This window comes from Vombatus ursinus, unplaced genomic scaffold (assembly GCF_900497805.2).
Source record: "Vombatus ursinus unplaced genomic scaffold, bare-nosed wombat genome assembly UNPS02010461.1, whole genome shotgun sequence".
Lineage (NCBI taxonomy): Eukaryota > Metazoa > Chordata > Mammalia > Diprotodontia > Vombatidae > Vombatus > Vombatus ursinus.
Genome location: NW_020950239.1, coordinates 12,164,975 through 12,237,063, shown reverse-complemented (window position 1 = coordinate 12,237,063; position 72,089 = coordinate 12,164,975). Strand labels below are relative to the sequence as shown.

At 38.2% G+C, this 72,089-nt stretch overlaps 1 long non-coding RNA gene and 1 pseudogene across 1 annotated transcript in view; both read right to left on the bottom strand.

Annotated features, from left to right (window-relative positions):
* Positions 1 to 31,131: 31,131 nt before the first annotated feature.
* On the bottom strand, positions 31,132 to 63,840 carry LOC114037586 (annotated as a pseudogene).
* Positions 63,841 to 66,378: 2,538 nt separating this feature from the next.
* LOC114037648 overlaps positions 66,379 to 72,089 on the bottom strand; it is a 39,689-nt gene continuing 33,978 nt past the window's right edge. The window contains exons 3-4 of the long non-coding RNA XR_003568476.1: positions 71,214 to 71,352; positions 66,379 to 66,946 (exon numbers count right to left, since the gene is read on the bottom strand). This is a non-coding gene — a long non-coding RNA (uncharacterized LOC114037648). The remainder of the gene's footprint in view (positions 66,947 to 71,213; positions 71,353 to 72,089) is intronic.

Below are 72,089 nucleotides of genomic sequence, written 5' to 3'. Positions count from 1 at the left end.
GGAAAGAATAGTCTCAAGCAAAAGAAATTTCAGGTACATTATAGAGTGAGGATGAAAAGGAATCAGTGTTTGGGGGCAAGAGAAAGAGGAGAAACAATCAAATGAAAGATCATTCCAGCTAAGGATCACTGACGTTAATCATATTCCTTCTCTTTCCACTGTTCATCCACTGTGTGAAAAAATGGGCGAGGAGTAAAGACAGGAAAAAATGTAAAAGAATTTCACAGTTAGGAGTGATAGCCATGAATGCAAATGGGATGAACTTATCTATAAAATGGGAGAGGATACCATAATGAATTAGAAAGATAGATCCAACAACATGTTGGGTTCTTGTTTTTTAAGGCGCTTAAAACAAGTGACAAAAATGAAACAAAATCCCCCAAATCTTTGGGATACAGCCAATATTGTACCTGGGGAAATTTTACATCACTTAATACTTTCATAAGTAAAAGAGAGAAAGAAGTGATCACAGAATTGTGCATACAACAATAACAACAAAACACTAGAAAAGCAACAAATCCAAGTCAACACCCCAACTAGATACAGAAATGGAAATTCTGAAAATCAAAATTAACAAAAAAAAGTGAACTAATAAATCTTTGCTAATGTGATAAATGAGATGATAGTGATGACAAAAAAAAACTGACAAGAAAGAAATGAGCATCAATGAAACATTTAAAAATTCAAAAAGAGCAAAAGAAAGTTCAGAGGGAGGTAATCCTCAGGGTTAAGTGACTTGCCCAGAGTTACACACCTATTGAGTGTTATATGTCTGACGCAGGATTTCAACTGGGGTCCTCCTGACTCCAGGGCCAGCACACTATCCTCTGCTCCACCTAGCCACCCCAAGTAGGATGTTTCTTAAATTTGTTATATACTTTAGAAAGACCTGTATGTAATAGAGATCTTTGGTTTCAGACACAATTCTCCCTTTCTGTTCTTTGTATATGGAAGTGATCTTTTTTGTTCGCCAAGTTCATAATTATAAAAAATAAAATAAAAAGGAACTCATGATGTATCTTAAGTCCAGTTTCTGTTACTTTGAAACAAAATAACAACCAACACGTTTTCAGATGACAACTACATTGTTTTCACGTTCCTGTTGATGATTTTTGTTGTTGTTTTTCAGTCATGTCCGACTCCGTGACCCCATTTTGGGGGTTTTCTTGGCAAAGATACTGGAGTGGTTTGCCATTTCCTTCTCCAGCTCATTTCACAGATGAGGAAACTAAAGCAAACCGGGTTAAGAGACTTCAGAATCACACACCTGGTAAGTATCTGAGGCTGGATTTGAACTCAGGAAGATGAGTCACACTCCAGGCCCAGTGCTGTAGATCCATTGTAGCACCTAGCTGCTCCTATTTATGACTATGGGACAATAAACAATCACCTAGATTCTCTCAGTATCTAAAGGATTCCCTGATGAGCGGCCAGTCTTATCATAGAAAGGAGATTCCACTAATCAAGTGAGGTGTGTTTTTTTAAACCAGTTTTTGCTATGTGCACATAGTTATAGCCAAAGACGTTCTGGTCATTCAGAGGAAACAGTACAACACTGCAAGAAATCATAGATAGCCTTGTATCCAGAAGGAAGTAAGGAAGTAAAAGAAGGGAAGGAAGGAAGCAAATCAATACACGTGAAATGTGGCAAATTTGTAAAATTAGTTTTAAATATAGAACAATGATATAAGCAAAAAAAATTCTTTGTCAGTCACATGTCCCTTCAGCTGTTGCTGCTGAAGGTCATGAAATTCTTGTGAGGGTGATTACAAATGCCGGACAACAGTTGCCCAAAGTGAAGTTATAACCCATATATCCACATAGGTATTGCGTCTCATGATGGGAGAGAATCCTGCCATCAGTAATCAAGCTGTGGCCCCCTACTCCTGAACTGAATTGGGGTTTATGGGAACTCAGAAAATTCTGCCATAAAGGATGAAACCGTGACCCAAATGAGTGAGATCATCTATGGTTTCTGATTATTTAGAGTATCATTATTATCCATCATGAATCATTAACATAGCTGATTGAATACTAAAACTATGAGTATACATATATATTATGTGTCTATGTGTGATCGGCATTTAACTGTCCGTGCTAAAAGCTGACTGTGTATACGTGTGTAGTTATTTTTCTACATATAATACACACACACCCATACTATACGTATAGTTAGCATTCAGATTTGTATGCATATATATTTATTGTCAGAATTTGACACGTGTCTATACACATATGGGTATACATTCACTCTGTTTCTTTTGTGAATGGTAGAAGAGTGATTTTGACTATTATTAATTGAAACTAAATACTTCACATAATTCCAGCTAATATAAAAACTATTTGGAACTATTATAATTTCAGATGTGATAATTACTTTTTTGTTGGTTTGGTAAAGTTAAGAAAGTCATTTTCAAAGATCTCTAAAGTATAAGTCCTTTTTAGCTTTTAAAATGTTGTATGCCTTACCACTGCTTCACATTTCTGTCCTCTGTCTTATCTGGTGACAGCAATGAACCACTGTATGTAGAAAGATAAACATTTTTTTCAACTCACCATAACAGCAGTATATAATTTTATAATTTTAGAGCTGTATGATATTTTGAAGATAATCTAGTATATGATCTTCATTTTGTAGATGAAGAAACTGGCCCACGATGGTTAAGTGACACATACTTCAGTAATACAGCTGGCTGGAACCAAGACCAAAACTCAGGTCTCCTGCCATTGGCCCAGTGTTCTTTTTCCAACCAACCATGTTACCTCTGCACGACGAATGCTGACTGATGATTACTCCTAATATTCCACAGTGAGCCTGGTTTGGCAACAAGAGGTTCCAGAGTTGTATAGGACTCATCCTATACCTATGAGAGGAATGACAGAGTGGAAGTCAGAGGAATTGGTTTCAAATCTTGCCTCTGCTACTTCCTTAATAGTTAATTTGACCTTAGGCAAATCATTTAATTTCTTAGTCTCATTTTCCTCATCTTTAAGATGAGGTGTGTGAATATGAAATTCTTAAAGCCTCCTTCTAACTTTACATCCTAGGATCCCAGAAAGGTAGTATAAGTAACCCCATTTTAACAAATGAAGAAGGAAACTGAGATTCAAAGAAATTAAATGACTTAACCATGGTCATATAGCTAGTGTTAGAGACAGAATTCTAATCCAGATCTCCCTACTCGAAATCTCTTGCTTTTTCCATTAGACAACCAGGTCTTGAAAATGGACCCTATACCCTATAGGCTACCAGAAACTTGAAGCGAGCCCCATAGGTATTCCATGTACATACCATCTCCAAGATCCAATCAGTCAACTAGAATATTCACCAGGATCTCATGAAAATGCACTTTCCCCTATAAAATCTTAATCAGAGAGACTTTTGGCTAATGTGTCCACCTGAAAGGAGATAGGCAGGTCAGCTCCCCTATACCTATTCCAGCAAAAAACTAAAAATTACACAGGACTGAATGATGATTGAGAAATCCAGTGAGAAACTACAGGGACTTCTTCCACCTCAGTAATACATAAAAAGTCAAGCAGAAGTCCACAGGCAATTGGACAGGGGAGGCACCAGCTAAGCCAGTGCTAAAAGAGCAAACGAGATGATGTGATGAGAGATTAACAGAAAACATATACCCTGGAAATCTTGTATTTGGAACCAGCACAGTGAAAGCAATAGAATGACAGGAAACCATAGTGAGGACCTTGGAAGGGACCAGAAATGGCATCCAGAAGTGTGGCCCTGGCAGGCAGTGGTAAGCCCTGGATATCCCAGGCCCAGGTCCATAGAGGGCCTTGAAAATCCAGTTCTCTGAACCTTAAAATCCAAGAGGAGTTAACACAAGGAGGTGTGTTAATGCAAGAACCTAGGTAATTCAAGTCAAGAGTAATTGAGGCTTACTAATTCTCCTGAAATTGCATCAGAAATCAAAGCTTGGTCCTGGCACAATCCCCAATTCAGGAACTAACGTTGATGAGTAACCAAAAGAAATGTGATCCTAATGTAACCAAAAAAACAAACAAAAGAGAGTAACTCCGCAATAACTGCAAAGAGAGACTCAAAGGAGGGGAAAATGGAAATTCCACAAGGACTGTATTAATACTTTGAAGAAGTGAAGCGAGAGATAAAATGTTAAATTAAAGCTCTGGAGAAAAGAATTGGATCAATAGCTTAGAACAGAAAGTATTAAACCTTATCCAAATAGCAGACCCCATGAAAATTAGCATAGAACAAACAGAATTCAACAGTGACTCCATGAAATGGTTAAAAAAAAAAAAGGAACAAAATCAAAAGGCAGGAGAAAATGCAAGGGTGTATTTCTATTGATTATCCTACCCAAGTAAAAGTCATTACCTTTGCTAGGTAAGAATACTTCTTGAATTAATCAAAACCAAGTGTGAACAGGGTCTTTGCACCTCCTTGAATCAATCAAAGCCATCGTTAGAAAACTGTTCACCCTGTAACTAATCTATATAAAAGGAAGAAAAAAAACTATCTCAAGATCAGATAGAGATTCCAAGGGTGTGGAAACTAAGTCAGGTTGGATCCTATGGAGCTGAGTAGAAAAGAACCAACAGCCTAGAGTCAACCAGCAAAAAGAGAACTAGAAGGGAGCTAAAGTATGTTAGAGAAGGGAGATATTGAGGAGGGCCATTAACTTTACAGGCAGCTAAGAACAGAAGATTCAGGCAATTGCCTAAACCAATGTACCCACCTACTCAAAGACTGAGAAAAGTCCCACTCCCCCTCTTGGTAACTCTCTATCCACACACACTATAATGTAATATGCAATTTACCCAGACATTTCCAGTCATCTGCATTTTGCCTCAACCTCAAAGAAGTCAGAAGTTAACTGGTGATACATATAAATGTAGATTAATACAGAGAGCCCAACTTCTATTTAAATTTAGGAACTTTCATTGTTGGGGGCTCAGAGCAATTGTTATTGAACTATTAACATTTCCTATAAAATAAACTCCCTAAAGACACAAATGAAATAGCCACATGGATCCTAGGGTCTATTATATTGCCCCATGGCTTAAAATAAGCTAATTATTGTAACTGTTACATAAGGTACATGCTCTTAGAAACAACTGAACTGGAAAACTAAGAACCATTATATTCCCTGAAACATGGCTTAAAAAAAATACTGGCCACTATGTTTCAAGAAATCATAAACAAAACCTTCCCAAATCTATTACAGCCAGAGGGCAAAATAAAAAATAGAAAGACTCTGCCAATCACCTTTTAAAAGAAACCACCAAAGGAAAAGTCCCAGGAAAGTCTTAACCAAAGTTCAGAATTTCCATGTCGAAGAAGAAAATACATCAGGTACCCATAAAGAAAGAATTCAAGTACCAACAGTCCAAATCACACAAGACCTGGAAGCCTTTACTCAAAATGAGAGGAGATTTTGGAATAGAGTATTCCTAATGACAAAAACATTAAGCTATACAACCAAGAATAATGTATCCTACAAAGATAAATATAATCCTACAGGAAAGCAAATAGACTTTTAATCGGTTTTCAAGCATTATTGAAAAAGAGAAACAGAGCTGAGTAGGAACTTTAAAAACCAAACTCACTATTCAGGAGAAACCTAGAGAGGCAAATGTATTTGAGTGATTGAAAGGAGTTTTGTTATGATGAAGGGCTGCTACCATTTTAATGGTTAGAGACATAATTAGTGCCTTGGGTGGAGGAAGATGGAAATAAGGGAACAGTTAGTAGAGGAGCAGAGTTTGAACAAGAGTAGCAAGGGTTTCAGAATCACTGAAATGGGAAGTTATGAAAAGGATGAGAGTATACCAGTCCTCAAGATTAAGTTCAGTTCAGGTACCATCATCCATAGGGGTGCAGCTCTGGGTGGAGTTATTTCGAGGCTTTGGGCAGCAATGTATAGCTGAAGAGCTGATGACAAGGTCAGAATTGAGTACTTATTTTGTTTTGTTGTTTTTTTTTTAATCATGAGTGTTTCTATTTTAATGACCCCTCATTATTTTTAATTGTTTTATCTTTTCAATATGACCTCCAATTCTTTAATGTTGAAGCTGTTAAACCCTGTGTAATCCTGATCGTGGCTCTCTGATATTTGAATTGTTTCTTTCTGGCCACTTGGAGCACTTTTTCCTTGATCTGATAGTTCTGAAATTTGGCTATAATGTTCCTTGGAGTTTTTATTTTGGGATCTCTTTCCTTGGTAGATTCTTTCAATGCCTATTTTGCCCTCTGGTTCCAGGACATCAGGAAAGTTTTCTTTCATAATTTTTTGAAAGATGCTGTCCAGGTATTCCTTTTGATTATGACTTTCAGGTAGTCCGATAGTTCTTAAATTATCTCTCCTGGATCTATTTTCCAGGTTAGTAGTTTTTCCAATCAGATATTTTACATTTTCTTTTATTTTTTCATCCCTTTGATTTTGTTTGACTGACTCTTGATGTCTCATTAGCTTCCCCTTGCTCAATTCTAACTTTTAAGGAGTTGTTTTTCTCAGTTAACTTTTGTACTTCCTTTTCCATTTGGCCAATTGTACTTTTTAAGGAATTGTTTTCTATTTCCAAGCTGTTGATTCTTCTTTCATATTTATCTTGCATCAATCTCACTTCTTTTCCTAATTTTTCTCCTCCCTCTCTTATATGATTTTTAAGTTCTTTTTTGAATTCTTCCATGAGTTCTTTCTGGGCTTGAGACCACTTCCCATTTTTGTTTGGAGTTTTGCCCGTAGGTGTTTGACATTGTTGTCCTTTTCTCAATTTGTGTCTTGATCTTCCCTAATAGCATAATAACTTTCTATATAAGATTTTTTGTTGTTGTTGTTGTTTGCTCATTTCTTTTTTAGCCTTTTTCCTTTCTTTTAAATTTGAGCTCTTCTCCCAGGGTGGAAGGGGCCTGTCTCAGGCTTCTTGTGCCAGGGGATGCAGGCCCTGGCTGTTTACCTGGTGCTGCACTAATGTTGCACTGAGGCCTGAGGGGGACCCTGTGTCTGGTGCTGTGCTGAGGGGGTGAGGTGGGGAATGGCTGGCATTGCTGGGGACCATGGAGGTCTGGCAGCTTATCTGGTGCTGAGTTTGAGTCCTAGTGCCGGTGTCTATCCTGTGTTGAGGCTTGTGAGGTGTTTCTTAGTTTCCCTGGGGCTACACTGAAGCACGTGAAGGTCCGGCCCCTGGAGGTTGCCTGTTTGCCCAGGTTTATTCTGAAGCACATGGCAGTTCTCTGAGCTGGAGTCTACCCAGTCCTTTGGCTAAGCTGAGGCATATGGGGGGGGGGGGGTCCTAGTGTTGATGTTTGCCTGCTCCACCCCACTAGGGCTCAGAATCTCCTGGGATTTGCTGAGGTGGGACTTGCTAATGGCTTGCTGGGATGCTTCCTTTTCCACACTGTGCTCTCCAAGTGAACCAGACCTTTCCTGCTGATCTTCTAAGTTTCTTGGGCTAAAACATTGTTTTACCCCCGTCTTTTTGCTGGTTCTGCTGTTCCAGGATTTATTTTGGGGCATTATTTTATGGTTGTTTGGAGATGGATATAGAAAAGTTACAGCAATTTATTGCTTACTCCGCCATCTTGGCTCCCAGAAATGGTCGTCTCACCTTTGATTTCTTCATCCAAAAACTGCCCATTCATATCCTTTGATCAATTGCAGAATAACTCATATTCTTATAAATTTGACGAAGTACTCTATAGTTTTTAAATATGAGATCTTTATCCAAGAAACAGTCTATAAAAATTCACCCCAATTTTCTGCTTGCCTTCTAATCTTGCCTACATTGGTTTGATTTGGACAAAACCTTTTTAATTTGATATAATCAAAATTATCCATTTTACGTCTCACAATGCTCTCTATCTTTTGCTTATTCATAAATTCTTCTCCTATCCATAAGTCTGATAAGTGATATGTTCTATGTTCTTCTAATTTACTTATGATCTTTCCCTTTATATGTAGGTCATGTATAACATTTTGACCTTATTTTGGTAAATGGTGTAAGATATTGATCTATACACAATTTCTACCAAACTCCTTTCCACTGAGTACCTGTTCTGAAATTGAAATGCAAATGCCATCAGAAACATAGAAAGGTAACATCTTTGTTTAATTGAAAGGGAATATATAGAGATGGACTGTTTACATATTAATAGGGATAATAGGATAAAAAATGTCCACTCAGAATCCTAAAAAACTTTAAATGTCACAGAGAAAAGTTGAAATAACAGCATTTCTGTGGGTGATTTTGTTCTGTTTTAATGGTCTAAAGAGAAGACAAAAATGGGAGGGACAGGGGACCATGTTGAGGGGGAAGGAAAGAAAGAGAAGGAAATTACTATGTATAATAGCAGTGCATCGATGAAGATATAGCCATGGAGGAAGGAGTTGGGTGGGTAATAGAAATCTCATGAACTGCACTTTGAATCTGATAAAGGAAAACTGAGCACAGTCTCACAGAGAGAGAGAGAGAGAGAGAGAGAGAGAGAGAGAGAGAGAGAGAGAAAGAGAGAGAGAGAGAGGGAGAGATACTGGGGGGACCTTAAAGTACCTCTTTCAGGCCTAAACAAATACAACCAAATGGTAAAGAAGAAATGAGTCAAGGACCTGAAAAGAACTTTAAAAAATTAGCTCAATAAAGTAAGACTATGAATACAATAAACTATGTTAATAGTATAAATAATAAAAATCATAAGTATATGATTATAAATAATAAAAAAATTCATATGGAAGAACAAATGCTCAAGAATTTCAGTGGTAATAATGAAAAAAGTGGGAAGATAGGAAGTCTATTAGAACTACATCTCAAACTGAATTACACCAGTAATCATTAAAACAATTTGTTACTAGTCAAAAGAGAGAGAGAGAAATCAATGGCATAGCTAACATGCAGAAGCAAACAAATGCACTAGCATAATGTTTTACAAACCCAAATACCCCAGTTACTTGTGGAGGGGTAGAGGGAAAGAGAGATACTCATTATTTGATAGAAACTGCTGGGAAAACTCTGCAGAAATTTGGCAGAAATTAGGTTTAGACCAATATATCTTTGCCTCTAAAATAGATATAAAAAAACCACATCATGAACATGTTAAAGGAACAAGGAAGAAATTACCTTTAGGATCTATATCCCTAAATAAATCAGAAAGAGGAAAAGAATTTATATGTACAAAAATATCTATAGCAGCTCTTTTCACAGGAGCCAACTAATTGTCCTACTATTGTAGATTGGCTAAACAAATTGTGGTATATGAATATAATGGAATATTATTGTGAAATAAGAAATGATGAAATGAACAATTTCAGAGGACAATTAAAGATTACATCATGAGAAATAGCAGATGTGAAGAATTTAGAGAAAATATGGGAAGACTTCCATGAATGGATGCAAAGTGAAGTAAACAGAACCAAAAAAAACAATATAAACAATGACTACAACATTGCAGATGAAAAGGACAATAAAATAAAACCAAAGTCTATGTAACAACCTATCTTGTACTTGGAGAAAAGATAAAAAAGTATATCCCTTTCCTTTTCTTGGACAAGTGGCAGATCATTGAGGTTGCTGTGTTAATTGGTTTTATTTAACTATGTTTCATTTGTTACAAGAGAAAACTTACTGGTGAGATTGTAAACTCCTTGAGGGCAGGAACTGGCTTTTGCCTCTTTTTTTTTTTTTTTTTTTTTTTTATCCCCAGAGCTTAGCACAATGCCTGGTACATAGTAGACACTTATTAAATGTTTGTTGAATTAAATTGAATTGAAATTGAAATGAGGGGAGAATGAAGAAGGGGCATATCTGGAAATGTTGGTGACATGAAAACAAAAGGCATTAATAAAATATTTTCATTAGTTTAAAAAAAGCTTCGCAATGAAAAGGTTGATGAGAAGTCAGCTTGGTTGATGGGATTATTTTAGGAAGGGAGGACCTGACTTTGTAAACACATGAGAAGGAACCAATGGTATGTGACCGTGGGCAAGTCACTCCTAGACAAGTGACTCATCTTGAAGTCTTAATTGCTGATCTATAAAATGGTAATAATAATACCCATTGTTTTTCCCTCACAGGCTTATTGTCAGGTTCAAAGGAAAGAACATGCATAATATCTTTTGTGTATCTAAAAGCTTTATGTAAATTAAGATATTACCAGTACTTAAAGGAAACAAGAAGGAATTATGGAATTAAAATCATGTCCTGAAGAAAAATAAAATACCAGCAGAAATGGAGACATTGAAAATTCAATATCCAAATACATGTGATAAGAAGCTATGCTTTCTCTTTCAAGGCCAGGCAAGTGCACAAGGAAAGCTTTAAGGAAAAAAAAAGGCTCTAACTTTCTTGTCTGAAAACAAAGGACAATGGAAAAGCTCACATTTTATTCAGTGTTCTTGAAGTTATCCCACAATCTAAAACCACATTACAGATTACAAATAGAGTAGTGTGTCCAAAGACGGTAAACAAGCTAATGGGAGTTATGACCCTAAGTAATGGAAAAATAGTCCAAGTTGATTGATTTTTTTCATTTTCCAATATAGAATAGAAGAGACCTAAAAAATACCCAATAGACAAATTTTGCCATTTCTCAATTGTTAAAGAGAATGGTTTTTTAGCAGTTTTCAAGCAGGAAAAATACCAAGTGTTGGGGCATGTGTTGTGAAGAATAAAATGACTATAAAGAACCGTTTTTAAAGTTCTGTGTTATGTGACCAAGTTTTGGTACTATATTTACAATCATGGAAGACATACAAATTAACTAAATCTTGGGATTTGGTATTTAAATATCACAAAGAGAACAGCAGAAAAAACAAAGTTGAACATCATGAAATTTATTTCTAGAATAATATCTAGAAAGATATGATTTTCATTTTGAAAACATGGGATGAAATCTACAGTTAACAACATCCCAAAATAATACTTGACTGATTAAAATAATATGCAAAAAAAAAGAATATTTAGGCTTAATCAAAGAACTTGAATGAGGAATATAACATTTTTTTTCAAATGCTTTGAGTATATTGACTAATCCTATAATAATAACAATAATGATGATGATGATGATGGCATTTTTATATTTCAACAACACTACTCTTAAATTGAGTCAATAAGTCCCCAGAGATAATGGCCCACACTGTATATTTAATTGAAGTATTGTTCTATCAGTATGTTGGCTATAACTAAATACCTTTAATGAAAAGCTCACTATTTCTGTCATACAAAAAGAATACAGACACATTCCAAAATGAAAATGAGGCTTGTTTTAATTTCTTCATCAGAAAAAAAATGTATATTAGCAATTAGGCCATCACATTAATACATCATAATGCTGTATCTCATTTCCAAAGAAACGAGAAACTAATCACCAGTTCAGCTATTCTACCCAGTCAGAATTGCTAAGCACGCTATAACCAGGCACTAACAAAACCTTGAAACACTAAAATGGAGGAGAAAAAAATGTCAAATGTATAAACCCATTTTGACTTAGTTATATTATTGCTTATGGGTAGCCTTTTATTCATACCAACTCACTACATTCCCTACAGAGTATGTAATCAAACTAAATTTCATGTTTACATTTTATTCTTTACTTATGAATGCAGTAAATATTGTTTATAAAATCACTTTCCAGGTACTATGTTATTATCTTGTAAGAAATGTTGTTTCTCAATGAATAAGGACTACCCTTCCTCTGGCATGAAGAGAAGCCCCATTTTTATGAAGGAAAAAGGAAAATACAGCAGATCTGTGGATATGTATACAGACTATGCTGAATGAGCCAGGTACATTAGGTCTCCAAAAAATTGATATGCTCATCTCATTTTTTAAGTTTGCATTCTTAGAGTTGGCGTGTTAATTTTGAAACATGGTTTAATTTCAGTTCTTGTAGTTTATTTGGAGAATAGAAAGAATATCCTTTATTGACTGATTATTCAATAAGTATGTGTTACAAGAAAAAAAATAAAATTCCCAGGGTTTGGACCCTAATTAAGTGGACTTTACAAACTTATAAGAAAAGAGTTACTACATTTTTGTTTAAGGAAAAAATAACAAAAGAAAAAATTATGGTCATTTCATATAAATTAGCTTTGAATGGACAAAATTGAAGTGATTGCAGATGCAGACAATTGTGTTCAATAACATTTCTAAGTTGTGACATTTACCTTTCCAGGTCACATGGATCTGAGGACGAATTCAAGTTCTTAGTGAAAGTGCTAACCATGTGTTTGATTTGTTGGTTATGTCACGATCTGATCTATTTATCTGTCGATCGATCTATTTGTCTGTCTGTCTATCTATCTATCTGTCTGTCTGTCTGTCTGTCTGTCTGTCTGTCTGTCTTACTAGTATAGCTAGCAGGAGCTGAAAACAAAAGGCTTTTAAATGGCAACATTTAATGATAATGTTAGGGAAGATATGAGTGAAAAACTAAGAAAACAACAAAAATACACTCAGTGAGCTGTGTTAGGGAGATTTCCAAACAATTCCTACATCATATATTCACAGGAAAAAAGAAAAAAACAACCCAGTTATATCATTTATTGAGCTGCTGGTTTAATGTGATTCTTAAAACTTTCCACCAGGTAGTGAAAAAAAGTGGTAGTTTGAGAGTCAAGGAAGCTGCATTCTAGTCCCAACTCTGCTGTTACCTAGCGAGCTTACTTTGAGGAAAGCACATGGTATCTATTTCTTTATCTATAAAATATGGGAATTATGATGTATATATCACAATGTCTTGAGTAAGGATTTGATTATCTCCAAGTTCTCTTGACACTATAAAAATTCTGTCACTTTTCAGCCATATTCACAAATAACTATTTCTCCTTTTAAGAAATTTTCTTACCCTTCGACCCAGCAATAGCACTTCTAGGGCTGTATCCCAAAGAGATCATAAAAATGGGAAAAGGACCCACATGTACAAAAATATTTATAGCAGCTCTTTCTAAGGTGGCCAAGAATTGGAAATTGAGGGATTGCCCATTAATTGGGGAATGGCTAAATAAGTTGTGGTATATGAATGTAATGGAATGCTATTGTGCTATAAGAAATGATGAGCAGGCAGACTTCAGAAAAACTTAGAAAGACTTATATGAACTGATGCTGAGTGAAGTGAGCAGAACCACAACATTGTACACATTAACAGCCACATTGTGCAATGACTAATATTGATAGACTTAGCTCTTCTCAGCATTACAAGGATTTAAGACATCTCCAAAAGTCTCATGCTGGAAAATGCTATCCACATCCAGAGAAATAACTGTGGAGTTTGAATGCAGATTGAAGTGTATTATTTGTTCTTTTTTTTCTCTTCTGTTTTGTTTTGTTTCTTATTTCTTGTGGTTCCTCTTATTGGTTCTAATTCTTCCTTACAACATGACCAAGGTGAAAATATGTTTAATAGGAATGTATATGTATAGCCTATATCAGATTGCACGCCATCTTGGGGAGAAAATTTAACTCTCAAAAGCTTATGGAAGTGATTGCTGAAAACTAAAAATAAATTAATAAAAAAAATTTTTAATGTCCTTAGGTTTCCTTTTAACTATGTTACTTTGTTCTTGAGTATTGGCATTTCAGTTTGTTTTGTTGTTGTTGTTGTTGTTGTTTTTTCAGACAAAAACAAAATAAAACAAAAGCTGCAACTTTGGTAGCAAAGAGATGATATTTAATGAATGTATAACATTTCTTGGAGACAGATTTTGCATGAATGCAACATGGCTTATGGTATCAAAGTGAACACCTCTGCTAATCACTGTTTAATATATCTACCTCTCAGAGAGACACACACAGACTGACTTTAGAAATACTGTAAATACATAAGTAATCTGGAGTACAGATACTCCTTAGACCAGAAAGGTGAACATAGATTCATTCCATCACTTTCTTTAGAATGGCTATTTAACCATCCTCTTGCCATTAGTATCTTCTTATCTACTATTGGTGGATGCTTACTTAGCCTTGGGGTGTTGGGTTGTATTTGGAGTCAAAGGCCAGGGTTCCAATCATACTTCTGTCATTTAGTAACTGTGTGAACTTGGACAGGTCATATAATCTCTGCAGTTACAGTTTCCTTCTCTGTAAAATGGAAGGGTCAGACATGGTAATTTGTAAAAGTTGAACAATACTAAATATATGAACCATGAGGGATTTCAGTATTTTGGGGATAGAATGGACCACTCCTCAACAAGATCCTAATCAAAGGCACTAGTGTAGTACAAAGGTGACCTTGGAGGTTTTTTTAAAATATATTTATTTAATATTTTGTTTTCCTCAATTACATGTAAAAACAATTTTTAACCTTCATTTTTAAAAATTTTGAGTTCCAAATTCTCTCCCTCCTTCTCTTCCCCCCCAATTGAGAAGGCAAGCAATTTGATATAGGTTATACATGTGCAGTGATGCAAAACATATTTCCATATTAGTCATGTTGTAAAAGAAAACAGACCAAAAAAAAAAAACCCAAGAAAACTAAAGAAAGTTTAAAAAAAAGGATGCTTTGATCTATATCCAGACTCCATCAGTTCTTTATGTGGAGATGGATAGCATTTTTCATCACAAGTCCTTCAGAGTTGCCTTGGATCATTGTGTTGCTGAGAATACCTAAGTCATTCACAGTTGATCATCACAAAGTATTGATGTTTTTGTGTACAATGTTCTCCTGGTTCTGCTCATTTCACTTTCATCAGTTCATGTAAGTCTTTCAAGGTTTTTCTCAGAGAGTCCTGCTCATCATTTCTTATAGCACAATAGTATTCCATCACAATCAAATACCACAACTTGTTCAGCCATTCCGCAGTTGATGGGCATCCTCTTAATTTCCAATTCTTTGCCACCAGAAAAGATCTGCTATAAATATTTTTGTACATGTAGGTCATTTTCCTTTTTGTTTTTTAGCTTTTTGGGATACAGACCTAGTGGTGGTATTGCTGGGTCAAAGAGTATGAATGATTTAATAGCTCTTTGAGCATATTTCCAAATTGTTCTACAGAATTGTCAAATCAGTTCACAACTTCACCAACAGTACATTGGTGTCTCAATTTTCCCATATCCTTTTCAACATTTGTCATTTTCCTTTTCTGTCATATTAGCCAATCTGATATGTGTGTGGTAGTACCTCAGAGTTGTTTTAATTTGCATTTCTCCAATCAGTAATGATTTAGAGCATTTTTTCATATAGCTAAAGATAGCTTTGATTACTTCATCTGAAAACTGCCTGTTCATGTCTTTTGACCATTTGTCAATTAGGGAATGGCTCTTATTTTTATAAATTTGTCTCAGTTCTTTATATATTTGGACCTTGGGTTTTCTAAAGCTTTATCAGTGGAGCATAAGTGCTGGCAAATCTTTGAATATGGTCCCCACAACAGAATATCTTCTTTCTAAGAACCAGTCTCACTTATTATATAATATACTTATTAGCATGGCAACTCATGAAACAAAATTTCAGAATGGCCATCAGTCCTGTCCCCTTCTCGTGGCAGAGTGGTGGGAAAGAGGGTAGAGGGCATTAATTATCACAGAGTACTTAGACCGTTGGTACTAATTTAGAAGCCACTTCTAAATTTACTTAGAAGTCACTTATACAGTGACCAAGGAGAGAATCTGGAGAATATGTATTCTTTTTTTTTAGTCTGTGAAAAAGCTAAACCTATTTACACATTAGTCTTGTTTTTTTGGGGGGGGGGGCAAATTCAGGTTTATTAGGGGTTTTTTAAATTTTATTTATTTATTTTTAGTTTTCAACATTCACTTCCACAAGATTTTGAGTTCCAAATTTTCTCCCCATCTTGTCCCTCCCCCCACCCCAAGATGGCATGCATTCTGAATACCCTTAATCTCCCCTCTTTCTATCTCTCCCTCCCTTCTCTTATCCCCTTCCCCTTCAATTTTCCTGTAGGGCAGCATAGATTTCTATACCCCATTTCCTATATATCTTATTTCCCAGTTGCATGTGAAAACAGGTATTTTTTTTAACTTTTGTTTTTAAAATTTTGGTTTTCAAGGATATATATCTTTTCATTGGCATTATAAATGAAAGAAGATTGGCAAAGTTGCACATAAGTGGAAGGAAAGCCTACAGGTATGTGCTCAAAGAGGCAAATAAAGGATTTTGCCAAGATAGTTTTTTCAAATATCCAAAGACAATGTGATGTAGAATTTCATGGGACACTTGATCATCTTGCTTTGTAGTATTCATGATACACATGAGTAAAAAGCCTATGAAGATTGTAACTTACATGCTAGCACCTGCTGCTGAGGATAAAGACAGAGAGGTTCTATACAGAACTAGGTAAGACCCTCTCCACTTTTTCAAAAATTGTCAGTGCCTCAGCCCTCAGAAGTTTTTAAAAAATATTTCATCAAATATTATTTTTTAATTAATTTGTCCTTCCCACAAGCCATCCCCAATAAGTAAATTAAAAAAAAAAAAAACACAACAAATCCCACAATGCATATCTACATGTTCTGGCAAAACAACTTCCCACATTGGCCATGTCTAAAAATGTATATTTCTTGCTGCATTTTAAGTTCATCACCTCTCTATCAGGAGGGGAGTGGTGTGCTCCATCCTCTTTTGAATTTGTGGTTTATTATTATATTGGCAAGAGTTCTAAAGTCTTTCAAAGATGGTTTTCTCTATAATGTTGTTATCATTGCCTAAATTTGTTCACCTAGTTTTGCTCACTTCACTTTGCATCAGCTCATAAAGTCTTTCCCGTTTCCTTTGAAATTGTCCATTTTATCATTTCTTATAGCTCAATAATATTCCATCCATATATCGCTATTTGTTCAATCTTTCCCCAATAGCCTCCATATTTTATCAACATATATTTTAATACTCCATGACTTCAATGCAAAGGTAGAAATAAGAAAGAACAGCAAAAAAATTTTGTGGGAAAATATGGTTCACAGTAAAGAAATAAAAGAGGACAAAAGCCACTTAGAAACTACATGCCTTTATCTCATTAAAAAATAAAAGTAAAAATTTCCACTGCCAATAAACATTAACACTTTCTCTATAGTTTAGGGAATTGCCCAGAACTCTGTTAGGGTCACACAGCCAGTACATGGGACTTGAATGCACATTTTCCTGACTCTGAGGTCAGCCCTCTATTATGTCATACTGCCTTAGATCTCTACACGGTCTTTAGGAGAATAACATATGTGTTTTAAGGGCATCCTTATAAGGGAATAGCTATTCTACTCTACATCATTCTGTTTGTTCTATTCTATAGCAGACACTGTCATTACAGTCATGTGACTGATTAAAAAGGAGAGAGAATACAAAATCCCACTGTTTGTATTGTATTGAAGACCTGGAGCATGGTTTCGAGTTGTTGTCCTGCAAGGTCCTGTTAATGACAGTTTACTAACCAGAGTGGCTGAATGAAATATCTCAACAGTCAAATCTATGGGATGATATTTAGCATTATACTAAGGCTTAGGAGAGTTTTCTGTGAAATGAGATAGGTTTTTTTGTGATTTTCTCACCTGAGAGTTATTACCTACTTTTTGTAAAAGGTAGGATATTAACTGAACCTTGAAGGGAGCTAGAGAAGTCAGGAGGGGGAATATGTGAAAGGAAAGAGTTTTGCAGTAGGGGAGAGGGAGAAGACAGTCAGTGAGAGTTCCAACTATGGCTTAGGCAAGTATCAGGGTGAGACAATAGTTGGGGTGTGGGGGTGAAGTCTGGAGAGCCATGGAAACATACCAAGCTCCCTTCACTCCTTTCCTTTTCTCTTTCTGCTACATATTCCAAATTACATGAGACTAATATTTTAGTGTGAAGTCCTTGGTGTCACCTGAATGAGCAACATCAATCTTTCTTTAGCCATCGATTCTGAAACAATTTCCTACCCTGACAACTCTTTAGATCAACCTTACCAAAGGTCTAACTTCTTCCTATAAGGAAACTGGAAACAAACAACAAGTTTTAGACTTAAACTCCTTAAAAAATATATAAATAAAAAAGATCATGGTGGTAAACAGAATTGGAGCAGGAACACCTTAATCTAATTAAGAGACTTTCCACAAAGCCCTCAGGGGACCCTAGAATCCTGAGGGGCAAATGTCGTTTACCTCGCCCTAAGAAAATGGAGCCAGAGCATAGATGTCATGTCGTTTTTCAGTTGTGATCCCATTTGGGTTTGTTTTTTGGCAGAGATGCTGGAGTGGTTTGCCATTTCCTTCTCCAGCTCATTTTATAGATGAAGAAACTGAGGCAAACAGGGTTAAGTGACTTACCCAGGTTCACATAGCTAGTAAGTGTCTGTTATATGAAGTACATGCAAAAGGCTTATAGTGTAATGAAAGGTAATCTCAGAGGGAAGGTATTGGTGTATTTACAAATAAAACAAAACAAAAAACAGCAAACTTTAATATTACTGAACCTAGCTTACCACCTGGGTGGGTCTGGCCTGCTTTTTTCTGTAGCATTCTATTAATTTGTTTTTAATTTTTTAATCTGCTTTTATTCAATTAAATAATGTGGCTTTTAAAGTGCTTTTTCTGGGATAAGAATTTTTACAGATCTCCATATTTTATTTCCTTGAATAGGAGTAAAAGATCTATAAATGAAAGGATCCTATCTCCAAGGCCCCATCTAGCTTTAATATGATCTTAGGACAGTAGTTATAGGGTAGCATTTTGTAATGGAGATAATATGAAGTTGGGAGTCAGACATACTGTTTTTTGGACATGACCAATATGAGAAATTATTTTGCCTAACCATGCATATCTATTACGATGGTTTTAGTTTTCTTTCTTTTGCAAAAGCAGGAATGGGGGAGGAGAGAGAAAAAGAAGGTAGATTTTTGTTAATTGAAAAAAAAGTTTTCTACAAAAACCCCCAAATTTTATTCCACTTAAGAAAAGGTCTTGGAGTCAGAAGACGTGGATCTTGAGTCTTGATTCTGACATTTACTAACCATGTGACTCTAAGCAGCTGGGCCATCACCAGTCATCTCTACCTATGTCTTCCTACTGGACTCAAATGATTCTGGAGAAGAGAGTGAGGCTGATGACCCTGCATAGCTCTCCCTCACTTAAATCCAATTCACTTGCAAGTCAAGACATCATCCTCCTGAAGTCATTGGTCCTCTTCGAGAAGGAAAGAACAACAAACAACAACTGTAAGCAAGTCCTCTGAATGCCAGTTTCCTCATCTGTAAAATGGGAAGAATAGTACTTGCCTTGCCATCTTGATGAGGTTGTGAAGCAAGAAAGAGAAAAAGGTGATGAAATACTCTGTAACCTTAAAGGACTGCAAGTACCATCAACTACAAAATTCTAAGTAATTGCTGCAATGCTTAAAGTTCAATGGAGAGACTCTGTGGGCTCAAGCTCATCACGGCACAGTTCCAACGATGACCAGCCTACAAGAAGCGGCACAAGGAAATGTGTGATTGTAAAGGCAGGTTGGCTGGCCATGTTTCAAAAACAAGAAGTAACAGATGAGCGTTTAGAAAGCTACGTTGGTACAGAAAATGTAAACAGTGTCTAGGAGAAGCCTAGGAAGGCTTATATCCCATTGGGTCAATGCTATGTGGAGGATAATCACATAGAGAGAGTGGGTTGTAATTACACCAATGGAAGAAATGTCTGGGCAGTTAGGTGGCACAGTGGATAGAGTGCCATTTCGGGAGTCAAGAAGATTTATCTTCCCATGTTCAAATCTGGCCTCAGATACTTAGCAGCTGTGTGACCATGGGCAAGTCATTTCACCCCGTTCGCCCCAGTTCCTCATCTGTAAAATGAACTGGAGAGTGAAACAGCAAACCACTCCAGTATCTTTGCCAAGAAAACCCCATACGGGGTCATAAAGAGTCTGACAGGACTGAAACAACTAAACAACAACAATAATGTCTGTATCAGTGGCATCATAGATCCATTAAAGTAAAATGCTGTTAACTAAGTATATGAAAGAAATACAAAAATAAATAAGGAACAGCCTCTGCCCTCAAGGAGTTTATGATCTAGTACAATGAATGATATATGTACACAAATCACTACGATAGCTCACATAACTCCTTAATGCTTACAAAGTGCTTTTTATGAGTTATATAAGTTGTTCCTTACAACTAAGTGATAAAGATAACTTGACTATCACAGCCCTTATTTTAGGGAACTGAGATCTAGTTTAAGTGCCTTGCCAAAGGTCTTATTGACTAATGTGACAGAGCCAGGATTTGAATCCAGGTCTTCTGATTTCAAGCCTGACCACATTCCATCCTCATATAAATTAGAATACCATGAAGGCATTGAGAGCTACAAATGCCATGAGGGTTCAAAGGAGGGAAAGATTAATGCAAATAAATATTTTAACTAGAGGTGTGGGGAAAAAGGGAATAAAAGCATGCACAACATATTTTTAAGTTTAATATATTATTAACATTTTTTCCTATCATTTTCTTAAGTCTAGGCAATCAACAAACCAGTAAATCAATTCCTAACTTGTAGTCACTTCCGAGATACAAATATTCACGTTGAAAATTTCATAATAAGCTCTTGTGTTGGTTTGAGCTAGTTGTATCATATTCCTACCTCTAAAAGGGAGAATATGAGACACCTGGGAAGCTCTCCTAGATGGAGTGATTTGGGAACCAGGAGGGCCTTTGGCATATTCCACTTCATAATACTTAGCTACCTCCTCTGAAAAGAACCAAACTTGGCTTTAGTCTTCCTTATGACTATGATATTTCAATTTATCACTAGGGGAAGCCCAAGAAAAGGCCATCTGTGCTAATTACCTCCACTTTCTTACCTCTCACTTCCTTCTCAACCTCCTAAAACCTCGCCACTCAATCAAAATCACTCTCTCCAAGGTTAGCAGTGATCTCTTAATTGCTAGATCCAATGACTTTTTCTCCATTTCCATCCTTCTTGCCTGCTCCGATGCCTTTGACACCGTGGAACATTCTTCCCTCTTATTCTCTCTTCCCTTGGTTTCTGTGACACTGTCCTCTCTTGTTTTGACTATCAATCTAATCCCTCCTGAGTATCTTTTCCTGGATCATCATCCATTTTCTGGCCTCCTAACTGGGGATGTCTATAAGAGAGCCCTATATGCCTTTTTTCTTCATTACATCGGCTACCATGGGGTTAAGCATCTAATCTTAATCTTTCTTCTGAACTCCAGTCCTGCATCACCTATTGTATGCCCCCATCTCTATGTTCCCTTGGCATTTCAAACTCAATATGTATATAAAAGAATTCATTATTCCCCCCCACAAAACCCTCTATTCCTTCAAACTTCCCTATGTCCATTGAGGATGTTGCTGTCCCTTCTCGAGAGCCAAGTCTGTGACTTGGGAGTCATTCTTGACTCTTTTTCCCTTGGCAATCTAATCACTTGCCAATCAACCACTTTCCTGGTGGGAAATGAACTCATTATGTTGCTTCCAAGACTCAGAGAAAGAACATTATGACCATTAGATTAGCTAGTGGATCAGTGGGCCAACAGCTTCCCCTAATAACTGCAGACATTGGATGGGAATAGGAATGACTTTTCATCGCATAGCCAGATTCTGCTCAGCAACTGCAGGGTTTGTGTGTACCCATTTGTCTGCTCACTTCACTAGTTACCTGTACTAAATATACTCCTCATTTTACTTAAAACAACTGTGCACAAAATATGCAAATATAGGGCCAGCTCTAGCCCCAAAACAGGGTATCTTGGAGTTCCCCATTTAATGGGTGCCAGTGAAGTATTCCAGCCACACTGGGCCTCATTTTACTTCCTCAAATCCCTTTTCACTTCTCTTTTATTGCTTACTTCTGCCCCGTCTCAATCAACTTGTTTCCAAGAAAGAGGGGGGAGGAGGGAAAGGGAGATTATTTTTAGCATTGTCATTTATATCATATTTTTAACCTTTAGAAATGCTTTTTTAAAAAAAAAGACAATTATTTAGCTTTAAATATATATTCCTGTTCATAGTGAGGGCATGTATAAGGTCTTAAAGAGTAATCTCTCAGGGAACTATCCAGGAGTGTGCTGGATCAAACAAGTAAGTTCAAACAAGTAAGAAAGCCCGGTGTTAAAATTTCAATGCAAGCAGTTACACCTCAGAAATCAGCAAATGCTACAAATAAGGGCTTGCTTTATTGTTTTATTGATTGTCTAGACAAGTGATGGTGAAAATGTTAATAATGCAGATTAACCTTTAAAGTGTGCCCTACACTGTGCACATTGTTTTTCTTGTTTGTTTGAGAGCCGGTTGTTAAACATTTGTTAGCACACCCCTGGAATTGCCTGACATTCTCTCCATACTCAAATAGCTAAGTGATGTCATTGATTTGGAACTCTCCAAATATGTTGTGTTTCATCCCTTTCTCCCAACATCTAGAAGGTTCCCTTATTCTTGTCAATATAACCAATTCATTTTCTCTTCTTATCATACAATTCCTTAATGACATCCTTCATGCCTGTTCTATAATCGTTCGTTTTCAAAATTACTTTCAATTATTCATACAATAATAAAAAATGTTTTTCATTAGATAATAATGACTTTTATAGTGCTTTAAGAATCACAAAACCCTTTTCTTACCAATAACCCAGTGAAGGGAGAGGTTCAGAGCTTGCAAAATAGTAGGAGGGAGTAGAGTTAAGGAGTGTTTAAGATAATGGAAGGGTAGACAGAGACAAGGCCCTTGGCTAATTATCCTGGAGAAATTGGGATGTAACTCATTTTCCCATCCTCCCCCATTAGTTGATTACACATCTTTTGGGGTCCTGGCCTGGCCTCCCAGGAAGCTAAAATCCCAACAAAATTTTGCTCTGTTTGGAAGTACCTAGATAGTAAAGTGGAATAAATTAGCATTCCTTTCTATTCAGCTGCCATAATTTTTTACTTACACTGAGCAGTTAGGCCACATGTAGACAGGTACTTCATAATGTTTCTTGATTAGCTGAGTGGCTGTTTCCAGACTTACCGCATCAGTCACTCTTGGTTATACTTGTTTTAAACTACCTACCCAGTAGTTCGTTTCATCTCTTCTGTCCTCATTTCTCCCTCTTTCTGCACTCATCTTGGTCTGTGCCAAGATGTTGCCGGAGTGAGAATTGGGTCATTCCAGTGGGGAGACCTCATTTTAGCCTGACAGGAGTCACTCAGACTTGTTGGGCCATACCACCTCTGACTTTTCTTTCCTTAGTAAACTGACTTTAAAATCCTTGGGCTTCAGTTTTCTGTCTGTGGCCCTGGGGCTGATCGTGTATCCCATAAAAAAAAAAAAAGTCTTGCCTCTGGAAGTAGGTACCATTCCCAGATCCTATGCTTAGAGACTGCCTGTGAGCAGTCTTTTTTTTTCATCTTATGCTACTATCATTGCCATAAGAGAGGAAGCCATAATGGAAAACAACCCCCTCCTTCTTCCTTCGTATTTGTTGATAGCTGGAGCCAGGTGCATGCATGTGGAGTGAAGGGGATGGATGATTCAGGAGCCATACCAGCCAGACTAGTTGTACCACCAGCACCAGAATGCCCAGTATCAGGTCTAAGGTCATAGAATAGCTAAGAACAACGCTCAGTAAATGCTTCTAGATTTAAGATGTAAGAGCCTGCTTAAGATGGCTTCTATTTTGCCTCTGGGACTTCCCACATAGCATTGCTTTGCCCTAATTCAACCCTCATTATTGCATGTGGCTACTGTTTTTGCCTTTGGCTTTTTCCCTGGAGCCATGGATTCAGCCCATCTGCCTTGCCCTCTGCCTCCTCCACTGTATTAGCCAGGATCCAGCCCTACATGTGCCTGTGGCCTCCTCCTCCTCCTGAGTTTTCCAGGGTGCCCTGTGTCAAGCTTCTTTCTGTCTTTACCTCAGGGTTTTCTCCAGTGCTCCAGAGGCTGTTCCCAGATTAGACCAACCTGGATTTGGAAGCTCCTGCCTTCTGTCCAGATGCCCCGAGCTGTACCTTCCCCAGCTCTTGCCTATTGTGAGGTGGACCTACTAAGGCTCCCAGAACACAACAACACCACCTGCCAGGGCCACGTACTTTTTTTCAGGCTCTGATAATCTACCTGAATTCATTCCTCGATCGTTAGTACATGTCACACTCTCCCCATTCTGAGCCCCTGGATCTCATTGTATAAATGCTTCCTCACCACCCAGTGCCTCGTCCCTTATTCCCAGCTCTCTCAATCCTGTCCCCTCTAAGTCCCACTCCAGATCTCCACATTCCTTCCACTGCTCTGTCTCGAATGTCTGGTCCATAGGTAACAAACTTGCTTTCGTTTTAAAACTTTTGCTTTTTCATTCCTTCCATCTTCTTCTACTTGGTGACAGCTATAGCTCTCTCCTGATGGCAGAGTCTCCCTGGCCATGTTTTCTAGCACTGATTGAACTTTTATTTATACCTCTGACTCACTAGACATGGTGGGTAGTTGGAATACTCCTTGCTACCCACTGGCACTTCCAGACTTTCTTTCTACCACCACTGCTCGGGAACCTTGCCTCCTCAGAGGTTCATTCAATTTATAGTTATCACCCAGTTGAGATTCTGGTGGCTACTATCTGAAGAACTCAATTTCACAATGAGTTCAGTGCTTAGCTTAGAAGTTTTCTTCTCCCCAGTTCTTGCTTTCATACTAGGGGATTTCAACACATATAATAATATTCCCTCAAACACTCTAACTTCTCAGTTCTTCAACTTAGTTATTTTCTATGATCTACTCTTTCATACCACTTCATCTACACACAGTGATGGTGAGACCATTGATCTTACCACTACACACTTCCATGTTCATGAACTCTGGAATTCCTCTGTCTGATCACAACCTTCTATTATTTCATCTTTTACTCTACCTTAAGATGCCTAACTCTGTCCCTCAATCTCAAGATGATCTCCTATCTGTCCACCCCTCAGTTCTTTCTTAGTCTATGCACTGACCACACTCTCCTCCCTTCTCCATCACAATCTTTTGGTGAACCAGCTCAACTCTAGATAATTCTCTGCTTTCAACTCTAAACTATTCTCTACTTTATTCCCTTATCCAACTATCAATGCCAAACCTCCACCTTGGATTACTCCCCCCATTTGCTTCATTTGGTCATATGTACACATTGCTAAGCAAAGCTGGATAAAATCATGAAAGTGTATGTTACATAATCTCAACTGGACCCTCACTGCAGCAAGGCAATCTTTTTATATTTCCCTAATTGATTCACTATCCCACTCACCACTTTTCCATCCCTCTTCAAACTTACCATACTTCACTCTCCACCCCACCCCCTTTTTAGTTGAGAACTTAGCTTAATATTTCACTAAAAAAAAATTGAGGCCATTCTCCAAAAGCACCTCTCCTCAACTCACATGTCCCATATGCCTTTTCCCATTATGTCCTCCTTCATCCCTGTCTCACATGAAGACCTTCTCCTTGCCAAATCCAATCCATACACAAGTGATTCCATTCTATCCCATCTTCTCCAGCAGATTGTACCCTCTATTATCCTTGCTTTTTCACTCATCTTTAATCTCTCCCTGTCTGTTGCCTACTTTCCTGCTGCCTACAAACAAATCCATGTCTCCATTCTTAACAAACCCTCACTTGATCCATTCATGTCTGATAGCTATCATGCCATATCTCTCTTCCCTTTTGTGGTTAAATTCCTTGAGAAAACCATCTACAACCAGTCTTCCTTTCCTCTCACTCTCTTCTTAACTCTCCACTTTCCAACCTCATCATAAACAGGCAAGCTTCCAACCTAAATCAATCAACTGAAATGACTTTCTCCAAAGTTATCCATGATCTTAATTACCAAATCGAATGTCTCTTTTCTTAGACCTCATCCTTTCTCTGCAGCCTTTAACACTGTGTACCACCCTCTTCTCCTTGATATTCTCTTCTCTCTAGGTTTTCATGACATGGTTCTGTCTTGTTTCTCCTCTCTATATTACTGTTCCTTCTCAGTCTCCTTTGCTGGATTTTTATCCAAGTTGTGCTCAGTACTTGTGGGTATTCCCCAAAGCTCTGTCCTGGCCCTCTTCTCCCTCTGTGCTATTCCACTTGGTAATCTCTTCAGTTCCCATGGGTTCAATTATCATTTTGATGCATATGATTTTCAGATCTGTTTATTCAGACCTAACTCCTCTTCTGAACTCTAGTCTTTCATCTCCAACTGCTTATTGGACATCTCAAACTGAAGGAGACCATTGGATACAGACATCTTAAATTCAATACGACCAAAATAGAACATGTTATCTAACTCCCAAAACCTCTCCTCTTCTGAACGTCCCATCTTTCCAGTCACTCAGGTTCATAACCTGATGTTGTCCTCAACTCCTCACTCTCTCTCACATACCTTTCCCTATATCCAATCTGGTGATAATTCCTCTTGATTATACCTTTGCAACATCTTTCACATATGCCACCTTCTGTCCTCTGACACTTGTCACCTTGGTGTAGGTCTGCATCACCTCACACCTGGACTGTTACAATAACCTGCTACTTGGTCTCCCTGCCTGAAGTGTTTCCCCACTCACTCCAGTCTACCGTCCATTTAGTTCTCTTCTTAAAACACAGGTCTGGCCATATCACTCCCATACCCTGCCCTCACCTGGCTATCCCTTATGCCTGGAATTTTTTCCTTCCTTGTCTCTGCCTCTTGGCTTCCCTGGCTTCCTTCAAGTCTCAGCAAGAAACTTTTCGCAGTCCCCCTTAATGCTACCATCTTCCCTCTGAGATCATCTCCAATTTACCTTGCTTGTACATAACTGTTTGCATGTTGTCCCCTCCTTTAGACTGTTAGCTCCTTGAGGGCATGGACTGTTTTTACCTTTCTTGTTATCCCCAGTGCTTAGCCCCATTTCTAATATGTAGTAAGGGCTTAATAAATATTTATAGAACATGACTAAATATATTTAATATGATTGTACATGTATAGCCTATACCAGATTGCTTGCTATCTTGGGGAGGGGGAGGTGGGGGAAATTTTAGAACTCAAAAAACTTACAAAAGTGAATGTTGAAAACTAAAAATTAACTAATTAATTAAAAAAAAGTTTGTAGACTTCCTCATTTTGCATATGAGGAAATTGAAGTTAAGAGAAGTTTAGCAATTTGTCCAAGTAGTAGTAATGAGTAAAGCTCAGATTTGAACCCAAATCTTTGTGACTTGAAAATCATTGTTCTTGCTGTTGCTTTCTCTGTAATTGCTTCTCCATGACTGACTCTTTTTCATGAAATGGAATTTGACCAAGCACTACCTTTTCCACTCATGTGTTGATTGTTATATTCTTAAATAAGTCAAATGAACATTTATTTCCCATCAGCATATCAGGTGCTGTGAGGTATACATTAAGTGTATGAAATACGATCCCTATGAAGGCTTCAGTCTATTTGGAAACTTCAATATCCCTGGAGTCAAAGACTCACTTTTCTGTGGTGCGTTAAGTATTGCAGCACAGTTGGAGAACAATACTAAAATAGTACAAATGTAAGTGCAAAACTGTGTTGTGGTACAGATGAGGAACTCAACAAGAATTACTTTTGGAAAGGATTTCACCACATTTTCATGCTTCCCTACCCCTTTCCTGCCTTTCCACCTGTAAGTACCATGTGGCATATTTTATTATGCATTAGAGTAAATCTAAATCAATTTGTTTGAGAACTTTGCGATCATTTTGTAATATCCCTGAAATAATAAGTGACCTCTTGGCTTGGCTTGGAAATCACTTTACTAGGTAATTAATTTTCACTGATTTTATTTGCTCCCTTCTTTTTTGAATTCTTTTTTCTTATAAAAGAATGACTTCAATAAGCATTTATTAAGCACCTACTATGTGCTAGGCACTGTGCAGGGCTCTGTGGATACAGAGACATAAATGAAATAGTCTCTGCCCTCAATAAATGCACAAACTATCAGGGAAGACACATTCACATATAAGTATATTCCATACCCACAAATTCTCATCTATGATCTCATCAATTTCAAATTTCCCTTCTAATAATACAGATTCCAACACATCTATTCCTGATTATTTTATGAGACTCTTATCTATGTCCTCAAAAAAGTTCCTCCCCTAACATGTTGGAGGTCTTCTTTGATTTCTCCCACCATTGAGAGGGTACTGTTGTAGCACATTGGCCTTCCATCTATCATCCCTTCTCTCCATATGACCAACTCATCTTTCCTTCCTGTTTTAGAAGTCTTTAATGACGTCCTTTATGACTATTTTTCTCTTGGAATCCTTGTTGATCACATGTTTGCTCATACCTCGCTCATTGCTATCATAAATACATACAAAATACATATGAGGCATCTAGATGACACAGTGGATCAAATGTTGGATATGGAATCAAGAAGGAGTTGAGATCCTACCTCAGACACTTAATATCTGTGTGACCTTGGGCAAATCTCTTAATCTCTCCTAACCCCAATTTTCTCATCTATAAAATGGGGGTAATAATAGCACCTACTTCACAGGGTTGTTATGAGGACAAGAAGAGATCATATGTGTAAGTACTTGGCCAACCTTAAATGCTATCTGTTGGCATCATCATCATTATTATTATATAGACAAAAACCAAGCTAACTATCCACATCCAGAGAAAGAGCTTTGGAGTCTGAATGCAGAGGGAAGCCTACTATTTGTTCTTCTTTTCTTTTGTTGTTTTGTTTTGTGTCTTCTTTCTTGTGATTCCTCCCATTAGTTCTAATTCTTCTTTACATCCTGACTAATGTGAAAATACATTTAATATGAATGTATAAAAAAAAGCTAATTTAGAATGAGAGAGGCATTGGAAGTAAAAGGAAGGAAGGAAGGGTTTCACCTAGGTGATGCTTGAGTTGAGACTCAAGGAAACCAGAGATTCTAAAAGACAGAGGTGAGGAGACAGTATATTCCAGGTATGGGAGATAGCCTGAGAGCAGTTAATTAAAACTTAACATATTGCATATCCAGGGGCCCCCACCTTTTCACAAAGATATAGGAAGTGGGTTTCATCATCTCTACTGTGGTACCAAGTACCAGCATTATTATTAATCTGAATTTCATTGTCTTTTAATGCTGCCATTGTTTATATTATTGTATATTATTCTACTTCTGTTGAACATATAAGCTAAATTATGATATCTGGCTATTTCAAGATTTGATTTATTTTTTTTTTTTTGGCTAGGCACTGGGGTTAAGTGACTTGCCCAGGGTCACACAGCTAGTAAGTGTCAAGTGTCTGAGGCCAGATTTGAACTCAGGTCCTCCTGATTCCAGGACTGGTGCTCTATCCACTGTGCTACCTAGCTGCCCCTTGATTTATTTTTAAAAAATAAAAAGACTTCTGTCCAGAAGTTCAACAGATTCCAATTTGTACACTGGTATTTCTACTTTCTGTTGTAGACAGAAGAAAAATAAAATTTAAAATTATAGTTCTGAGTCAGTTGGGCTACTTGAAGATTTTCTTAGTGAAGTCGTATTCATTTTATAGTCATTGAAATGGCATGCTTATCACTGGTTTCTGAAAAAGCCAACCCCAAACTAATTTGAGAGAAGCACTAGTCAGAAAGAACTTATGCAAATATTTCTTTCTATTTATCATTTACATCCGTCAAACCTCATTTGTGAAGGGGATTTTGGGTCAGCAGTGTTTAGCACCCTTGGAAAATAATACGCTTTGTGAGCAGAACCAGGAGAACATTGTACACAGTAACAGCAACATTGTGCAATGGCTGACTTTGATAGACTTAGCCCTTCTCAACAATGCAAGGATCTAAGACGATTTCAAAAGACTCATGATGGAAAATGCTATCCACATTCAGAGAAAGAACCATGGAGGCTAAATGCAGATGGAAACATGCTATTTGCTCTTGATGTCCTTTTTTGTTTGTTTGTTTCTTCTTTCTCATGGTTCCTCCCATTGGTTCTAATGCTTCTTTACAACATGACTAATGTGAAAGTATGTTTAATATGAATGATATGTAGGGCCTATATCAGATTGCACACTGTCTTGGGGAGAGGGAGAAAATTTAGAACTCAAAATCTTATGAAAGTGAATGTTGAAAACTAAAAATTAATTAATTAGTTAATAATTTAAAAAAAGAAAATAATACACTTTGGTTTAGAGGCAGGGCTAAACCTAGGCAATACTGTGAAGTCCTCTCTCCCAAAGATACCTAGTCCCTCCATGCTGTCTTCCCACAACTATTCAGACAATGGGAGTCCTTTCTAGACCTAATATTCTATGACTTTGGGTCATAGACCTGGGTTTGAATGTGGACTCTATTGCTTCCTAGCTGTGCGGTCATTTACAAACCACCCAACTCTCCTGAGCCTCAGCAGTCTGGGCCACAAAGTCCCTTTCAGCTCTAGCCTTCTGTGCATTTCCTTATCTGAACCTATACAGTGTGTTGTGAGCAACAAATGAGATACTGTCTATGAAGTGTGTTCCAACAATAATCAAGGATTGTAAAAACATGAGTCATTATTGTTATTATTATTATTATTATTATTATTTTTACTCTTCTGGGCACTCCTCCTCCATGGAAACTTTTTTTCTTATTCCCTAATGTTGTATCTCTAATAATCCAATGAACTTACTAACTGAAAGAATAATATGTGTTAGTCTTTAAAATCACAACCTTAGAGTTGGAAGGAAATTATAGATTCCCTAGTTATAGGTCACCGGGAGAAGAGTCCAAATTCTTTGATTCCAAATACAGCAGGCAGGCTTTTGGCTGGTCCACCGCACCACCTTTTACCTCTGCCTGCTATCCATTATGTAAGGATCCTCTGCTTAGCTAAAAGCAGCTGACAAAAACAAAAATTCAGCCCGTCAACTGTTTTTTTTTAAGTTTTGTTGATCCCTTTTGTTTTTATATCAGCCCCTTTGAGATGAATCCCTCATCTTCCACCCAGCAAATCTTGCTCTGTAAAAAGGAAAAACAGTTAAGGAAAACTGACCAACACCAACAACAGCCTCTTCTGCCATATCATGCAGCATTTATACCTACAGTCCTCTCAATCTTAGGAAGGAAAAGAGGCACATTGATAGCTAATTCAATTTCACCTAATCACTAAGGTTAGGTCATTAATATCTCTATTTTCTTGTTTTATTCATTTGTAAATTTTATCTTTTATAGGTAATTATCCATTTCTTTTTATTGTCAAAATCACTTTTTAATGTCCTATTTGAAGAAGCCCTGCTAATTCTAATCTGCAATCATCTATCTAGTGTTCTGTTTGGCTTCCTTGGGAAAGAGCGGTCTAAAGCTTCCACTGCCAATAACAAAAATGTTTGAAAGTCTAGTGGAAAAACTATCGCCATTGGCATACAGGATGCCAAAGTGTTTTTCTCTGTTTATGGCCATACAATTCAATACAAGTTAGTTCCACTGGTCCCTCTACACAGGTTACTAGTGTCAAACTTGATCAAATTAGTGATCTTACCAGTCTCCTAATCAACTTGAATGATGTCATTCACTTTTGTGATAATGCATAATATGGACATCATGGGTCACCAGACAGAGGATGCTTTTTGTGTTCACAAAGGCTTTTCTCAATTTGTATAATTTATACATAGTCTCCTGAGCTGTGATGTGATGAACAGAAAAGAACCCCTTGGTGTCATACACCAGATAGAAATTTTCAGCCATCTTCTCAATGCTGATGACATCTATGAATCCTGCTGGGTACCAATGTAAACGTTCCCATCAGTCTTGATGAATCACTGTGTTCAGATCTTCCTTACCTCATCTCCTGCCAGGAGGTACTTGAGTCTGTTTTGAAGGAAAATGATGAGTGGGAGGCACTCTCTCAGCTTGTGTGGACTTGTGAATGGTCTTGGAGCAAAAGTTTCTGTTAACTTCTCTGACATCCAGTGCTTTGGTGATGCTACACACTTCAGATGCTCTTTGAGACCATGACTCCATTGGTCCAGAGATGGAGTGAAGAAATACTCAACATTGATTCCAAGAATGTGGGACTATTACTGGTTCTATCAAAAAGAGTTATGTAAATAGGAGTTCTTTTTGTTACTGCTCTGGGTACTCTTCCACTACCTCATTCCCTTAGAACACTGCCAACACTGGACTGGAGGTTTTAATTTTTTTGTTTTTGTCTTAGAATGAATGCAAAATCTAGAGAGCATTTTCTTCTTCATCTTTTCCCATTATATTCATTTTCTCTGGGAGTAGGTTTTTTAATGCCGTACAGGTATTCGGAAATTGGCTAAACATTTTCACTGATTAGATACTCTTTACATATTCATGCAATTTTCAGATTCTGTAGCACAATAGAAGGCATTTTTGAGAAGACTGTTTTCCAAGACAAATTTGGGGTATTAGCCATTTTTAAACTCTGAAAGTTTAATGTCCTTTTCTAGTGAGTGTTATGTTTATAAAAGATGCTGTTGTGACTGTTGTGTGCTTCAAACCAGGATAGGTTTAGCTTACCCTGACAGGTGGGTGAGCTTCAATTAAAAAAAAAAAAAGGAAGCAGGAAATGCCAAAAGAGAGGACTCCAATTAGTACGTACTGTGATGAAAAGAGAACACCCATCTTCTATGAACAAGGCTCAGGCTACCAAGCAAATTGCCATTAAAAAAAATGCAGCCTTTGGCCTAACATCAAGTTGAGTTTGGAATCTCCAATGCAGAACACTTGCATTACATTACATTTCCTACTTTTGAGCCATCTCATCCTGCCCCACTTATAACTGAGACCTACCAGGGTAAGACATTTCTTTTCCTCATGAAAGGTTTAAAGATTGTGATCCGTGTGTGTGTGTGTGTGTGTGTGTGTGTGTGTGTGTGTGTGTATTACTATCAATTGGCAGCTTTGATCATAGGAGTTCTATTTCATAGCTTAGATCTAGAACTGGATAGACCTCAGAGGGCATTTAGCCCAAATCTCTTTTTGTACAGATGAGGAAACCTAGGCCTAGGGAGGTCACACAAGTAGTAAATACTTTAACATCTGGGACTTTACTTAATGCCACCATCTGGCCCTCTCAAAAAAACAAACAAACAAACAAACAAACAAACAAACAAACAAAAAACCCAGTTAAACTTATGTAGCTAAAGAGGGCAGAATTTTCTGGCATTAAAAACATGTTTTTACAAAACTACTATTTAACCATGTGTCTTATTGTGTTCTCCCCTTCTTGTTTCTCCCCATACTGCTATATACTTTGCAAACTCCTAAGTTTCAGTTCTGCTACTATCTAGTAGATTTTTAAAAATTAGTCAAGCTAATACTTTCATCTGCATAACGGCTTTCATACAGAATGAATTTTTCCTCACATGAAATTCCTGCACGAGTCACTTGAAATTAGAACATAAAGTTGTATTCTAGCAATTGTGGGAAAAAAATACATTTTAGACAGCAGAATGGTAGAGCAGATTGCTTTATTGTGAGTATTAATATTCATTAGGGAAGAAATACTCTAAATCTCTGGTTAGCAATGAGCTGGCCAGTAGCACTGTGAATACATGCAAAGTGGTATGGGATCCTTAGAAGACAATACAAAGACAGTGCTTGATAATGGAAAATTCCACAACTCTGAAAACATTCTCAAATCATGGGGTCAGTTGGTTATCTTTTGCTTGAACATACTTTACATCTGCATAGGCAAAAAATAAAAGTATAAATATAGTGCCGTTTATTTCAGGAATCACCTTCTCTTCTCTAACCTAAAAGGAGCTAGAAGTGTGAGTAATTACCAAGTAGCAATTTTTGGTTTGCCCATCCAAAAGATGAGAGTACCTTCGTATCTTGGGCAGAAGATCATTGAACCATAGATTTTGAGCTGAAAAGGATTTTGGAGCTCATCTGGTCCAGCCTTCTTATTTTACAGATAGGAAAGTAGAACATTCAGAGGTTAAGTGACTTGCTCAGGGTCACATAGGTGCTAGAGTTTTAACTCGAATGAAGGTCTTCAGACTTTCTAGAGATTTCACTCTTTCCATTGTATTGTATCAAACTGCTCATAAAACTTTTCATTGAGGTCAATTAACATAGGTCTTCTCTTCGTATTACCATATGTTTTTGTTGTCATTTTTCCTACTTATTCTAAGGCAGGGTAATTTAGGAAAGGACATGTAGTTCTGAGTTCTTAAGTTCCTAGCCCAGTTAACTTCATTATGAAAATGAGAGACTTAGGTAGATGCTATCCCAGAGTTCACCAGTATGGTGGCATCTTCCAAGATTGGTCTTCTGGAATAATGTTTTTTTTTTTGTTTGGTTTGGTTTGGTTTGTTGAGAATTCTGGGAGAGACAAGCCATGAGAAGTTGGTTCCCCATCTTACATCTCATGAAGGACACAATGAGTGGATTATTTGATATATGGATAGATATTCTCCTGCCCCTTTCTTCTGAGATCTTGGTGGGCTTCTTTTCTTGAACCGAATGATCAAAGAGACAAACTGCCAGAGACAGTGCTGAGAGTTGAGAAGGATGGTTGGATCTAACTGATGAGAACATTCTACTGAGACCTCTTTCTAGCTTTCCACCTCTGACCTAGACAAGGAAGTAGCTCTTCATTAACTGCCAAACTCATCAGACTTCTATCTCTCCCTCCTACCTATGAAGAGGAAGGAATTCAAGTGAGGACAAGAGCTTGAACCTTTTCACACAACAAATGCTAAGCTGCTTGCTCCTTTCTACTGAACTCCTCATTTCTACTCCCACCATTTTTTTTTTCATTTCTACAATTGTATTCCATTTTAAATAAAAGAAAATCCAGCTGTTGCCAAATCTTTATCTGGTGTGAAATTAATGTAGGTAGAGATTAGGGGAAGGTTTGAGATCTCTATAGAGGGACAAGAGACCCATGAGAGGCACAAGAGTAAGTAGTGCCTCAATTCGGATGTCCCAAATGTGGTGAAAGAATATTGAAGTTATATCCCTAGAAAACACAAGCTTCTGTAAGCAAGAGAGCCTATCAGCAGAGAAATGTAGATAGATAAATAGACAGATGTGCATTTCTATATATATATATATATATATATATATATATATATATGCACATGTTTATATACATATATATTTGGTTTTTTTGTTGCTTTTCTCTTGTTATTATCAATTACGTGTTTATTATTTATGATGGTTTATTTTAGGTCTCTTTTGTGCTTGGGATTGTTAGTTAGGTTAATATAGTACCTACTTGTTAGAGCCTGGGCAAGTCAATTAACCTCATCTATGAAATGGGGATAATTATAGTACTGTTTTCACAGGCATGTCCTAAAGATAAAGTGCTTTACAAATTTAAAGAACTATATGCATTTTATTTGTTGCTATTACTATTTTTATTATCTTAGATTTTGTTGATTTTGGATCAAGAGTTAATATTTGTAAAGCACTTTATAAGTCTTAAAATATAAATGCTAAATAATAATAATAATAATAATTTTGTCTCATTCACTTTTTTGCACCTTTATGTCTTAATTGTTTAATTCTAAATATTCTTGTGGTTATTCAATGGGTTTTTCCTCATAATGTCTTTAAATCCTTTAATTTTGGAAATTTGTCTTCTGTGTTGTTTCATGTTTGCTTTGTTTTGTTTGACAGAACTAAGTGGAATTTTACCTCTTTATTTCATACATTTTGTTTATCATTTAGAATTTTATTTTTTAAAATTCTCAGCCTAACAAACACCAAATCAAATAAGAATTTCCATATACACAACAGAATGGAAAAAGAGCATTGTACATAAAACTGCAAAACTCTATTATGTAGAACTTGCTTTTCTTTTAAAATATATGATAAATTCAACCTGTAACTTTCAAAGCTGTCCTGGTTGTCTGTGATCCTTTCTGGCCTTTCCTTTATTCTCTTGTGGGAATTAAAATAAAATCCTTCAACGACCCTTCATCTTTTTAAAAACTTTTCTTTCTTTCATTTTTTTTTTTTGGGTTACTCTGTTCCTAGCCCTCTTCTTCCTTCAGTCTACCCCATTCAGGGCAGTGTTATAACTACCAAATGTAGATTAGAGATTCAGAATGTCATAGAAAACTCTCTTTTTTCTGTCTTCTTTGTATAACATGGCTTGCATGGAATATGCACAGAGTTGCCCTGCCTGCTTCTGGCTAATCATGTATGCTTCAGGATAACGAAGCAATCCTCTTCCTGGTCCCTTAGCCCCATGACTGAGAAATGGGTGGTGGTAGTGCTATTTCAATTTGAAATGGAAAGACAGCTTCTCAGGCCTCACTGTCTTCCTTTGACTCTCTCATGTGGCCAGGAGTTCTCTTTTATTAGAATTCCCATGACGGGATATGAAAGGGGCAATGTCATATTACCTTACCCTAGCAGTATGGCATCTGCCAGCATTTGGCAGCTAAGGCAGAGGGCTTGGCTAAGCAAGCTAAATCTGACCTTTGGGCCCTTGGCTGCCATTTTTATGCTATGTGTTTCTTCCTTGAACATAGATGACCAATCAACAATTTCAAGATTAATGTGTCCAACCTTGGAGAGAGCCCTGTGAATTTGAGAGATTGGGAAATCCCCAGTCTCTTGGTCAGAATTGACTGGAGTCAGGAAGTTTCTTCATCAAGAGACAAGCTCAATGCCTTGGCCAGATTTGCTAGAAGAAATGGATATAAAGACAACTCTGTGTGTGTGTGTGTGTGTGTGTGTGTGTGTGTGTGTGTGTGGTCTTAATTTTTGTTGTACTGGTTTTTTTCTCTTTTTTAATTCTTTAGCATAAAGAATGGCTTTCTGCATAGGAAAATGGAGAGGGACAGATTTAGAATAAAGGTGACATAAAAACAAAAAATATCAAGAAGCATCTAAAATTTTTAAATGAAACATGTGATCTTTTAGTTAGCTAGGAAGGAAAAAGAAAGAAAATAAAAATAGTAAAACCTCAGTAAAAGAGCTTCACCAATTTAAATTTGTGCAAGATGTGACTGACAAAAAAGAAAATAACAAATGTTGGAGGGGTTGGGGGAAAACAAACACTCATGAACTGTTGGGGGGGTTATGAATGAATAATACCATTCTGAGAAATAATCTCATTTTTGCACAAAAAGTTGCTTAACGGTGCATGCTCTTTGCCTCAGTTAGCCCAAAGAAAGAGGAAAAGGTCCTGTATATATATTTAACAATATTTGTAGCAGGTCTTTTATGGGGGCAAAATACTTAGAAACTAAGGGTTGTCCATCAATTATGAAATGGATGAACACATGGGGGTATAAAAATGGAAGGGAATACTATTGTGTTTTAAGAAATGAGAGGAAAAAACAATTTCAAAGAGATACAGAAAGACTTGTATTAACTGGTGCAGAGTGAAATGAGCAGAAACAGAACAGTTTCTATTTTAATATTAATATTTTAAAAATGAACAATTCTGAAATACTTAAGATGAACTTAAATACTGAAATTCTGAAATACTTAAAGTGAACAATTCTGAAACACTTTGATCAACTAAATGATCAATCATAATTATTCCAGAGGACTGCTGTCTACCTCATGGACCAGTAAGAACCATGGTTTTGGACACAACCAATATGGAGATTTTCATTGACTGTAGGTTTCATGATACAGGAGTATTTTTTTCTTTCTGTTTCCCCCCAGCCCACCCCAGTGGCTAAGGGGAAGTGGAATGAATGGGGAAAAAATCTCAAATACTCAATAATTAAAGATGATAATATTTTTGAAAGAAAAAACAAGAAAAAGGTAACTGAGAAATTGAGCTGATGTCTACCTTCATGCTACTTATAGAGGCAGGGGGCTAGGGTAAAACTTGCTAAGCTCTACTAACTTCAATACTTTGACGTCATCTATGAGTTCATTTGGTGTGGCTACTACTTCCATCAGTGGAGAATATAACTCCTCCTCACTTTAATAGATGCTTCACAAGTCACCTTGAGTAGAAAAACTTCATCCTCTGGCCACCCACCCTCTCTCATGATGAGCCTGTCTGAACTCAATGAGGCTGGTCCTCAGATAACAGATCCACCATCTGCTATCAGGCCCACACTCAAAGCCTTTCCAGTTTGCCAGCCAGCGCCTGTCAGAGCATGTCTTCCACTGGAGTAGTCAATAAGAAGCCAGAGTCATTTTTACTTCAGGATAAGGCCTCTTGAGTTGAACTTTGGTGGAAATTGCTAAGCAAATAGCTCATATAAGACATGTACTTAAGAGGACAAACTCTTTTCAAGCACTTTAGAATTATCCACTTACATAACAAGAAATACTGTAATTATGCTCTAAGCAGAGATCAACCTGCTTTGGCTGGTACTTTGGTATGGTAATTTCAAATCATTCTTATATGTTCATTCAAGGAGGAATTCCATTAAGCAATATTTAGCCCTAAAACCTAAAAATATGACCATAGGATATTAGAGCTGAAAGGACCTTGGAGATCATATAGTCAATCCCCTCAATTTATAGTTTTTCCCCAAGCCTCTTCATGCTAGTGCCTTACCCCTGAAGTAACCTCTAACTTAATATGAATACATCTTGAGGTTTTTTTTTTATATGTCATATACTATTCTTTTGAATGCCATACCCTCCATTAGAATGTGAGCTCCTCAATTTGGAACTATGTCCAAAGGGCTATAAAATGGTGCATACCTTTCATTCCAGCAATACCACCACTAAGTCTATCTCCCAAAGAGATTTTAAAATTGGGGGAAAGGACCTAGTCATACAAAAATATTTATAGCTGCTCTTTTTTTGTGGTGGTAAAGAATTGGAAATTGAAGGGATGCCCATCAACTGAGGGATGAATGAACAATCATGGTATATTATTGTGGTGGAATATTACTATACTACAAGAAATGATGAGCAGGAAGATTTCAGAAAAAAACTGTAAAGATTTATATGAACAGATACAGAGTAAAGTGAGCAGAACCAGGAGAACATTGTACATAGTAACAGCAATACTGTGTGATGATCAACTATGAATGACTTAACTATTCTCAACAATACAATGATTCAAGACAATCCCAAAGGACTCATGACAAAAAATGCTATCTGCCTCCAAAGAAAGAACTCATGAGTCTAAATGCAGATAGAAACATACTATTTTTCACTTTCTGTATGTTTTTTTTTCCCTTTTAGGTCTAAGTCTTCTTCTACAACATGACTAATATGGTAATATGTTTTGCATGATTGAACATGTGTGATGTTCAAATATCAAATTGCTTACTATCTTGGGGAGGGAGAGAAGAGGAAGGGAGAGGGAAAATTTGGAACTCAAAAATTTTTAAATGAATGCTCAAAATTGTCTTTACATGTAACTGGGGGAAAAATAAAATATTATTTAAAAACAAAGAATGTCAACTCCTTGAGGACAGGACCTAGTTTGGTCTTTCTTTGTATAGCACTTAGCATATAATTTCTGGCACATAGTAGATTACTAACTGCCTGTAGACTTGATGACTTTATTGACGAGGGAAGCCAAAGGACACACAACCAAATTGTGACAAAACCAGGATGAGATTACAGGATTCAAGTGGGTTTTGTTTCATTTTGTTTGGTTTGGCTTGTTTTTTGCCAAATCAATCGATAGTAATAAAACTTCATTTTTTTAGAATTATTCTATAATTTAGACTTGATTTTGTTGATGCAGTTCCCTGGTTTGGAAACCCCCTTTACCAAAACTGATTTTCTTTTTTCTTTTTTTTTTTTTTCAGCCAAAGACAAGGCTCATTAGAACATCCGTCATATTGGGCAGACTCTTAAGGAGTCTGAACATTAGCAAGCTATTGGCTAGATTACAAGAATCTGAGCCCGAAAACTGATTTTTAGTCAGTCTTTTTCAGTCACATCCTACTCTTTGTGAACCCTTTTGGGGTTTTCTTGGCAAAGATACTGTAGTAGTTTGCCATTTCCTTCTCCAGCTCATTTTACAGAAGAGGAAACTGAGGCAGGCAGGATTAAGGGATTTGACCAGGGTCAGACAGCTGGTAAATCTCTGAAGCCAGATTTGAATGCAGGAAGATGAGTCTTTTATTTATCCAATCTATCCACTGCATCACCTAGCTGCCCTGCCAAAACTGATTACAACTAACAAAGTGCATTGTAACTGAAAAGATAACATTCTGAGTTTGTGTCTGTTCAACTGTTTTGTTCACTGAATTAAAAAAAAAATAGGTTACAAATGTCAGACCTACTTCTTGACTGATGGGTCAATCAAGCATTCATTAGGAAGAGAATAAGCATTTGTTAGAGACCTACTATGTGCCATGCACATAGCAAAAGCTTGTTTTGCCCTCCAAAAGCAGGAGAGAGAGTAATGTTAAAAGCACAATGGAGATATTTTAACCATCGCAAACTAAGCATTATTTGTTTCAAAATTCACTTTTAATTCCTACACATGAAGGCAATTTGAAACATCTTTTTTAGATACCAAATTTTGAGCCAATCAGAAACGTTCTACATTTTGGTATTTATGACCAGAAGGATTAGTTACGCTTTCTCTCACATGACTAAGTTTTCACTCATTTAATCAGTTGGTGGTTATTACAGATTTCCTTTTTGTTCTTATCATAGCCTCCAAAGCCACTTTTGTAAACTTGCGGTCAACAGAAAGATAGTTTTCCCTAGGGGAATGGCAAACACCTCTGTTGCATAAACCAAAAGAAAATAATAAAAAAATCAGCTAAGTCTCTTTTGTGTAATCAAAACAAAAAAAAATTGTATTTGGATTCCAAGGAGTTCTAAAAACCATCTCTCTGAAGCAAAAATAAAACTTAAAAATTCTTTGTAATAAGACAGTTCTACTGGGGCAACTAGGTGGAGCAGTGGAGAGACCGCCAGGTCTGGAGTCAGGAAGACTCATCTTCCTAAGTTCAAATCTGGCCTCAGACACATACTGGCTGTCTGATGCTGGACAAGTCACCTGTTTGCCTCAGTTTCTTTGCCAAAAAAAACCCCAAAAGGGGTCACAAAGGGTCAGACTCAACTGAACAACAGAAATAATAAGGCAGGAAGGGGAAGCATTATTTTTTACTGTTGCCATATGACACTAATAGCTAAGCCACAGATAGAACTATATAAGCTATTCTAAAGAAGAAGAAACAGTTTTCAAAAAACAAAACTGTTTTTGTTGTGCATGTTATGTACATTACAGAATGAGGGATGGATGATATGAATGCTCTTTTGCAAGAGGCAGTGAAATTATTTTTTACCTCTAAAATTTTAATTTTTCATTTTACTGTTAAAAATCAGCAACAGATATACCTAGCCAGTGGGGCTTAGGACTGGGGGAATGAAACACTTTCCCTGGGCTCATTTCAGTGACTTGTCCAAGGTCTCACAAGTAGTAGTTAGCAAAGTTAGAATTTGACTACAGGTCATCTAACACCAATCCCAGTGCTCTTTCCACTATAGCAAACTGGAAGTGATCTTCCTATCCTCAAGTTAAACAAATAAATTTGTCAAAGCTGCCATACAATTGCTAAAACTGCCCTCCTCATTGTGTGTACACTCACACTTGGCTGACTGGAGAAAGCATACCTTCATCACATCTGTGTTATCTTGGGTCTCTTGATCCAACAAGGGATTTCCTGGCCCAAGCTTCCAAGAAAATCTTTTGATAAATACGTCATTCTGTCTAGCCCCAACACTCACGCACACACTAGGAAATGATATCAGTGCATGGTTCTTTCACCCAGCATCTCAAAGTGCTTGACAAATATTTTCTAATGAATCTTCCTTAGTCTTGCCTCTGGCTACCAGGCCTCTAATGAGAGAGGAATGGAGGACTGACTCTGAATGAGGCAAATATATACTTTTTGTTTTCAAGTAGGGAAAAGTAAGAATGTTCAAGATCATTTCTTAGTGAAAGCTTTGTCTTCCCAATAGATAAGTGGTCAAAGGATGTGAACAAGTGGTATTCTTTTTTTTTAACCTAGTGATTTTTTTTCAAATATGATGTATGTTTTATTCTATTTATAATACATTTGATAGAAATATATTACATTTCTTGAAAAGCTTACTTTTAATTAATTTGAGTAAATTTACACTTTAAACAGATCAACCCAGTTGTTAAATTACATAATAAAGTGACTGACAATTTAAATGACAAAGATCTCATGGTTGTGAAATAGTGTATTTTGTACTGAGATGAATGAAAAAAAAAGTCAAATTGGTTCTAAAATTATATTCAAAGCATCAGATAAAACTTAATTTGTACAAAGTTATGTATAAGTGAAAAGGTTTACTGGATACTTACATATAAGACTTTTTTTTTTGGTGAGGCAATTAGGGTTAAGTGACTTGTCTAGGGTCACACAGCTAGTAAGTGTCAAGCATCTGGGGCCAGATTTGAACTCAGATCCTCCTGACTCCAAGGCCAGAGCTGTATCCTCTGCGCCACCTAGCTGCCCCCACATAAGCCTTTTATAACATAGGGCCTAAACTGATTTTTGAGAACTGTGAAAAGTGAGAATAGTAGAATTTGTATTTACCTAACGATTTTTAAAAGATTAAATATTTTTCATGAAAAAAGCCTCCAAATCACTAATAATTAGAGAAATGGAAATTAAAGCAACTTTGAGATTTCTACCTCATACTCTGATTGGCAAAAATGACAGAAAAGGAAAATAACAAATGTAAGGGATATGGGGGAAAAAGGCACATTAATGTATTGTTGGTGGAGCTGTGAATTGGGCCTGTGATTCTGGAAAGTGACTGGGAACTATGTCCCCAAAGTCATTAAACTGCGTACCTTTTGATCTAATGATACCCTTTTAGACCTATACTCCAAAAAAGATTAAAGAAAGAAGAAAAAGATCCATAAGAATATTTATAGCAAAAAAAAAAAAGGAAAATTAGGGAGCATCCATCAATTAGAGAATAATTGGACAAATTATGGTACAGGAATGTGATGGAATATTATTATAGCAACATAAGAAATGGCAAAGGAGACTATTTCAGAGGAACTTGGGAAGACTTTATGAACTGATACAGAGTGACAGGAGCAGGACCAAAAGAACAATATCGTAAAGAAAAACAATTTTAAAAGATGTAAGAACTCTGACCAACGAAATAAGCAGCCATGATTCCAAAGGACCATTGATGATATATGCTCCCCACTTCTTGATGGAGAATTGATGGACTCAAGATGCAAAATGAGACATACATTTTTGGATGTTGCCAATATGGAACTTTGTTTTACTTGACTGTGCATCTTTGTTACAAAAGATTTCTTTTTCTTTCTTTTTTCAAATGGAGGATGATGTGGGAAGGAGAAGGTGGCTAAGAATAGGGTTCTTCTTCCTCCCCTCAAATCAGAAGAGAATAAAAGGAATTATAGACAAGTAGGAAAACTTTGGAAGTTACATACTGAATTTATTATATACGTTAAAAGAAAAGCAAATTCTTTATGATAGATGTTTATAGTTTCATGTTCAATCTGTTCTACAATGGAAAATAATCATTTTGTTTGTTGCTTGTTAAATTCAGAATCTAAAAATGAAGATATAAAACATTTGAGGTCAAAAAAGAAACAAAAAGCTGTATCTTTCTCCCCACAATACCAAATGCTTGAGCATATGTCACAAAATACCCATTTTAAATAGGGAATAAAAAAATTGAAATTTTAGAAAAACTACATTATTTGGTGATTTTATTCCTATACAATGTTTGTGGTATGTATGTATAAACAGGTTGTTTAAACATGTAGAGACATGATTTACAGGGAAATGTGAATAAACAGAGGCAGCTAGGTGGCTAATGGAATAAACTACCAGGTCTGGAATGAGGAAGATCTAAGTTCAAACCTAGCCTCAGATACTTACTAGCTGTGTGACCCTGACTTTGTTTGCCTCAGTTTCCCTGTCTATAAAATGGAGACAATAATGGTAGCTGCCTTCTTGGGTTCTTGTGAGGATAAAATGATATGATATTTATAAAATGTTTTAGAAGTCCATCAATTGGGGAATGGCTGAACAAGTTGTGGTATATGAATGTAGTGGAATACTATTGTGCTATAAGAAATGATGAGCAGGCAGACTTCAGAAAAACCTGCAAAGACTTGTATGGTCTGATGCTGAGTGAAGTGAGTAGAACCAGGAGAACATTGTACACAATAACAGCCATGTTGTGTGATGACTAATATTGATAAACTTAACCCTTCTCAGCAGTGCAAGGATCTGAGACATCTCCAGAGGCCTCATGATGGAAAATGCTATCCACATCCAAAGAAAGAACTATGGAGTTTGAATACAGACCGAGGCGTACTCTTTGCTTTTTTTTTTTTTCTTCTGTTGTGTTTTATTTCCTCTTTCTGGTGGTTCCTCTTATTGGTTCTAATTCTTACTTACAACATCATTAATGTGAAAATATGTTTAATAGGAAAGTATATGTATAGCCTATTTCAGATTGTGGGCCGTCTTGGGGAGAGAGGTGAGGAGGGAGGGGGAGAAAAATTTAAAACTCAAAAGCTTATGGAAGTGATTGTTGATAAATCAAAATAAATTTAGAAAAAAATAAAAATGTTTTCAAACCTTACAGTGCTATGTAAATGCTATGTATTATTATTATAAACATATCTGGAATCTAAAGATTCAGATTGCAAGGAAAATTGCAATTTTCACCTTGAGAAAAAAACCGAAAGGTCATGCCTGATTGCTTACTTTTTCTATAGACTATTTCCAAGAGAGATATTTGTCTATAATTATATCTATCTTCCCCTTAAATGTCATTGGTGAAGGGGTACAATAAATTCAAAACAAATTTGTTTCCTTACTCTTTTTTTTTTTTTTTTTTTTTGGTGAGGCAATTGGGGTTAAGTGACTTGCCTAGGCTCACACAGCTAGTAAGTATCAAGTGTCTGAGGCCGGATTTGAACTCAGGTCCTCCTGACTCCAAGGCCAGTGCTCTATCTCCTGTGTCACCTAGCTACCCCTACTCTTTACAGTGGAGGATTACCCTAAGCTTGCTTATATCCATTGACATGGCCTCTCCTTCCAAATAGAGTTTACACAAAAGACCATCACAAATAGTATTTAGTGAGAAAAGCTATTTATACTTGCAAAATGGCAAATAGAGTTTGGAGAAGTTCTGTACATTAGAATATAACAGAAAATACTGTTTTCTGTTTGCAGTGACATGGTTCCCCTTCCAACTGAGAGAGACTACTGTCTCACCCATGAGAAATTCACTGAAGTCTTGGGAGACAGATTGGAAATCAGGGACATTTTGAATAACCTGCTTCCCCTACACATCTGTAGCTTCCAAATACTTTCTAACTCTTTTCCCTAGAGTCAGTTTTGAAGAGAAAATGGGACCACAGGTGTATTTCTCAGAAACATAGCATCAGTTATTATATTGTTCACAAAATATGCCAGGCTTGAAAACCCAGGGCATACTCATTTCTAGAAAAATATAAGACACTGAGCTGCATGTCTATAATGTTCTGGTTCTGGAAATTGAGGTCACGTAAAATTTTGATTTTTTTAATTGACTTTTTTCAATTCATGGAAATCTGCCTTTTCTCTCTCTCATTACCCCACCCACCTCTCCAAATTGAGAAAGAAAAAAAAAAAAGAAAACTCCAGCTACAAACATATATAATCAAGCAGAGAAAATTTCTTCATTGGTCATGTCCAAAAGGACATGTAGAGACATGTAGAGACATGACTTATAGGGAAATATGAATAGAGTCAGCTAGGTAGCTCATGGAATAAAGCACCAGGCCTAGAGTAAGGAAGATCTAAGTTCAAATCTAGCTCAGAAACTTACTAGCTGTGTGACCCTGACTTTATTTGCCTCAATTTCTCTGTCTATAAAATGGGGATAATAATGGTATTTGATTCCTTCATCTTTCTATCGGGAAGGGGGTAGCATGTTTCATCATGGATACTCTGGAATCACGATTATTCACTATGCTGATCAGAAGTCCTAAGTCTTTCAAAGTTCTTTGTCTTTATAGTATTGTTGTTATTTTGGTCCTCTTCGAGAACGAAGGACAATAACCTTGTTGTTGTCGTTGCATAAACTGTTTTTCTGATTCTTCATCAGTTCATCCAACTCTTGCTAGGTTCCTCTGAAACCATCTCCTTCATCTTTTTTTATAGGACAATAGTATTTATCATATTTACATGTCGTAACTTGTTCAGCTATTCCCCAATCAATAAGCATCCCCTCAATTTCCCATTCTTTGTCACTGAAAAAAGAATTGCTATAAATATTTTTGTACCTTTTTAGAGGCTTTTTTTCCTTTTTATTTAGGACTAATCCCTCCCTTAATCTGTCGTTGAATTGTTTTTCAGTTGTGTCTGACTCTTTGTGACCCTTTTTATTATTGGGTGTTTCCTTGGCAATGATACTCAAGTGGCTTGCCATTTCCTTCTCCAGCTCATTTTACAGATGAGGAAACTGAGGACAACAGGATTTACATGTCTTGCCCAGGGTCATACAGCTAGTAAGTGTCTGAGGCCAGATTTGAACTCAGGTCTTCCTGATTCCAGGCCTACTGCTCTGTCTTCTGAGCCACCTTGCTGCCCCTCAATTTATCCTCCCTCTTATTGCCTCCTCTTTCTTCTCTCTTTTCCCTCCTATTTTCCTCTTTAGTGAAATGTATTTCTATACCCAACAGTCTGTGTATTCTTCCTTCCTTTGACTAATTCTATATACTTCTACTGGCACACCCCAATCTTTCTCTCCCTCCATCACCACCACCACTATTCATTCTTTTTCTCCTCCCTTTCTATTCTTCTTTTAGGATCATCAAGACATAGTGGAACCACTCCTATGATTCCCTCTATGATTTCTGATGATGATAGAGTTCAGAGGAAAACACATATCATCTCCACATATTACAATGTAAGCACTTCATCCTTGGTTAGTCCATTGTAATTATTCTCTCATCTTTACCTTTTTACGTTTCTCTTGATTTGTGTATTTATACTTCCAAATTTCGATGCATTTCTGATCTTTTCCTCAGGAATGCTTGGACATCCTTTATTTCATTAAAGGTCTATTTTTTCGCCAATATAATTATATTCTTTATAATATAAAATTATATAATAAAATATATATTATTTGCTGAGGAAGTTACATTATACTGATATCCTTCACCTTTCTGTAATATAATATTCCATGTTCTCTGCTCTTTTATAGCAGCAGCTCCAAATTGTATGTGAGCTTGTCTATGGCTCTGCAGTACTTGAAGTCTTTCTTTCTGGCTACTTGCAATATTTTTTTTGTTTGACTGGAGCCTCCAGCTTTGGGCTATAATCCTCCTGGCAGTTTTCATTTCAGGGTTTCTTTCAAGAGGTGACCAGTAGATTCCATTTTCACTTTGCCCTGTGGGTCTAAGACATCTTGGTGGTTTTCTTTTAAGATTTCTTGAAATATGATGCCTAGGTTCTTTTTTTAGGTCATGGTTTTCAGGCAGTCCAATGATTCTTAAATTATCTATTCTTTCCTTTTTTTTCAGGCAACTGGGGTTAAGTGACTTGCCCAGGGTCACACAGCTAGTAAGTGTCAAGTGTTTGTTCTGAGGCCGGATTTGAACTCAGGTCCTCCTGACTTCAGGGTCAGTGCTCTATCTACTGTGCCACCTAGCTGCCCCTAAATTATCTATTCTTGATCTGTTTTTCAGGATAGTTGTTCTTGCTATGAGATACTTTATGTTTTCTTCTATTTTTTTTTTCAGTCTTTTGAATTTGTTTTAAAACTTCTTAATGTCTCATATAGACAGTAGCTTCTTATTTCAGTTTGGTGCTTGGGCAAAGTTCTGTACCTCTTGCACCAAGCTGTTAATTTCCTTTCTGATTCTTTCTTCCAGAGAAGAAGTTTCTTTTCCAGTCTTTTCCTCTACTGGTCTTTTCCTCTACTGTTCTCATTTCATTTATAAAAACATTTCCAAATCTTTTTTTAAACTCTTGTTTCATCTTTTCTAGAAATTCTAGTCTAATTTGTATATAAGTTGTATTTTTCTTTAAAGTTTTGCTTGTAGATGTTTTGGAGTCATTCTCTTCTTCTGGGTTTGTATCTTGGGCATACTTGATACCATAATAGCTTTTTATAGTGATATTCTTTTTTTCTCATACTTTCAACCTACTTTCTGACTTTGGACCTTATATTAGGGCCAGGCTCTGTGCATTTCTGAAGAAAATGCCTGAACTTAACCTGCTGCTGCTTTCTTGGGGGTGTTGAATATTGTGTTATTCTAGAATCTTGGGGACAGCTCAGACTAGAAACCTATAAGCTTTTAGGACTCTTAAAGTGGTCTGACCTAGGGAAAAGTCTGATTACTGCCCTCTTGTTCTGAGTTTTGCCATTTCTTTACCTGAGTTTGGGTCTGAGCAACACATCTGTGGCCTTTCTTTTTTTGGAATTGCAGTAGACTGCTGCTATAATTGGCCAGTATCTGGAAAGGTCTGCTGGTTCAGGGTGACAGAACTACAGGCTTCCCTTTGGTCTGGGATTGCTGCCCTGGCTATTCTTCTGCATGCTTCAGATTGGGCTAGAAGCTGGAACTGAGACCCTGCATAGGTCCTTTGAGTTTTCTTCCCTCTGACATCTTCAGCAATTTCAGTCTTTTCCCTCTTATTTTCCTCTATTGCTCACTTTCTGAATTCCTCTCCAAAAGTCTTAACCTCCTCCTGCACTGGACAATTTGTGGTTTGCCAGATTTAGTCTCTGCCCCCCAAGAGACTTAAGGGGAAATACAACTGACCCTGACACAATTGTTGCTTTTTTGCTTTTGAACTTTCTTCTTACAACCTGGGGTCCATGATTGCTCCTCACACTGTATCACCGCTCCTAGGCACAGGGACCCTCCTCAGTCCAACCTGGAACTCCATAGTAAACAACAAAGCTGCCAGCTGGCACCTATCACTGCACCCTTTAGAAGTTTAGGCTCCTCTATGCTGTGTCTTGAATAAGATAGAGGACTAGATATTTTCTCTGATCCTCACAATTTCTCAAACTTCCCTAATACAGGAATTATACATGATAGCAAAGCAATCTTCACTGCCTCTGTGGTCTAGGATACCAAGAATCCAAATAATGAACTTACAGGAGACAAAGCTAAACTCTAACCCCTAAAGCATTCACTAAGCACTCCCCACCACATACCATCTTTCCAGTAGCAAGACTGCACAAGCCAACCCGTGGGCTTGCAACAAAACTGAACTCCACACCTCAACATCTTCCCCTGACCTCCAGTGACATGGAGATCCAAACAGCAGAAATTTATTCAGATTGTGACAGCAGCATGGCAGCACCCTGTGCCACAGAAGAACTTGGACAGAGAACAGAGGAATAGACAGAAAGAAGGTAAAACAACATGGGAGAGTCTGTATGGCACTCCACCTAGCCTGAAGCAGAGAGTCCATTATCCAGCTAGGGCCAGTTGTATCTCCCCGTAAGTCTCTTGAGGAAGAGATTGAGGCTGGCAAACCATGAATTGTCCGGTGTGGGAGCAGGTTAAGACTTTTTGAGAGGAAGTCAGAAAGTGAACAGCAGAGGAAAATAAAGAGGGAAAAGATTGAAATTGGTGAAGATCTCAGAAAGAAGAAAACTCAAAGACCTTGAGACTAAGTAGATAAACCAACAGGGAAGATATTAATAGCAGAAGGAAGTATGGCCCCCAGATCAAGTAAAAAGCTTAGGCATCTATGAATAAGTATTGTGAGACAAAGGAAAATGAATCAACACCTAACAAGGCAAAGGACTTTGTGGATTGCCAAGAAAGCATGCATGAAACTATAACAGGATGTTATTGAATGGCTTAAAAGAAAAATAAGAATTGTGAAAGCAGAATTTATGGCCTGTACAGCAGAAATAGTTGGCAGAGAAGAAAAATATAAATGCAGGGTGGCCAGTTTCACTAAAGAAACAAAAAAGACAGTAACTGATTGGGAATGCAAATAAATGGAAATGTTGGATCTGGGACCTCTTCTTGCCCTGCAGGAAGAAAAAAGATTCTGGGAAGTAGCCAACATGTAGACAAGCCAGCACCTTAATAATGTTGCTATCCCTAGCTTGCTGTGGGGAATTTCCCTTTGGGTGAGATCTGGTACTCTCTTGGTTGAGCTGAGATAGCTTGCTCCCAATGGGAAAGCTCCTTCACCTGTGTATTTTCTGGTGTATTCTCATCTGTATATCTTCTCTGATTTCTGTTTGCTTGTAAAAATGTGCTTATTTGCTATTTATGACGTGTTCCTTGTGGAACTGGCATTTGGTGGGAAGGGAGTTAATCCTTGGATACACAGCTTGGGGTATTCCTTTCTTGTTGAGGGATAGTGATCAGGGGTGTAGCTTGAAACAAAGCATTATTTCCCCTACTGGGGATAGCAGCAGCTATATTTTTGGCTTGGTACCCTCTCTCTGAGGAGAATGGAATGGCCAGCCTCTTCCATCAGCTTCCTTCTCCCCCTCTTATCAAGAATCAAAATCTTCTTTGGAGACAGATGGATGGATAAGACTCTAGAAATATCTATTCATGCCTCCCTGTGAGCCACATCTAGATAGACCAATGTGGACATACATAATAACCTTTGTGGGGGGGGCAGGGAATTGGACAAGAGGATTCCAGTTCCTAAAGCATTTGTAGATATTCCTTGCCTTGTCTCATTCCAAGATAGTGGCAATTTGCAAGGAAGAAGACTTTGCCTGTGATGACTCAGGATTAGTTCTCTGTGATAAGGAAGTATTCCAATCGACTTTGGAGCTAGAAGAACTGATGAGTCAGGAGAGTATGAAGTGGAAATGAGCATGCACGTGGAAGATCAGAGCAGTCCCTCTCTCACTGTCTTCTTCCATGGCACCTTGTGAGAGAAGGATTTTCCTGTGTGTTTATTCTTTCCTAATTTGAGGTCGAAGAATGTTTGGAGAAGGGAGTGCCCAGAGAAGGAAGAGGTCCCTCAAAGGCATCAGGGTTGATGGGAGAGTCCACCTGAGCACCTGCAGGTGGAGGTGAAAGGTTAATCTGGGATTGTGACCCCTCATGATGAAGTGGGGACTTCATGACGATTCCACAAAAGTAAAAAAAAAAAAAAAAAAGACTTTTAGGACCAGGAGTCTGAAGAGACCCCTGTGAACCCATGACCTCTATAATGTGTCTCACTTCTATCAAACTCTAAGTTTTAGCCCCTCTCCTGAAAGCACTTTATATGAATAAGGAGAGAGTACATCCCAGTCTGGAAGAAAATTCTATTTATAACTGCTATTCTGGCCATAGCACCTTAATAAATACGCTTTTCTAAAGGGTAGCTGAAGTCTATTCATTGATTGATGATGAAAAGTTACTGCTGGAATTGTGATCTGGAGGAGAAACAATTCAGGTGGAAAAGAAGGGAGCTATGTTTTCAGACAGTAGACAATGATGGTGAACCAAGGTCAGCAAAACCTTAAGAGAATTGCCTTGTGTGTAACTGAGAAAGAAACAAAAATCTCACTTGTCTGGTGAGATGGAGGTTTGTGAATGACAATATTAGAGCTCCAACCTGCCTGGTTACCCTCAGGACCCTGAGGGAAGAGATGGTGCTCTTGCCTCTGAAAAAGACCCAACTACCAATGGGTTGTGGGAATTGGGCAAAGTCGGGGATGCCATATATGTGAAATTGTGAATCTCAATCATATATATATATATATATATATATATATATATAATACATATTATATATACATAATATATATATTATATATATACATAATATATATAATATATATACATTATATATATATAAATACACACATACATATATATGTGTATACACACACATGCACATATGGTCAGTTGGTTGGTTGTTCTCCTTTGTTCTTGAAGAGGACTAAAAGAAAAAATATATATATATATAACATATATACATATATAACATATATACACACACATACATACATCTATACACACACATATATATGTTTATATGTATGTATATATTTTAAGTACATTAATGTCCTACTGCTCTTTTCTGTGTATTTTCTAAATATTTCAATGATGATTTTTCTTTCTTTGGTGTCACTATCACTAACCCTCTACACATTTCCATGAGTTTCCCCCATCCCCAAATTTAAAAAAAAGTCTTCCCTTGTAAAAATAAGTAAACAAATGCACACACTGGCATTGTCTGAGTATTTATGTCTCATTTTGTATCTGATCCATCATGTCTCTGGTAGGAAGCAGGCTTCAATGCCCTTTTTCTGGAGCTGGTTTTAGTCATTGCATTGAGGAGACTTCTTAATTCTTTTACAGTTATTTTCCTTTACAGTATTGTAATCATTCTACAAATTGTTCTCCTGTTCCTGCGCAATTAACTTTCCGGTTTGTAAACATCTAAAGTTTCTCTGAAATGGATCTTTCTGTCATTTTTACAGCAAAATAATATTCCATTACATTCATGCACCATATAATTTGTTTAGCCATTTCCCAATTGATGGTCACCCACTTTGTTTCTAGTTCTTTGCTACAAAAAAAAATGGTGCTATAAATATTTTGTGCATAGGTTTTTCTTTGATCTCTTTGGGCTATATTCCCATAGAGGTGTTATTGGGTCAAAGGGCATTCAAGTTAGGAACTTAGGGGGTAAATTTGTAAATTGCATTCCAGAATGATTAGAATAGTGTGTTGATGCACCTGGTTTTTCCCACATCCCCTCCAGCATTTACCATTTTCCTTTTTTTTTCATCTTTCACAATCTGATGGGTATGAGGCAGAACCTCAAAGTTCCTTTAATTTGCATTTTCCTAACAATCAGTGATTTGGAGCATTTGTTCACATGGCTATTGATAAATTGCATTTCTTCCTTCTTTTTATAAAATCTGAGGCTTTGAACTTGTTGTGGAGTTACTCTCTTATTCTGGACTTATCTCATGGACTTCTTAATCCATAGTATTTCTTTACTGTGCTTTACATTTTCTTCTCTTACTTATGTCTCCCGCCTCAGTTTCTCAGTCAGATCTTTGTGCAAGGGCCCGATTCTGATCCCTCCTGTACTCTTGGATGGGACAGATGGGTCCCAGGTTCCTGCTGTCTTATAGTTTGGTTGCTACTGCTTCTGCATCAGGATCAAGTGGCAAGGATGAGGCCTCGATCCCTGCTGGAATCCCTGGCTTCTGGGTATGTCTCCTCATGGTCCAGCACAGCTTAAGGGGCAGCTAAGTGACACAGTGGATAGAGTGCTGGGCCTGGAGTCAGAAAGACCTGAGTTCAAATCAGACACAGGGGCAGCTAGGTGGTGCAGGGGAAAGAGCACTAGCCCTGAAGTCAGGAGGCCCTGAGTTCAAATCCGGCTGCAGACCAAACACTTGACACTTACTAGCTATGTGACCCTAGGCAAGTCACTTAACCCCAATTGCCTAAAAAAAAAAAACAAACAAAAAACAAATCAGACACTTACTAGTTGGGTGACCCTGAGCAAGGGTCTGTTTGCCTCAGTTCCCTCACCTGTAAAATATTGGTAGATAGGTGGCGCAGTGGATAGAGTACCAGGCTTGGAGTCAGGATAACTCATCTTCCTGAGTTCAAATCTGGCCTCAGATACTTACTAGCTGTGTCACCCTGGGCAAGTCACTTAACTCTGTTCGCCTCAGTTTCCTCATCTGTAAAATGAGCTAGAGAAGAAATGGCAAACCACTCCAGCATCTTTGCCAAGAAATCCCCAAATGGGATCATGAAGTGTTGGACATGACTGAAATGACTGAACAACAACAGAATAAAGATAATAACAGCACCTACCTCCCAGGTTGGTTGGGAGGATCAAACAAGATATTTGTAAACCACTTAGCATTAAACACGATATGAATTTTAGCTATTATTTTTAATTAGTTTGGCATTGACTTTTCTCCTTCTTATACAAATCCCAACTGTGAGTTGGCTCTGTCTCCTGTTACATCTCTGACAGATGTCACCCAGATGTTCTTCATTGAAATGGTTACAGGCCTCTCTGGAAGGTCACTAGAGTCCTGAAAAAGATTGTCTTGTATAGGGTCTTCTATGTGCAATGCCATGGCCTATCTCTTGCTGAAGATGCTGTGCGGTGAGGGCTGCCGGGTCACATCCTGTAATTTCTTTTTTTTTTAAATAGTATTTTATTTCTTTTTTTTTAAATAGTATTTTATTTTCTTCCCAATTATATGTAAAGACAATTTTTAACATTCATTTAAAAAAAATTTGAGTTCTGAATTTTCTCCCTTCCTTCCTTCATTCCCCCTCCCTAAAACAGTAAGCAATTTGATATAGGTTATATATGTGTAATCATGTAAAACGTATTTCCATATTAGTCACCACATGCTGTAATTTCATCCAGCAGTTGAACAGTACCTATTCAGTCACTCAATTGATCAGGGTCCTTTAATCAATCCCCTTCTTCCATATATATCATGTATTTCCTTATCTGTTTTATGTTGCATTCTTCCCAGAAGAAAATAAGCTGCTTGTGTCTGTGTGGCGTGGTGTTTAGTGTGTGTCTGTTTATCTGTCTGTCACTTTGTATCCCCAACACCTTGAACACAGCATTACACATAATAATACACAATAAATACTTGTAGAACGAATGGATAGTTGGATGAATGAATGAACCGGGTTTCCATTAGAGCAGAAAAATAGAGGCCTAGGATGGAGGGACACCTGTTAATCAAAGACTGGGGCCGCAGAGGACAAAATGGAAGATGAGGACAGGGAGGTTAATAACTGGGCTGGGGTAGAGCTGAGATGGGTGGGCATGAGAGACAGAGGAATAGCAAGGGAAGGAGGGGGCTTTGTCTTTGCATACAGCAGCTCTGTATTACAAGGATTAGGGATGGAAGAAGTAGGAGTTTGCAGGGGGCAAGTACCAGTTGACTGGGGCTCCTACCCTCCTTGACCCTGTGAAGATAGAGCTCAGTGTTGGTCCATTTCCTCTCAAATACCAGCGAAGAAAGGATTGAACCAGCAAAAATTCAGGTCAGGCATCTGGGACAGTGAATCCCCAGGGGCCTGCTTGGACTCCTATTTGGTGCCAATTCCCTTGCCTTTCCCAAATGATGGTGGAATTAATACAAACACAGGAGGTCACTTGCACATGACTCCTGGTCGGTGGGCCTCTATGGTGTCTGGGAATCTGGTCTTGAATAAGGTGGTGAGAGATGTGCCGTTGTTCTCAACCTGATTCCTTGTGATGAGAAGTTTGGTCAATGTGTTTCTATTTTTGGATAGGGGTCTAATATCTGGGATGGGATGGTAAGTCTGAGACATGATTACTTTTATCTGATGGCACCAGGATGAGGAGTCTTCCAAATCTAATCCCGAAGAAAGATTTGTGTCACTCTTTGCAGCTTAGATAATTGAGGAACAGGCGCTCAGGCAAAGGCCCAAGGGTCATGGCAGTCATGTCTATGGTGGTAAGGAGGAGCAGTGTGAAGGGTTAAAACATTGTTTTCTCTGTGTTTTGCATGACCACACATGTAAAACCTATGTCAAATTATTTGCCTTCTCAATGAGAGGGGAAGAAGGATGATAATTCGGAACTCAAAATTGAAAAAAGAAAGGCAAAATTGTTTTTACATGTAATTGGGGAAAAATAAAATATTAAATAAAAAAATGTTTTCTCAGATAATAATGATGGGGAGAGAAAAGAGCCAGTCCTGCCTTCATAGGTAGCACCCTCCTGTATTCACAGTGACCTGAGGAATTCTGTCCTCAGAAAGTTTAGTGACCCAGGATTGAGCAAGTCTTTCTTTCACAGAGACTTAGACTTCTTTTGTCCTTAGGCATAGCACCATACTGAGGATATAATAAGCACTCACCAAGTACTAGTTAGATGGAATCTGTTTAAATTTCAGGAGAAAAGGGAAGCAGACAAAAGTAAGCATTGCTCAGCTCCTAAGACTGATTGAATACTGAAGCAAGTTTCCAGTAGATAGGGCAGAAAGCCCCAGCGGGGTAATTTAGTTAGCTCCGTAGGCATTGCTTTCTATTTTTTAAACATCAAGTCTTGTTTAATTATCCAGGGAAATTGAGCTCCACGATGAATTTAGGTGGGATTCCCCATTTCGTCATTTTTTCCCAGGGGTGCTGTTGTTTACTGCAGCCCCAGCACCAAGGTGTATCAGCTTCGTCAGCAAGAACAGCGGCCAAAGGACATTGTTTGTTTGTTTGTTTGTTTATTTTCTATAGTCTGAGTTTTTTTCCTCTGTTTGCTCATGCTCCCAGCCCATTACTTGAGTTATAAACTCTTTGTTAAGGTAGGGGTCTGCTTCCAGTGTAGAGGGTGTACTGTCCCAAGCTTCGGGGGTTTTGTGCAGCTATTTTCAGAGATACTTCTAGGGACTTCTCAGTTCTTCCAGGGTGGTATGATCAAGGGTGAGGTGTTCACTACTTTCCTGGCCTGTGCTGTGGTCTATGAGCAACCACAAGCACTCTTTTCTGCCTTGGAACTGTGAAGAGGATTTGCTCCCCCTGCTGCCACAAGCTCGGCCTTGCCAGCTCTCCTCCTCACCCCAGGACCGCCACCCAGAACTGTGACCCAGATCTAAGCACGGGCAAAGCAAGAGAATCCTGCCTCTTACCCAGGTCTGACAGACCTTTCCCAGGGACCTTCTAAGTTGTCTTTGGCGTTTGTGGGTTGAGAAGTCTGGAAACTGCCACAGTTGCCCGTGATTCAGTCCTCTGAGGCCTGCTCCAGGTTTGCTGAGGCCACATCTTTGCCTGCTCTGCCCATGCTGAACTGTGCTCCTCTCCCAGCCTGGCACAACAGACCTTTCCCATCAACCATTCAGGTTGTCTTGGGCTGGAAATTTGTTTCACTCTGTCTTTCTGTGGTATCTGCTGCTCTAGAATTTGTTTAGAGTCATTTTTTACAGGTATTTGGAGGGGTTGGGGGAGAGCTCAAGCAAGTCACTGCTTTTACTCTGCCATCTTGGCTCCGCCCCTTTGTTTTCAATTCAACTTTTCCATCATTTTCCATGTACCTGCCATATCCAAGGCCCTGTTCTAGGTGTTGTGGGTTGTAGAGATGGATACTACACTGTCTCCTCTAAACTTGGCTCCTCCCAGACCCCACAGTCCTTAACTTCCTGGTCTATATTTCAAGGTAATGCCATATAATGACCTTTGAGCACCTAGGTTGCCTCAATGACATAATGAATCAACAAAGAATCTGAACAGAGAAAGGCACTTATAAGATATAAAAGAATCCTGTGGTTTTCTTTTCCTGTGACCTGAGAGTTTCTCCATATGTGTAGCGTTACTCTACATTGGTTGGCTCTATGTTTGAAAGACCTTGGGAATCTCTAGACCCGTCATTAAATCCTCCCCTCCCTACTCCCTGGAGTCCCACTGTGGAAAGGACATTCCAACTGTGGGAATCTCCAGGTCCCATTCATACCCTCCTAGATCCTGCATCCTGATTGTAGTAACAATGTTCAGAGACCTGGGAACTAGATAACATGGGAAAAGGGGAGGTCTCTGGTGACTTCTCTGCAGTGCACAAATCCCAAATTGTCTTCTAAGCCTGGGAAGACTCATCTACTAAGTTGGGCATTATAAGCATTCCATGGATGGCAGGATAACCCTACTACCAGAGAGAATCTTCCCCAATCTTCCCAAAGCCACTGTTAATAATACAAAAATAATTTCCACTAAAGTCCAAGCCAAGGCTGTATGTCTAATTGACACATGTTCTTTTTGGAGACCATTCAGGCATGGGTTGGATTAAACAGCTACTGAACTCCTTACCAATTCTAAACTCTACATTTCTGTGACCCTCTCCTAAAAAAATACGGATTATTCCTATGACCAAACGGCCAATGACAGATTGCTTTCTGGAGCACTGAGTCTTATTCTGCTGGAAGGAGACTCCCTCTAGACAAGTCATTTTTAATGCAAAACCAGTGCCTCTTTGAACAATAATTGAATTCTAGAGCATACAGCTTTATTATTTCTATTCTGTTCACATACATCAGATCCTCATCCACTTTTACTGGAATGGTATACATTTCTTATACCTTCATACACTCTTTTGTTTAAAAAAAAAAAGTACTGAATCTCCCTTATTTTTTTTTAACAAAACATCTGAGATGCCAGCAGATCTCTACCTATTTAAACTCTGAAAGAGAATTAGACATAGCATGTCTGCCAATTTCTCCAGTTGCTAGCACCCAATGTATTCAGTCTCTTTTACTTGAGTCTCTTATTAAACTGGGGCAGCCCTGAATAATAATCACAAATAAACCTTGCACCCACTTGAAATGGGCACTAGTGCTTGCCCTCATTCAAGGCATTGACATTGCTCTGGGGCATAAGTGCCATACTGCAGGTTGCCAGGTAACAGTAGTGCTCCAGAGAATGCCACTCATTTGATGCCATTGTGTTTGTCCCAGACCCGCCTGCTGCCCCCCACTCCTCTGCTCCCCCAGCCCCTTCTCCCTGATCTGCCCCTTAGGTTATATTTTCCCCAATCAGATAGCCAGCAATGGTCTGTTTTCCCTTTAAACCCAGAAATCCATCTCTCAACTTTGAAAGTCCTTCAGGGTGCCTACATGAAACTACAGGCATACACACATGCCAGAAATCCAGTAATGCAATCCTTAAGAGACTTGCTAAGGACGTAGAGATGGAGATCAGCCTTCTAAACAGTGCTTATTTTGTCCTTCATCAGATCAGCAGGGCAATGGGGCAAGAAGAGTCTGTGCAGGCTTAACTGATAAGAAATACTTCTTGAAGGGAAACAGTGAATGATAGATGTTTAAAATTTGAATGTTTAAAATTTTGGATGTTTAAAAATAAGACTTCTGTACTTGCTTAAGTTATAAAGGAAGAGGCTAACTCAGGAGTAGGGAACTTGTAGCCTTGAGGCCACATGTAACCCTCTAGGTCCTCAAGTGTGGCTGTTTGACTGAATCCAAACTTCACAGAAAAATCTCCTTAATAAAAGGATTTGTTCTGTGAAACTTGGACTCAGTCAGAAGGCCACCTTCAAGGACCTAGAAGGCCACATGTGGCCTCAAGGCCTCAGGTTTCCCACCCCTGGTAGCTATTTTAGGGTTTCAGCTCATCAGCATAAACCATAGCTAACTTGAAGTTTAGCATACAGTAAGTGCTTAATAAATGTGTAATGGAGGTCTGGTGCATATGCAGAAAACTTAGAATGGTGTCTCCATTCATGAAGAGGCTAGGGAGCTGGCTTCCTGGAGAACTGGGGTAATATATAAGGGAAATGTCTTGGAGACACTGTGTAAGAAGTTCTATAACTGGTTCTAGTCAGCCATTCACAGGATGACCAGAATGCTCTTTGATTCACTGCGGGGACCCTCCAAAAGGTTTGTCAGCATCACCCCCTTTCTTTTTGCTTCATTCATTTTGGGGGGAGCTCAGTGACTCCTTGACAGACCACATTACAAGAGAAGAGGCCTGGACCTTTCTCCCCTTGAGGTCATGTAGCCCTGAGGAGAGCCTCAGTCCCTGGCCTGTCTTTGCTTGTTTTTTTCATTCTAGGTGAAGGGAGTAGAATCTCCATGACCTTGTGAAGTTGAAAGGTCTGGAGGGCACCGTGGCATCTTGGTGTTCCAGAGTCTGGGTTCTAGGCACAGTGCGAATTGATGTCCCAAGGAGCAAGGAGTGACCTTTGGGAGGGAGTGACATTTGAGATGTCGGCCAGCGGTAGCTGAGATGCAAACTCATTTAGCAGTTCTGGGCCTCACTTGGTCAGACCAATGCTGTATAGGAACTGAGATAAGGTGAATCTGCTCTCCCAGAGCCTAAGGTAATATAGGGGAAAGTGTGCTCTCCAAAGTATTTTATATACTTTTCTTGCTATAACTTTCAAGTAAATAATCTCTTTGTAAAAGTCATTCCATGGTAAGTGGTTAAATGGAACTAAGTCCATTATTGCTGGCCCATAATAATGGGAGGGCGAGCGCTGTTGTTCAGTCATTTCAGTCTTGTCTGATTCTTTGGGGCCCCTTTTTGGGGTTTTCTTGGCAAAGATACTGCAGTGGTCTGGTATATCCTTCTCCAGCTCATTTCACAGATGAGGAAACTGAGGCAAACAGAGATAAATGACTTGCGCAGGGTCATACAAACGTGTCTGAGGCTGGATTTGAACTCAGGAAGATAAGTCTTCCTGACTCCAGGCCCGGCACTCTATAGACAACAGATACCCTGCAAAATATTACCAAGAACCTTTACAGGGAGATGTCAGCCTGGCTCATGGGGGAAGTCCAGGTCATATACAACACAAAGTCTAGCACATAATAGGCTCTTACTGAATGCTTGTTGACATTTTCAAAACTCAACTACTTATCTGACTGTTTCATCTCATTTGTTCTTTTGGTGGCTTCTCATGATTTGGATGGCGGTAGGCAAGTAAATATGTACTCAGTCATGCCAGTATTACAAACACCTGTGCAAACTCATTAAGTAATATGTAAAATACTGGCAGGGCCAGAGCTGTTTTTAATCCTAAGCATTTCTGGACATCGCCACCCTCTCCAATGGCCAATCCCTGGTTATTTAGGAAATGGCAAATTTTTGTGTGCCTTACATTTCTCAGACCCCAGTAGCTCAAAATTCTTCATCCAGCTAGAACTGACAGCCAGATGGTAAAGTAAATAGACAGACAAATGTCCAGCTAAGCCTTGAGGCAAGTTCCAAGGCTGTTTCCACCTTTGAAGGATGTGGACCTGTGTCCTCAATGACCAGTTCTCTCTCCTTTCTCATCTCTCACCAGAATTACCTTCTGATGTGATCCCCTTGTATATCCCTTCCTGGGGACTGGAGAAAGAATGTTACTCAGAGAAGAACCTTATCTTCCAAGAGCTCTTTTTATTTCCACCTAAGAGAGAGTGCTCATTTACTGGTGGTAAGCCAGATATGTAGTTTCAATTGGGTATTGGGTTAATAAAGAATAACATTTATTATTATTGTTACTATCTTTTTTTTAAGCAACAGTGAGCCTCAAGGGTCACAACAAAAGGAAAACCATACTTTTAATGGGAAAAATAAAGATTGCTTCAAGTAAAATGCCTTAAAATGGGAATAATATGTTGAATTATATCATAATTACATTATAATTACACTATGCACTTAATAGAATTATATTATAATTATATTATAATCAATTCAGGCAAACTCCATATGGTACATAGTAGAAGGAATACTAGATTTGGAGCCAGAAGACAGGATCAAATCACAAATAGTTGTGTGATAGTGGGCAAGTCAGAGCCTCAGTTTTTTCATCTGTCAAAAGGGGATAATTATATTTTTATTATTTATGTCATGAGACTCTTGTGAAAACCAAATGAAAATGCTTCCCATCACTAATAATAAAATGACAAAATAGGAAAATGGTGCTGTAGGAAGACAAGCATGGTGAGGCGCTGCTGGTGGAGCTGTGAATTGGTCCAACCATTCTGGAAAACAGTTTGAAATTATATCCAAATATTGCTAAACTTTGTACACCCTTTGATCCAGCAGTACCACTTTGAGTCATAGACCCCACAAAGAGGTCAAAGATGGAAGAAAAGGACCCATATATATGAAAGTTAAATAGAAGCTCAAGGTTTCATACACAGCCCTTTTTTTGTCCTTTGTGTCTTAAAATGCTTGTATTTATTGATGATTAAGTTTATAATTAACAAGAAAAAAATGAGCTTTGCGAAACACTTGGTAAACTGCAGAGCTATATAGATGTCAAAAAATTATCTAAATATAAATATTGTATTGATGTAGTATCTAGGTATAAATGTTATATTGATATACTATCTAGATATAAATATTATATTGATATAATATATAGAATAGTATAATATATACTATAGCATATTCATGCTAGTATACATACCACATATAGTATATTCATATATGTCAGAAATTTATCTAAATATAAATATTATATATTATATCTAGATATTAATATTATATTGATATACAGAGTATTATAGTATATATTATGTAGTGTATTGTTATATAATGTTTAGCAATTATCTATGTATAAGATATGTTAAGATGACATATGTATATATATATATATATATATTTATAATTATGTGAAGGTCACAGGAATTGCAAGCTTTGAGAAAGGTGCTGTTTTCAATTGCCTAGGGGATATTATGGAATGTTCTGGATCCTTTAAATTTTAAAATTATTTCAGGAAGAGTTTTCTGCAGTATCCCTGCATTCCTGGTAAACAGATAGTCATTTGAACAGCAAACCTCACCATTCATTCTCTGTTTCTTCCCATTACGGCCACTCTTGACATTACTTCTTTCTCTGACTTTTTTTCCTTCTGTCCTGTGCAGGCCAAGTTTAAAGCTACAGTTGTTTACAACTATCAGCCATTCCCCCTTTGAGCAATTTTCAAATAGAGTTCAGTCATTCTGCAGAGGGAAGAGGAAGGAAATGGAAAGGCAGAACAGAGGTTGCCCTCAGGAAATGACCCTGAAAAAAGCCAGAGGAGTGCCAGGAAGAAGAGAGATAAAAGGGACAGTTAGCAAAAACCTACAGACAGAACTGGGAACCGGGTCTGTCATCAGCTCTTTTGTAAAGTACCTTTGGCCTCTTCCCTTTGGCCTCCTGGATTCTAATCCAGTTCCTACACCGTCAGGGAAAATGATAGGACTCCAAAGTATCACCACCAAAAATAATGGAAAGGTTGCCTTCTGGATGCTCAGGGCCCAGTGAAGACTCACCGTAATGAACCAACTATGGATACGATCTGCTCCTCCCCCATCTCACACTATTCAGTCGTGGACTTGTGAATTACTCTCACTTGGGAGTTGTCCCGTAAAAGCCAGTCCCAGGCTTCCTTCCAGTCCCATAAGAGAGAGAAGTCACAAAAGCAAGTCATAAATAACAGTTCCGGGTGCTGCCCAGACGGGTTTGACAAGTTTGCTTGGGCTTCTTTTAAGAATCCTAATTCTGCAGCTCAGACCTGTAGTACAGCGAGCTGCTCCTAAGTCTCTGACTTTCTTTCTCTTACTCTGAGGAGGAATACTGATCATATTGTAGTCGCCTTTTTTTTATTTTAAATTCCAGGAGGTTATTATCATCATCATAGCTTACATTCCTCTGTTGTGGAGGATTGTGGAGGCAACCATGAGTTCTTGATTGGAAAACCAGAAGAAACAGTCTTCTAAGTACGAGGACAGGGATGTACTATTATATGTCTATTGTCTGAGGACTTTTTATTGTTATTGTTCAGTTGTTTCAATTGTGTCTGACTCTGTGACCCCATTTGGGGTTTTCTTGGCAAAGATACTGAAGTGGTTTGCTATTTCCTTCTCCAGCTCATTTTACAGATGGGGAAACTGAAGCAAACAGGGTTAAGTGATGGCCAGGGTCACACAGCCAGTACACGTCTGAGGCCGGATTTGAATTCAGAAAGATGACTTCAGGCCTAGTGTTCTATCCATTGCGCCACCGTAGCTGCCCACAGTATTTCTGTAGGTGCCCTGCATCCAACCTGATGACGATTTAGATTTAGGCTAGTCTTAAGACATCATCTTCTTGCAGCTCACCCAACCCTAGGGTCTGGCCCCAACTCAAGAGCCTTTTCTTCCTTAGAGCAGGTCAAGCCAGGTTTGTCCACTACAGCTCAGGGTATCTTGGAGCTTGGAGGCATGGGCAAGGGAAGAGGAGTCACACTCCCAGTCTTAAGACCCTACCCTATGAAATCTTGAAGGATGAAGGTGGTGCAGAGAGAACATGTCTAGATACCTTCCTAGAAAGTCACCATTGGCGACCACGCCAGCTTCACAGTTCATCTTTCCACCTACTCACCAATCCTTCTCTACCAAACCTTTCACTTCTGTCCTTTACCAAGGTTACCTCCCATAGTCTGTTCTTTCCTCACCCTCACTGCGACTGCCCTTGGCTTCTAGAAATGGCTGCTCTCTCCCTAGCCTTGCCCATAGCTCACTTATTCCCGCCCCTCATCTCTGGTATTAGCCAAACTGCGGTCCTCACCAGTCCCATGGTCCAGGTGATGCTTCTGGTCCTTCATTCTCACTAGCTTTGGCTCTGTATAAGTTCCAACTGTCTTTGTAAGCCATGTACCCTCTCATATTGCAGGCCCCCCAGTTGTGATCCCAGGGCACATCTTCCTTATTCCTCTCTCCTTCCCACTGGTGGTGGTGATGGGGACAGGGCAAGGGGAGAGTAAAGGGAAAAGAAGAGAAACTGCCTCTTTTTCTCCCTGCCCCTATTAATGCCCCAATGGGAGGAATGAGGGAGGGGTTTCCCTGTCCCTGGAGAGTGAGCCAAGGGACCAGCACTGGTCCGTGGTATAGTCGTTGTCCTAGCTGAGTGGTGCCTTGGGTTTGAGAGGATTCATACTGGAAGGGAAGGAGGAAGGATAGAGGCACAAAACCTTAAGTTATTGTTTTATTTTTAATTTTAATTATTTTATGCTTAATTTTTAATTCTAATTTTAATTTTTTAATTTTATGTTTTAATTTTTAATTTAATAGAACTTTCAGGAAAAAAAAAACACAGAACTACAGAAACACTCCACAACAGTCTTCAAAGTTCTATAGGCGTTCAGGTCTGTATCAGAGACATCATATCACAGATCTTTGAAGTACTAAAACAAGAATAAGAGCTTGATTTCAGCTGGGTGGTACAGTAAATAGAGTGCTGGGCCTGACACCAGGAACACTCATCTCCATGCACTTACTGGCTGTGTGACCCTGGGCAAGTCACTTAACCCTGTTTGCCTCAGTTTCTTCATCTGTAAAATGAGCTAGAGAAGGAATGACAATATCTTTGCCAGGAAAACCCCAAATGGGATCATGAAGCATAGGACACAATGGGAAATGACTGAACAACAATAACAAGATGTCCTTCTTGGGGCTCATAAATGCCTCTTTGGGTAAGTGAAATAAGCCCTGACTAGACGTGAAGAGTTCTATTCTTTGATTTTTCATTCTATAAGCCACAATTCAAACATTATCAAGAAGAATAACTTGAAGGGATAGGAGAAGTGAAAGAAGAGAGAATTTTTTCTGTTTACCAGGGTTAGCACATATAATCCTAACCCCCACCCCCATGAAAATTCGGTTAGTTTTTCCTTCAAAGGTTTCGAAATGATACTTGAGTATTGGTTGGCTCAGGGAACTAAAGGTTTCGCTGTTGACGTGACCTCCAGGTTGCCTGGAAACAGCCGTGAAAATCTGGAGGGGATCACTGAGGCTTGGCTGATAGACCATGATGGGCAACTCAGTCAATGGAGCATCACTCAGCTGACCTGACTTTCAGTGTCTATCCTTGTCTATGTGTATCCAGCGTCTATGGGCAATTTCTGAGTGTCTTATTTTGTTCTGGTATTAAAACTAAACTACCAGGGAACTGGCCTCAGGTTCAACCCAGAGCAATAGGGATAAGCCATTACAACATTTACTTGAAATAGATTTCATCTGAAAACAATTCTCATAAACTTCTGCATAAGACAACTCCATTGTATTAACTATTGTGGATCAGTGAAAGATACACTTAGCACTTTGCCAGTTTTTCCCCCTGCTCCTGATGACATACATCCCCATAAAAAATAAATGAACCTGAAAATATCACTAGGTTGGTAGTTTTATGCTCAAAGCTATCTTAATATGATGATTGCCAGTAATTTTAATGAGGATTTCTTTTTTCTGCAGACTTCTTTTGAATTTAGGTTTTGGAGAAGAGATCCGCACCAGGCATAGTCTGTCTGCCTGGATACCATTACCATAATTGGCTGTGTGTACCAGGCAGTCAGAAATCAGAAACTAAAGAGAATCAGTAACTATAGGTCTGTGTTTTGGGAAGATGCCATGGGGGTGCATTCTCTTTTGGAGGCATTTGCTGCATATTGATCCTTTGTCCTTTGCCCAACACCAGCCCCTTCAGCATCTTTTCTGTAGGGCACAGAATAAGTACAGAGGCAGCTCTACAAACACAAACTCACAGCTAAACCTTTGTCTTTTCTCAAAAAAAAAAAAAGCACCATAATCAGAACAATAAGACTTTGTTTGGGGTGATTTGGGGGTGGTGGGAAGGTTGGTTGATCGAGTTATCTTTTTCTGACTGCAAGTATTAGCAGGGAGATTTATAAAGCTTTTTTGATTCCTAACCATATCTAATTCCCCCCTTTTGGGATGACTAGCCATGAAGTAACATTTGATGGTGGCGGTCTATTCTACAAAGTTACTCTAAGGCATTTGGTGAACTCTCAGTTCTACAAAACATTGCCTGATAGGGCAATGGTGGAGAGGGGATTGGAATTGGCAAGGATACTCCCTGACCGCTTCTCCATGAGGACTATGTTATTCTCCATTCTGATTGTCCTTATACTTGGAGCTTCTGGGAGACCCCACCCTTTGCTCCCACGTGGGGGCAATTACCACAGCCACCCTAAGTTGTTGTACTCTGTGGGTGGGTGGACATATACTCAAAACCATAGTTCATGAGCTCTATTGATGCATCTACTTTATCTGTAGTCAGCCAGATGGCACAGTCAGCTCAAAACAAAGGCATTTAATGAGAAAACACAGAAAGAAAATTTACAATAAAGCATTCCCATTAATCTGAAGCACTTTACTCTACAAATACACCTACTACTAGTAGTAAATGTGAATTGGGATCCGGCATGAGAGGCACTAACACAGGGAACGTGTGTGGCCAGGGCACATGTCTGGAAGGTCATGTATGCTTTTGATACATGAGGAATGTGAATTTTTCCTAGTGATGTCATTTGTATTCTCACTGGGCCTGTTAGGTGTAGTGTTTTTACTAGACATGTTGCTCCGTTCGTCTCACAGTGATTGACAATGATCATTGAACATATGGACCTGATCTCTGCTGATCTTGTGGTGGCTGCTGGGCATGACGGTCTCTACTGGTCGTTCATTGCTCAAAGGGTCTCATGGCGGACAATGGCTACTGGGCCTATTAATCTTTACTAAGATAGCTAAGTGGTTCAATGGATACAGCGCAGGGCCTGGGAAGGCGTGAACTAGATTCTTAAGAGAACTTTTTCTATTAACTGTCTTTATCATGTTATCTGAGAATAGTAGTATCTGCCCTCTGGGGACCCAAACTACCAATTTGAGAAGCTGAGGATGATGATGATGATGATGACGATCTTCTTCTTCCTCTTCCTTTTCCTAGCAGTCAAATGAATTTGATCTAGAACAAAAGGTAAATTTAAGAGGCAAAGTCATTGTCTTCTCCTCCAGCCCAAATTCTCATTATTATCATGCAAAGCTCCACAAGTATGGTGTTTTGTCCAGTGAAAATCCTTGCGATCTCTCTGCACTCTAAATATCTTGCAATGTTCTAGTTTTTATGTTTGTTTTTGGGGGGGAGGGAGAGACTTTTTTTAAAATAAATCAATTTTTTTCCCCAATTAAGAAGAAAAACAAAACACACCTGCAATAATATGCAGTCAAGCAAAATCCATTCCCACACTGGCCATATCCAGAAATGCATATCTCCCTCTGCTTATCTAGACCATCACTTCTATGTCAGGAGGTGGGTGGGCAGCATTCTAAAGGATCAGTCATCTGGAATCCCTCTTGATCGTGAATTACATTGAACAGAGTTCTAGTCTTTCAAAATTGTTTGTTTTTACAATATTGTTGGTAGAATATAAATTATTCTCCTGATTCTTCATTCAGCATCAATTCAAAGTGAGATTCAAGTGATAATTACTCCTTCCACTCCTCTCTCATTTATATATCGCCTTCAATTTATAATCCCTGATTATGTGAGATAATAAATTCCTCCTCTATTCCTCCTCTTTTCTTCCCTAGTATATCCTTTCCCCCACCTCTTACTTTTCTTCCTAATTATAAGATCATCAAAATACACCCCAAATCACTCCTTGGGCCTTCATCTTACTTGACTCTTTCTATGACCCCTGCCAACAGGTCTTAGGGTATGCTTGTATCACTCTCCCTTTTTTCTATTAAATTTCTTTAAAAATTTCTAATTGTCACATGGAATTACTAATTACTATTGTTTGGTCTCTTCTAATTTTCAGGGAGTACAGAGCCTTCTAGATGGTGCAGTGGATAGAATGTTGGGCCTGGAGTCAAGAAGACCGGAGGTCAATTCCTGCCTCAGATTCTTACTAGCTGTGTGACCTGAGCAAGTCCCTTAACCTCTATTTGCCTCAGTTTCTTCATCTGTAAAATGAGGATAATAATAGCTTATACCTCCCAGTGTTGTTGTGAGGATCAAATAATATAACAATTGTAAAGTGCTTAGCTCAGGTTCTGGCACATAATATATATATGACTATTATATAAATATGTCATTATAATACATATATAAATAAATATTATATAAATATATTATATAAATGATATATAAATATGTAACTATTAGCTTTATTTGGGTAAGGTTTTGTATCTCTTATGCCAGGCTTTCAAATATTTTTCAAAGTTTCTCTTCCTTCAATCTTTTTCAGTCTTTTCCTTTTTCATTCTCATTTCATTTGTAATACCATTCTTCAACTAATTTTTTTTAACTCTTGCATCATTTCTTTGAGGAATGCTAATTGATTTTTTGTGGCCAAGTTATGTTTTTGTCAGAGGCTTTGCTTGGGAATTTTCTTCTGGTTTTGTGTCTCAGGCATCGCTGGTCTCAACTGGCTCTTTATCTTTTTTGTTTGTTTGTTTAGTCATTCTTATGACAATCTGCTTTGAGCAAACCTATGTTTCCGGCTTAGCTGGGAGTTGTTTCAAATGGCCAGAGTCCATCTGGAAGCTCTCCTATCCCCTTCCCCTTTTATGAGCAGGGTCCTGAAGACAAGATCTGCACTGAGGGACCCTCCATACTGGGGGCTCTAGGTGTTTAGTTGACGTTGAGTTCATGTTCCCAATGCTGAGCTGCTGGTCTGAGCTAGGATTTAGTACAAGATGAGTTCTAGGTGTCCCTGTGCTTCAGGCCTAGCTCAGAGCTCTGGAAACTGAGTCCAGGATTCTGGACCTTCTGGAAGATGAATTGTTGTTGGCTTGGGCCTGGGTCTGAGGGATCAGTTCTAGGCATACTTGCCCTACTAGCCAAGCTCAGAGCTCTATGCTGAGTCTAGGATCCAGGCTGACCCTGTTACAAAGTTCCTCCCCTGGTCGCTCACCTACATGTCAAATTGGGGATTTCCCTTTTTATTCCCCCATTTACTAACAGGTCCACATTCTTCTTAGATCACCATTGTAGTAGTTCTGGAGAAAGTTGAGCTATATTGCTTTCTTCTATTCCACCATCTTAGCTAGTCTTCAGGGGGTGGTTTTGGAAAAAAACAAATCTGGATACGGGCTTTTGTGGCCAAAGAATTGATCACCTGATAACCAGCCTTCTGGTAGTCAGGATCTCTACACTTAGCTAGGCTCAGACAGTCTATTGCTTTGGTCCAGACTGTCCATTCCAGCTTCGGTAGAATCTACCAGAACTAGACTTGTATCTGGAGCCTTCAAGAACCCGGGGGCCATCTTTTTTGCATAAGAAGGCACAATAATACGTTTGTATTTCCTCCCCATTGTCTCTCTTCCTCTACTATATTAATTTCTTTCTTTACTCCCGGTCCTTGTCATGATACCCAGGGGTGGGGAACCTGCGGCCTTGAGGCCACATGTGGCCTTCTAGGTCCTTGGGTACGGCCCTTTGACTGAGTCCAAGTTTTACAGAACAAATCCTTCTATTAAGGGGATGCGTTCTGTGAAGTTTGGATTTACTCAAAGGGCTGCACTTGAGGATCTAGAGGGCCACATGTGGCCTAAAGGCCTCAGGTTCTTCATCTGCTTTCCTTGGATTCCTTCAGTTTACCTTCAAGCTTTTGGATTTTATGCTACCTTATTTACATTTACCTTATATAGAGACTCTTTTCCCTTACTGCCCTCCAAAGCAGGCTACTTTCTGTTCTTTTTTAATAAATGATGCCACCATCTTCTTCACTTGAATCTATCTCCTACTTCTTGAGTGTTTAGCATTTTAACCATCTTATTTCCAGGTGCTTCCTTAAGAGACTCAAGTCTAACAGAAATTGTGAGTGCTTAATAAATGTCAACTAATGAAGATGCTGTTTTTATTACATTTATTAAGCAGCTACTATATACCAGGCACCATGCTAGATATTAGGGATACAAAAGAAAGAAAAGAGACAATCCCTGCACGCAGGGAGCTTGCATTCTGTGATAAGAATGGATAGACAAAAAGTTCTTAAACTTACGGTTCTATGGATCACTTCTGGGAGCCAAGAGATCTTGGGAACCATATCCTTACATTGACTTCCATTTGGCCCTTCTCTCGCTAAACCTCAGTCTCTCCCTATCTAGTTGCTCCTTCCCTGTTGCTTGAAAGAAACCCTCACTTGATCCTTCTATCCCTTCCACAATCAAACTCTTAGGGAAAAAAAATTATCTACACTCATTGTCTACACTTTGTACCTTCTCTTAAAATTGTTCTCTCCAAAGTTACTGAATGGTTTCTTAATGATAAAATCCACCGGCCTTTCCTGAGTCCTCATCTTTCTGCATTCTACACAAATGACTATCTCCTTCTAAATGCTCTCTCAGGGTTTTTGTGAGAATGCTCCCTCTGGGTTCCCCTCCTGCCTCTCTGAAACTTTCTTCTTAGCCTGCGCCGCTGGACCATCATTTATATCGAATCCTTTCATTGTGAGTATGTCCCAAAGCTCTTAACTTGGGACATTTAAAATTTTCCGTGTACACACTCTTGCTCACCTCGTTGGTTCCCACGGGTTCAATTATCATCTCTATTCAGACGACTGCCAGATTTAGTCCTATTGTCTCTCCTGAGCTCTGGTTCCATATCACCAGCTGTCTAATAGACATTTCAACCTGAATGTCCCATAGGTAGGTACCTCAAATGCATGTCCGCAACAGAAATGAAATACCTTCCCCCCCAAAATCTATGCAAGTGGCCAGGATCAATATACCATGTATTGTACCCTCAATATAGCTCAGCTTTCTCCAGAACTACTACAATGGTGATCACCAAGACATTTTGATCTGTGATGAAAAATCAAATACGAAAAACTTACAGAACCACTTGCCTTAGCATTAAGGCAGTAATAATCAGTCATTCTTTAAACCTCAAGATACCGTGTGCCCATGTTGTATAACCTTTTGTTAGCATTCTATCTTTGAAAGACAACAAAAGGGCTTCTATTTATGTGGTACCATTTATCTGAGAAGCCCAAGTATTTATTACTATCCCGCATTAATCTTCATAGTGTACCTGGAAGCCAGGGAGCAATACTTGAGATTTATAGCTCTTCATATAAACAGTTCAAAGAGCTTCACATGTACTGTCTCATTGGGCCTGAAAGTATGCCCTGGAATCCCAGCTGGTAAATAGCTCACATTGAGAAATGTCTTCCTTAAAACTAAGGTTCAAAGAGATTAGCTGGCAAGAATGAAGTCATACAAACCTTTGCTGAACACAAGTTAATGATTTCTCATTGCAAAAGGCAGGGGCTTTATTCATTACCATATGCTTTTCTGAATGTCTAGACTCTGCATTTGCTATCTTCTTCTCTGAGTACTGGGACTGGAGCCATCATGCTACCCCTGGAAAAAGAAGGCATATGGTTTGCAGATAAGAATACGGTCCACTTAACAGCAGGCAATAGTAACAGCCAAAGAGGCAGCGGGTCAGAAGAAAAAGAAAAAAGTAGTATAAGCAATGTGGTGCTGTACCTCACACTTTTCACGTCAGGTGTGTGGACACATACTCCATTCTGGACTGGCTCCTTGCCTCTAATCTGTTCTCAAATTGGCAGGCTAGGTACCCAAAGAAAAACCACCACTAAATGATTACATTCCAATTCTCTCAGGGTCCCAAGAGTAACCCTGTTACGGGGGAATATACACCTGACTTATCACTTCAATTCTCAAGCCTCCACTAATATATTTCCATTTATACAAATGAAACAGTACCATAATGATGATACTTTTAGATCTTAAACATAAACATTTACTTAGCAACAAGGAAAAAGTAATGTCATAGGTACTGTACTCACATATTAAAGCAGTTGCAGAAATAATAATGCCACATGTAAACCTAGGTCATACGCTGTCACCAATACACTCAGTATGGGGAAGAGTGGAAAGACATTTACAAAAACCTTCTGAAGAGACATATGAATGAAGAAAACCTATGTGCTTGAGGTAACTCACAGTGATGGCACTCTTAAGTTTGTGGTTCTCTTTCTTGTTGGGAATTCTTCATAAAAGATCCTTGTCTCTGATGTGTCAGGCAAATGAGTCAGTCTGCTAAGTGATGTTGCTGATTCTTTGCTACCAGT